General features: G+C 43.7%; 1 protein-coding gene across 1 annotated transcript; it reads left to right on the top strand.

The window, feature by feature from the left end:
* Window positions 1–42,777: 42,777 nt before the first annotated feature.
* Window positions 42,778–44,796, top strand: LOC127313147 (protein DETOXIFICATION 51). The gene has a single exon (XM_051343694.2). It carries the CDS (start codon window positions 42,881–42,883, stop codon window positions 44,597–44,599), a length of 1,719 nt encoding a protein of 572 aa, XP_051199654.1. The 5' UTR covers window positions 42,778–42,880; the 3' UTR covers window positions 44,600–44,796.
* Window positions 44,797–72,089: the final 27,293 nt, after the last annotated feature.

Raw genomic sequence — 72,089 nt, 5'->3', positions numbered from 1 at the left:
CAGGGATTAAATCATGTGCTAGAGCTTTTCAAGTTTTGAAATCATATAGAGAGCATAAAAATAAAGTTTTGAGAGGTGTTTGTTGTTGTCAACGAATGGTAGTGGGCACTCTAACCCCCTTGTCAAACAGACTTTCAAAGAGCGGCTCCCATGAAGGACGTTATCTCTACCAGCAAGGTTGATCATCCCTCTTCTCTTTTGTTTACACATGTATTTTAGTTTTATTTATAGATGACACTCCTCCCAACCTTTTGCTTTCACAAGCCATGGCTAACCGAATCCTCGGGTGCCTTCCAACATTTCACATACCATGGAGGAGTGTCTATTGCAAAATTAAGTTGCTTACTGATAAATCAGGGCAAAACATGTGAAGAGAATTATTAATGAAAGTTAATTAATTGGGGCTGGGCACCTCGTTGCCACCTCTTTTTGCAAAATTATTGGATAAGCGGATGTATATGCCACTAGTCCATTGGTGAAAGTCTGCCCAACAAGATTGAAAGATAAAACACCACATACTTCCTCATGAGCTATAAAACATTGACACAAATAAGGAGTAATAAAGTTTTGAATTGTTTAAAGGTAGCACATGAAGTATTTACTTGGAATGGCAGAAAAATACCACATAGTAGGTAGTTATGGTGGACAAAAATGGCATAGGTTTTGGCTCAAGGTTTTGGATGCACGAGAATCATTCCCTCTCAGTACAAGGCTTTGGCTAGTAAGGTTGTTTGAAGCAAACACAAGTATAAACCGGTACAGGAAAACTTACATAAGAACATATTGCAAGCATTATAAGACTCTACACTGTCTTCCTTGTTGCTCAAACACTTTTACCAGAAAATATCTAGACCTTAGAGAGACCAATCATGCAAACCAAATTTCAACAAGCCCTACGGTAGTTCTCCACTAATAGGTTTAAACTACATGATGCAAGAGCTTAAACATGATCTACTTGAGAGCTCAAAACAATTGCCAAGTATCAAATTATTCAAGACAATATACCAATTACCACATGAAGCATTTTCTGTTTCCAACAAAATATCAATAAGTGCTGCGGCTTTCAGCTTCCGCCATGAACATGAAAAATAAAACGAAGAACACAAGTGTTCAAATGAAAAAGCGGAGCGTGTCTCTCTCCCACACAAGCATGTTAGGATCCGATTTATTCAGAGAATGAAAATAACAAAACGAAAATAAAAGCACACGGACGCTCCAAGTAAAGCACATAAGATGTGACAGAATTAAAATATAGTTTCACTAGAGATGACCTGATAAATTGTCGATGAAGAAGGGGATGCCTTGGGCATCCCCAAGCTTAGACGCTTGAGTCTTCTTGGAATATATGGGGATGACCCACGGGGGCATCCACAAGCTTAAACTTTTGACTCTTCTTGATCATATTATATCATCCTCCTCTCTTGATCCTTGAAAACTTCCTTCACACCAAACTCAAAGCAATCTCATTAGAGGGTTAGTGCATAATCAAAAATTCACATGTTCAGCAAGGACACAATCATTCCCAACACTTCTGAACATTACCTAAGGCTACTGAAATTTAATGGAGCAAAGAAATCCATTCAAACACAGTAAAAGAGGCAATGCGAAATAAAAGGCAGAATCTGTCAAAACAGAATAGTCCGTAAAGACAAATTTTTTAGAGGCACTTAGCATGCTCAGATGGAAAAGCTCCAGTTGAACGAAAGTTGTGTACATATCTGAGGATTACGCATGAATTTTTTCAGGATTTTACGATATTTCTACAGAGAGAAAAGCTCAAATTCGTGACAGCTAAAAATCTGTTTCTGCGCAGAAATCCAAATCTAGTATCAACTTTCTATTAAAGACTTTACTTGGCACAACAATGCAAGAAAATAAAGATACAAAGGTATTGCTACAGTATTAACAAGCACCTTGACTCAAATATAAAACAAAAATTGCAGAAATAAAACAATGGGTTGTCTCCCATAAGCGCTTTTCTTTAACGCCTTTTAGCTAGGCATAGTGATTTTTATGATGCTCACATAAAGATGAGAGTTGAAAAGAGAGCATCAAGAAGCATATATAAAACATGTTTAAATCTAACACTCTTCCTATGCATAGGAGCCTTGTAAGAAAACAAGTCGATGAAGAACAAAGTGAGTAGCATAGGAAGACAAAACAAGTGTAACTTCAAAAATTTCAACACAAGGAGAGGAGACTTAATATTATTGTGATATATGAAATCGTGTCTCCCTCTCTCATAAGGACCAGTAGGTATTAAAGTACCCAGCAAATAAAAGCAAATCAAGAGAAAGCTCAAAACATTCATCATAAAGAGCAGAAATTTAGTAACATGAAGATTTCTATACCCATACTTTCCTCTCTCAAAATAATTTTCAGTGGCATCATGAATAAACTCAACAATATAGCTATCACATAAAACATTCTTATCATGATCCACATGCATAAAAGTATCATTACTCTCCACATAAGCATAATCAATTTTATTAGTAATAGTGGGAGTAAAACTATCACAACCATCATTGTAATCATCATAAATTGCAGGCATGGTATAATCATAATAAACTTTATCCTCCATAGTAGGTGGCACCAAAATACCACTATCATTATAATCATCATAAATGGGAGGCAAAGTATCATCAAAGAAAATTTTCTCCTCAAAACTTGGGGGACTAAAAATATCACAACCAGTTTCCCCAAGTTTAGACTTTTCCATAGCATTAAAAATAATAGTGTTCAAAGAATTCATGCTAAAAACATTGCTACAACTATTTTGCAAACAAAGTTCCATGGTTTTTTAATTCTCTCTTCAAACACATCATGTCCTAATTCAATATAAAGTTCATAAAGATCTCTAATTTTTTTGTTGTTTTCCATTAAGCCTAACTAGTGAAAATAAAAACAAGAAACAAAAAGATATAATTGCAGAATCTAAAGGAAATAGCTTCGAGCACTCACACACCGGCAACAGTGCTAGGAAATAGCTTAGTAGTCGGAGGATGTGAATACCTTTTACCTTACCTCCCCGGCAACGGCGCTAGAAAATAGCTTGATGTCTACGCACACTTCTATTCCTGTAGACAGTGTTGGGCCTCCAAGAGCAGAGGTTCGTAGAACAGCATCAAGTTTCACTTAAGTGAATCACCCAAGGTTTATCGAACTCAGGGAGGTAGAGGTCAAAGATATCCCTCTCAAGCAACCCTGCAATTAAGATACAAGAAGTCTCTTGTGTCCCCAACACACCTAATACACTTTTCAGATGTATAGGTGCACTAGTTCGGCGAAGGGATAGTGAAATACAAGTAATATGGATGATTATAAGTAATAATTGCAGTCTGAAATAATAATGGCAGCAAGCGAACATGTAGCAGAACTTGTTGGAAACGGTGTTTCAATGCTTAGAAACAAGGCCTAGGGATCATACTTTCACTAGTGGACACTCTCAACAATGATCACATAATTGAATAAATAAATGCTACTCTCAAACACTCTCTTGTTGGATAACAAACACCATTAATTGTGTAGGGCTGCAAGAGCACACCTCAAGCCGGAGTAAACAAGCTCCACAATGTCATAAAGGAATCACACACGATGCGCACACTGTCACCATCACACCGTGGAGAGTGACTCCGGAGTTCATATTAAAGTAACCTCTAGAGTGCATAATAGACAAGAGTAACATCTACATATTCAACTAGATTACAAAGCTCATGATCACATAAAGATCACACCATGGGAGAGAGAGATGAACCACATAGCTACCGGTAGAGCCCTCAGCCTCAGGGGAGAACTACTCCCTCCTCATCATGGGAGACAGCAACGGCGATGAAGATGGCGGTGGTGTCGATGGAGATGACTCCGGGGGAAATTCCCCGTCCCGGCGGCGTGCCGGAACAGAGATTCTGTCCCCCGAAACTTGTCGTCGATGGCGGCGGCTGACAAGGTATCAACTTGTCAATGCCTATGGATTGTAGGCTAGGGTTAGTTGGAAGTAGAGGGTAAGTAGATCTCGAAGGTTTCAGCCGAAAAGTACTCGACGATTATGAAAACTAGGGTTTGTAGACAATGATTCGATGATCTCCTCGTCCCTCGACTCCCCCTTTATATAGGAGGTGGAGCCGAGGGATTCGTGTAGTACAAATTACAGAGTCCGGGACGGTTTCTAACTCATCCCGCCAGATTACAAAATAACACTTCCTATTACAAATCTATCTTTCCTTAAATACATCTTGGGCTCTCGAATCCTCTTATTCTTCGGGTAGTGGGCCTTCAGTAAACCCCGGGTACTATCTTCGGCAAGCCCATTTGGGATGCCTATGTCAGTAGCCCCCGAGATTTTGCTTGAATCGTAGAATCAGGGAAAATCTCCACTGTTTATTTTTATTCGAAAGCTTCAACTTTTTTATATTTCTTCACATAAAATTCTATATTGTACAGGGATAATGGTAGTTGGGGCTAGTTCATCTGACGGATCAGGTACTAGTTAACTGCTCTAGTGGCAATCCGCAAAAACCTACTTCAAAATCACGTCCCTGGACATGATCTCGGGATACTGGTGTAAACTTCGACAGGTGCCGCTTAAGGTCTTACCATTCTGTCGAGTCCCAGTCAAATTTATCGGGTACCTAACGCGTCCGTTAGGATTTTTCTTCGTATCTGTTGATACGGATAAAGGTAGCAGAGCGCAGTCTTTGGCGATGCCACGCCCAGCAGAACGGATCTGGGGTCTTACCTTCGCAAATTTGCGGCATTCAGAAATTGATCGCAACTTCGGCGTTCTGAGAATATATTGTCGAGTGCTTTTCCGGCTGTTGGAATGACACATTTTATCGAGTCAAATATGACTTATATTGCTCTCCCGATGGGAGTATATGTAGAGTTAATTATAACTCGAAATATACTCTCTTGCTTTTCTATCTTTTCCTTTGTTAATTTCATCGGGCACGCGAACAGCGTTCCCGATGGGAGTAGCCCCCGAGGCTACAACCAAGAACTTGTGCTTGGTTGTAGGCTCAACATTTTAGTCCACCTTGTCGCTATATTGTCATTATTTCCCAATATGATCTCTTTCTTCTTCTTTTTTTATCTCTCGGGTGCGCGAACAGCGCTCCCGATGGGAGTAGCCCCCGAGGCTACAGCCAAGGACTTGTGCTTGGTTGTAGGCTCCCGCAATTTCTATATTGCCATACTCGAAATTTTACTTTTTGTCGAAGTAGCCCCCGAGCATTTGGGCAAAAACTTGTATTTGATCAAAGGCTCCCGAAGTATTTAATAATTCTCCCTGTCGCCAATCTTCTTTTATTTTCCTTGTCGACATACTTCCCTTAATCAAATTTACTTCATCCCTGTTGAATAGTCGTGATTTTTCTGCCCTGTGGGTCCATTGCTTCCACCACGTTGACACGTCGTGCAAGTGGGGGACACACGTCCTCCGCTTTTTCTGGCGCACGTACGGTAACGCCTATCTCAGTAAAAATACCTCTTTACCCTTGTATCTAGAAAATCTTTTCTCACCACAGGATTTCTTCATCCAACGGCACACTGCTTCACCCGATTCTTATATAAACCTTTCTTCAACCTCCGTTCATCCCCTCGCTTGCGCCGCTCATCTGTTCCTCTTCGCAAAAACTTCCCTTGCGCCCAACTCTCTACGATCTTCCGCACTCACGAGCATTGCTCTGCCCATTGTCGTTGATGCCACCGCGCACGCGACTCACTCGCCACAGTACTCCGGAATCCAAGATGGCCGCCGAGGATCTTGAGTGGGAGAGATCCAAAATCTCCAACCAGGACACCAACATGCTGAAGAGGCTTGGCCTCATGAAGAAGGAGGACGCCATCCGCTTTCCCAGCGAAGAAAGCTACCCCAAGCCTCCAATGGAGTACCGGGTTAGTTTTGTTGATCACCTCATCCGCGGCCTTTCGGCCCCAATTCACGATTTCCTCCGCGGTCTTCTTTTCATTTATGGGATTCAACTGCACCAGTTGACCCCCAATTCCATCCTTCACATTTCTATTTTCATCACACTTTGCGAATGCTTCCTCGGAATCCCTCCCAATTGGGCTCTGTGGAAACGCATTTTCTGCCTCCGCCGTAATGGCTCTCACAACGCCACCTATAACATAGGCGGCGTTGTTATCTGTGTCCGAACTGATGTCGATTATTTCGACGTCAAGTTTCCTGATTCTGTCCAAGGATGGCGCAAAAGATGGCTCTACATTCACGAAGAAAGTGCCAACTCTGTGGAGCACAACATAATTCCTTTCGACGGAAGTGCCAAGATCCAGCGCCGCCGTTCCTGGGACGCTGAAGCTTCCGAAGAAGAGAAAAAGGCGACAGAAGCTCTTATGTCTCGTATTCATCAGCTCCAAAATACTCGAGGCAAAGAACTATCTGGTGTTCAAATCACTGCCTACTTCCTTAGGATTAGAGTGCAGCCTCTTCAGGCTCGCAAAAATCCCCTTTGGACGTATTACGGTGAAAACGACGCCATGAGAATCTCCAACGATCTTTCTGTAAAGGACTTGGAGAAATTGGTTCGAAGAGTTTCTCGACTAGCCAAGAAGGATCCTATTCCCTCCTCTTGTCGAGTAGAACCATACAGTGCTTCCAATCCTCTTCCCGAGGTATTTTGTCTTCTCGAGTTTATGTCTTGTTCTAAACTTTTCCTTGCATCTCATTGTATTGGTATCTCGCTAATTTTCTTTTGTCGCTATTTTCTTGCAGAACCATCCTACTATGGCTTCCCTTCCTCCTCTTCCTGAGGATGGAGAAGTTGAAGAAAGGACCATTGTCACGGATGATAATCAGGAAGCTCCATCTTTTGTGAACGAACCCGTGGATTCTCGAAAATCTGCGGGTCATTCTGAAGATACTTTATCGGCACAATCTCCTCCCCCCGCTGTCTCTCCAAGAGGCAAAAGGAAAAGGAACGATGTCGAAGATTCTGGCACCTCTAAGGCTGAAGAAGTTGTTCCTTCTCATCCGAAGGCAGCTTATGATCCTTATATTGAATCCTTCGTCAGCTCGTAAGTCGTCTTTAGTGCTCCCTATTTTTGTACTCGAAATATTTATCTTGTCTTGCTTTTTAAGCTGCCGATTGTTAATCAACAGTGATGACGAGGAAGAAGTACCAACTACTGACGTGGCTCCTCGGACAAGCACGTCACGTACTGTACTTGCCTCAGACACGCTAGTTGAAGGAGAAGAATCCTCGCCTCCTCAACAAAACGTCGTCACCACAACTCCGCCAGGAAGCCCCCTTGCTCCTTCACCAAAAAGGACAAGGGTTGAAAAGATTGTTGAGCCTACCCCTCAATTGGGCAGTTCGTCGACTCTGCTCTTGGATGATGTAAGTTTGTTGATATCTGTGTTTCCCCTATGTTGCTTTTTTTACGTCTTCACTCTCTTTTTCATGTCGGTGCTTCTTTTCCTGCGTTCTTCTTTAATAGCCCATGATCAAAGAGCTTCTCCGCATTGGGTCCCAATTTATTGGGTACCGTGAGTATGCTAGCAGAGCCGAAGGTAACGACCTTTAAACTTTCCGTTTTTTCCTTGACTTTTTGCTCCTGTTGCTTGTCGCGATTTTTGATCTTTCTTCTCTCTTTTTTTTTATATCTCGACAGAGAAACTTGCAGAGGCCAACGAACGTGCCGACGCACTTGCTCAAAAACTTGAGCAAAGTGAAGCGGCTCGTAAGAAAGCCGAGCTTGTTGCTAGTGAAGCCAAAGCCGAGGCTGATGACGCTAGAGCAAAGGCTGCTAGTGTCGAGGGATTGCAGAAAAAACTTGAGGATGTCAGAATCGCCTTAGACGAGCACAAAGCTGCACAAGCTTCTCGTGAACAAGGAATCCTCAAACGTCTGAAATCCCAAAGTCGACGCACTTTCAGTAAGTTTTTTGATCCCTTCTATTTTTACGAGAGTCACTGTTTTTTGTTGTTTGACCCACATTTTATTTCCTTGGCAGACCAAACAAACCAGGAATTTGATCTGTCGAATCCTGTCGACGACCCTCTCATTGATGCACTTTCCTATCTGGAGCTGCATGGATCCGAAATTCGTGAAGGCGTGGCCAATGCTAATGCAGGATTGTCGGCGTTGTTCCCCTACTTCTTCCCGAAGAAAGAGGAGCCCTCGACTTTCCTTAATCTCGCCAAGATGTTCAATTCATCAGAAGACCTTGGACTGAAGATGCGCCAAGAAAATATGAAAATTGCTGTCGAAAGCACTGTCGCTTTGGTTGCTGACAGTCAACAGGCTGTTGATTGGACGAAAGTTGGCGACACCGAGCAGATAGAGCAATCAAGATGGAGGTCGTTGATTAAGGCAGCCAAGCCCAACACGAAGAAGATCTTGGCCTATCTCGGGATCAAACCAGCGTCGACTCCTAGCTCATCAAGGCCGGAGGTCTAGTTGCATGCCTCTTTATTTTTCTTTCTATGTTTCTTTTGCTCTTGTCGCCAAAGTAGTCATTTGGCGACACGTACTTCCTTAGCTCCACTGTAATGCCTTTGTAATTATTCCGAGAGATCAATGAAAACTCTATCTTTGTTTGTTGTTTGATGTTGTCTTGTCTAAATTTCAGTTGATATTTGATAACTATACTCCGTCTGCCGCTCCTTCCAATATTTCGCCTTCTTCTTCTCGCGCGAGAACTTTTGCTGATACTGCACCTGTCGACGATACCTTGTCGCAAGAACTGGATGAGCTTCGACAGCAACTTCAGTATGCGAAGAAGCAAACGCTTGTGATGATGGAGCAATCTCGTAAGTCATCTGAAGCCGAAAAAGTTGCTCTTCAGCAAGCTCGCGAGGCCGTGGCTGCTAAGGAAATTGCTGCTTCCGAGGCTGAAAAGGCGACCACTCGAGAAAATTTCATGCTCGAATTAATGAATGAAGCCAGTGCAGATATGTCGGGTATGCTTGCTTCATCCTCCGATATCTTTCATCTTCATGCTATGTCTCTTAAAGGTTTCCCCTTCGTTGTTTTGATAGGTTCCTTTACTGATGCTGCTGCCGAGGAAGAGAGGGTAAATGCTAGGACGAACCTCCTTGTTAACCTTTCCCTGGACCATGGTTCTTTGTTTTGGGCTACCCCAGAGAGGACCCGACAAATTGTCAGATTCCAAGATCGCACCTCTCAAACTCGCGATTTCCTTGACTTCTGTACCAAGACCTTGTCCATGGTTTACAACTCCATGTTTCCTCGGAACGTCCAACCAAAAACTCTCCCTGAATTGATGGAAAGATTCAAGGATGCTGGCAGTATCCATGATTTTGTCAAAGCTCAACTGGTAGCTGGCGCCAGATTTGCTCTTATCATGCTCCAGATCTGCCACTCAAATCTTGACCTTACCCAAGTTGTCGCGAAAGTTCATCAAAAGGTAAAACGTCGAAGAGTTGGTGTTGATAGGATTAACACGAAGGTTACGCCTGTAGCCGAAGAAATGATTGAGGACCTTCTTCGGATGGACGCCGACTTTTTTGCCGATGGCCATTATGCCGATTTTCTTGGCGCTGCTCCTGAAGAAAACAGAGTTACTCTTGATGACATATTGAATCAAGACTAGCTATTTTCCTCTTGTAGATATTTCTTTTTTGTAACCCATGACTATGATTATATTGTGAAGCAACCACTATATTTCTATGTTTGTCTAGCCCCCGAGTGTCTTGGTGACTCTTTACTATATTTGTATATTTGCGAGGTTTTGAACCAAGGCATTTATATATTTATGGCGAATATGAGCCCCCGAGCTTTTTTATTGAGTACTATTTTGTATTTTTATTGACGCACGAGGTATTTTAATACCAAGGCAAGGCTTTTCTTTTGTCGATGAACTATATTGAAATTCGTCGGAGCAGAGACTTTGATCATGTCGATAAGGAAGAAAGGTTATATTGATACTATCTTTATTATATTGCAGCACCGCGAGCCCGCCTCATTAAAAACCTTCTCCGGCCCCACTCGGTGCCCCGAAAAAGGAAAAGAGTGCGTCTGAAAACTCGCGGGCGTTTCAGTATATTGAAGTTTTACAAGGACTATATTTCGACTCTAGGCGTAGAACCGCCTGAGTTGCGCCACGTTCCAGGGGTTTGGCTCCTCCACCCCTGTCTTCTTGTCCTTTATCCTGTATGCTCCTCCTCCGATTACTTCCGTGACAATGTAAGGGCCAAGCCATGGTGACTCGAGTTTTTCATGACTTTTTTGCGTGAGCCGAAGAACTAGGTCTCCCACCTGAAAAGATCTTGGCCGCAAACGTCGACTGTGGTAATTCTTCAAGTCCTGTTGGTATTTGGTTACCCGAGACAATACTTCGTCTCGGGCTTCATCAAGTGCGTCCACGTCGTCTTCTAGTGCTTTTCTCGACACTTCTTCGTCATATTCGACGACACGTGGAGAGTTGTGCTCTATCTCGATTGGTAGTACTGCTTCTGCTCCATGAACCAAGAAAAACGGAGTTTCCTGTGTTGCTGTGTTTGGTGTTGTTCGGATGCTCCACAACACACTTGGTAGTTCTTCTGGCCAGGTATGCCGAGCTTTTTCCAGTGGTCCTAACAAGCGTTTCTTGATGCCATTGCAGATGATGCCATTGGCTTTCTCGACTTGCCCATTGGTTTGAGGATGTGCAACTGACGCAAAGTGCAACTTGATGCCCACCTCTTCGCAATAATCCTTGAATTCGTGGGATGTAAAGTTACTGCCGTTGTCTGTGACGATGCTGTGGGGCACTCCAAATCTGAAGACGAGGCCTTTTATAAATTTTACTGCGGATGCTCCGTCTGGTGAATTTATCGGCTTCGCTTCTATCCACTTTGTAAATTTGTCGACAGCTACTAGCATGTACTCCTTTCCTCCTGGCCAGGATTTGTGTAACTTGCCCACCATATCAAGTCCCCATTGAGCAAAAGGCCATGACAATGGTATTGGTGCTAGCTCTGCTGCTGGAGAGTGAGGTTTTGCGGCAAACCTTTGACACGCGTCGCAAGTTCTTACTATGTCCTTGGCGTCCTCGATTGCCGTCAACCAGTAGAATCCTGCCCGAAAGACCTTGGCTGCAATAGCTCGACTACTTGCGTGGTGGCCACATATTCCTTCGTGTACATCCTTCAGAATTATTCTTCCTTCTTCGGGTGTGACACACCTTTGCAAGACGCCTGAAATACTTCGCTTATACAATTCTCCTTTGACCACCGTGAAAGCTTTGGAGCGTCGAATTACTCGCCTTGCTTCAACTGGATCGTCGGGTATTTCTTTCCTGAGGATGTATGATATGTACGGCTGCATCCACGGTGTCTGTATCATCATGACCAGGTCTTGATCTTCTTCTTCTTCTTCTTCTTGCTTTTCCTTGGTAGCCCCCGAGGGTTTCTTCTCCTTCTTTTTTGATTTTGTTGATTTGGTGGACCTCTCTGTTATCTCTTCCCAGAATACACCTGGCGGGACTGCAAAGCATTGCGACCCGATGTTTGCAAGAACGTCGGCTTCGTCGTTGCTCAATCTGCTAATATGATTTACTTCGCATCCATCGAACAACTTCTCGAGCTCGTTGTACACCTCCTTGTATGCCATCATGCTATCATTGACTGCGTCACATTGGTTCATAACTTGCTGAGCCACCAACTGTGAGTCGCCAAAAATTTTTAATCGAGTTGCGCGCAGTTTTCGCCATCTTCATCCCGTGTATGAGAGCCTCATATTCTGCTTCATTGTTAGATGCGTTAGGGAACATCATCCGAAGGATGTACTTCAACTTGTCGCCTTCGAGGTGATATGAGTACTACTCCTGCGCCTCTCCTTCTAGTCTTTTGGACCCGTCAAAGTTCATGGTCCAGGTTCTCGACAAATCTGGAGGTCTGTATTTTGCAACTCCATCCACTCTGCGATGAAGTCCGGCAGTATTTGCGACTTTATTGCTTTTCTTTTTCATACGTGATGTCCCGAGGAAAGTTCTATTCCCCAAAGGGAGACACGACCCGTAGCTTCCGGATTGTTCAATATATTTGACAAGGGAGCTTCATTGACCACTATGATCGGGTGTGCCGAAAAATAGTGGCGCAATTTCGTGCTGTTGTGAACACTCCATATGCTATCTTTTGGTACTGAGGGTACCTTTGTTTTGAGGGTGATAAAACTTCGCCGACGAAGTATACCGGCCTCGCACGCCGTGGAGTTTTCCTTCTTCTTCCCTTTCAACAACTCGCACCGTGCCCACCACTTGGGGCGTGGCTGCGATATACAGCAGGAGGGGTTCCCGATCTATTGGCGCCACCAAAATTGGTGGTGTCGAGATTGTGCGCTTCAAATCCTCGAAAGCTCTGTTGGCTTCTTCGTTCCACTGGAATTTATCTCCTTGCTTTATCAGAGCGTAGAATGGTAACGCTTTTTCTCCCAGCCTAGCGACGAATCTGCTCAAAGCTGCGACTCGCCCCGTTAGCTGTTGTATCTCCTTCAACTTTGTTGGCTTCCTCATTGTTACGATAGCTTGTATTTTGTCGGGATTTGCTTCAATCCCTCTTGCTGAGACTAGAAACCCCGAAGTTCTCCTATTTGGGACGCCAAAGGAACACTTCGTCGGGTTCAGCTTCAGTAGAATTTGTCGAGGTTATCAAAAGTTTCTTTGAGATCCTCGATCAGTGTTGTCCCCTTTTTGACGTTATGACGACATCGTCGATGTATACTTGTACGTTTTTTCCGATACGTGTCGCCAAACACTTCGCATCATTCTACGATATGTTGCTCCCGCATTTTTAGACCGAAGGGCATTGTTACGTAGCAAAACACGCCGTAAGGTGTAATAAACGCGGTCTTTACTTCATCTTCTTCTTTCAATCTGATCTGGTTATAACCAGAATATGCATCCAGGAAGGAAAGACGTTCACATCCAGCCGTGGAGTCGATAATTTGATCGATCCTCGGGAGGGGAAAGTGATCCTTTGGACAATGTTTATTGAGACACGTAAAGTCGACGCACATGCGAAGGACCTTAGTGTTTTTCTTCGGCACCAGCACAGGATTTGCTACCCATGTGGCTTACGTGAATATCTCTTTGATAAAACCAGCTTCTTGTAGTCGATTGATTTCTCGACAGCATGGCTTTGCGGTTTGGTTCGAAAAACACCGCAAAGGTTGTTTGATTGGTCTCGCTAGTGGATCCAAGTTTAGGGGGTGCTCGCCAACTTCCCTGGGTACTCCTGGCATGTCAGCTGGACACCATGCGAAGATTTTCCAGTGCTCATGGAGGAACTCGACGAGCGCGCTTTCCTATGCGATATCCATGTCGTTTGCGATAGATGTCGTCTTTTTCGGGTCTGTCGGGTGAATCTGCACCTCTTTTGAATTTTTCTCGATCGAAAGTTGATTCTTTGTTTGGCCTTCCAACGTCGTCGGCGCACGTCGTAATCAGTCATGCTTTTTGACGCCAAGTACTCAGCTTGCATCCCGAAAGTTTCGACAACGGTGGAAATCCTTGTCGCACTTATCGGCTAAGGCAAAGCTTCCTTTTCCGTGATTGGTCCCTTTGGTCCAGGCATCCTCCACAACAGGTATGTATAGTGTGGCACCGCCATAAATCTAGCATATGCTGGTCGTCCCAACAGGAGCGTAATCTTGCTATGACGGAAAATCCACGACTTCAAATTCGAGCCTCTCGATTCTATAATTTTCTCGGGTCCCAAACTGAACGTCAAGATTGATCTTTCCCAATGGATAACTTGGTTTCTCCGGTGTGATGCCGTGGAACCTTGTGTGGGTTGGTTTCAAGTTTGCTAAGGATATGTTCATCTTCCTCAATGTATCTGCATACATAAGGTTCAAGCTGCTGCCGCCGTCTATGAACACTCGAGAGACATCAAATCCCGCGATAACCGCTGGCAGAATAAGTGCTGATTGCCCTGGTCGAGGAACTTGCTGCGGATGATCTGCTATTGTGAAGCCGATATCTTGTCCTGACCAATTAAGGTACTCAACTGTTGGTGGAGGCATTTTCTCTGCCATAAACACCTGTCGTGAGATTACTTTCTGAGCTCTATTGGACGGCCTTCCCTTCTGAATCATCGACACTGCTCCATTGGAGTTAGGATCAACATAAGGTGGTGGTGCAGGTGCTGCCGCTATTCTGAGCTGATGCCGATTGTCGTCTGTAATCGCGGGAGGTGGTGGCAAGTGAATCTCGCTTCTAGGTTCTCGAGGATTTCTCTGTGCTGCCCGCGCGTTAGCGTTTTCTGCATACCGCAACATTGCCTGAAAATTTCGACAGTCTTTCTGCAAGTGCCCTGATTGTCTTTTACCGTTGCTGTCGAGGAAAAAGTGCATCTGGCACGGTCCATTCATCATCTCTTCAGGGGACACGAAAGGTCTTGGGAACCTAGGCCCGCTATTTTGCCTGCTGCGTGAATCATCCCTGTTATCACCTCGCTGTTCATTGCTTCTCTGGTAATCATCTCTGTTGCTTCCTCCTGTATTTGTCCGAAAACCTGCCGAAATTTGTCCTGGAGCGTCGTAGTTCTGGTACTGCCGAGGAAATCTTCGCCTCGGTTGATAGTTTCGACCACGGTCCTCCTCTGGCGACCTGTGCCGTTTGTTGTGGACAGCGTCTTCTCCATCTGCCCATTTATTTGCTATCTCCATTAACGCGGATACTGTCTTTGGATTGGTCCTTCCCAAATCCTCGACAAAATCTCCACGCCTGACTCCTGCGACAAACGCATCTATCGCTCTCTCGTCAGATATATTTTCTGCTGAATTTTTGATGATATTCCACCTTTGGATGTACTTTCTCATTGGCTCATCTGGCTTTTGTCGACATGCTCTCAATTCCTCTAACGACGCGGGTTTTTTGCACGTGGATCTGAAGTTCTTGACGAACACATCCTCGAAACTTTCCCAGCTGTCGATGGATCCTGGAGCGAGTTTCTTTATCCAAGATCGTGCGGCTCCACTCAAATGTACCTGGATGCTTTGCATAGCTGTTGCCCTGGTTCCTCCTGTCAGCTTCACCGTCTCCAGAGCGTCGACTAGCCAATCCTCCGGATCTTGGAGGCCGTCGAACTTCTTGAAATTATCGGGTAACTTGAATCCTGAGGGGACTCGAGTTTTTCGGACTCTCCTCGTGAAGCATGGTAAGCCGCACATATCCTCGTCGTTAAGTTCTGGAGATTGCCGATGATCCCTTCTGCTTTGCCGCGCTCTGTCGACCCTTGCTTGTGCTGCTGTATCTCTTGCTCCACTTGGTCCTTCAGGTGCTGCCGCTGTTGCTGCTGCAGGTCGTGGACTATTTTGCCTTGCCGTTCCTTCGGGAGGCGTTGATACAAACGCTGTCCCCATAGCTCCAACTCCTGCTACCGCCATATTGTACAGTGTTTCCCTTGGATCACCTGGAGGTGGTTTAGATGCAAGGATAAAAGCATGTGTCGCCATATACCCAGCCTCTGGTGTCTTAGGGATGATGTTTCCTCTTGTATCTATCGACATGAAGGACATGTCGAGGTTTTGGACCAAGTGTTCTCTTTCTGCTTCGGGTATGTGTTGCAGCCTTGATCTTGCTCTGTTCCGCGCCTCCCGGTGGCTATCACCCGTAGTTCTAGATTGTCGACTTAGATCTGCCCTTCTCCTGCTGGATGCAGAAGCTGCCTCCTTTCTCCTATTCAACTCAGCTGTCTGTTTTTCCAATTCCCTGGCAGCTCGTGCGAGCCTATATTGATATGCTTGCAATTCTTCTGGTGTGGCTGTGGTAGCCATTGGTTCTGTGCCGTTCATAGCTCTCGCGGCTCTGTCCCACGCTGCTTGTGAAAGTTGAACTCTATCTCGCGGCTCTGGCCCGACGTATTTGTTGCCCAGGCCTTGTCGCAGATTGGAGGGATCGACGTATGGATTTCCCAGACTGTCGAAAGCCTCAGATGTCTCCTCTTGATCTTCAATGGCGTAAATCTGATGATACTTTGTACTCAGATCTACGTTGGGTTTGGTGACATCATCGTTGAGATTGATGAAGACCTTGCCCACTGTGATAGATTTGTCGATGAAGTCGTAACTGTCGACATCGCTTGAGCCATCGCTTATATACGAGTCCGCAGATGACTCAAACGACATGTCGTTGAAGATCTTGGCGAGTTTCTCTCTTGTTCTGGTGCTGACGTAACGTGTCGCCGAGGTTTCTTCTTCTCCTGACTCGATTGACGATGCATAGCTTGAAAAATCGGAATCGACCACCGACGATCCCGACGAAATCGGAATCTCGACACGATACGATCCTTCCTTCTCGACGCGAAAGTGAAACCTTCCGAACGTCATCTCCATGGGCTCCGCCAGATACGCATATGCATCCAAACGGGAGGGTGGGTGAGGAACAAAATCGACAAGACCAGCAGCGATCTGTTTACCTCGATCCATTGTGTTGCTTGCGGTTGACGATGTCGAAGATCTTGAGCGTGCCATCGAGATCAGATCCTTACACCTCTAGTTCCCACAGACGGCGCCAATTGACAAGGTATCAACTTGTCAATGCCTATGGATTGTAGGCTAGGGTTAGTTGGAAGTAGAGGGTAAGTAGATCTCGAAGGTTTCAGCCGAAAAGTACTCGACGATTATGAAAACTAGGGTTTGTAGACAATGATTCGATGATCTCCTCGTCCCTCGACTCCCCCTTTATATAGGAGGTGGAGCCGAGGGATTCGTGTAGTACAAATTACAGAGTCCGGGACGGTTTCTAACTCATCCCGCCAGATTACAAAATAACACTTCCTATTACAACTCTATCTTTCCTTAAATACATCTTGGGCTCTCGAATCCTCTTATTCTTCGGGTAGTGGGCCTTCAGTAAACCCCGGGTACTATCTTCGGCAAGCCCATTTGGGATGCCTATGTCAGCGGCGCTGCGGAACCCTTCGTGGAATATGGCTGGATTTTTTAGGGTTTTCGCATCTGGGGCAATATATAGGCGAAGGGACAGCGTCGGTGGAGTCCCGAGGGGCCCACCCCATAGGGCGGCGCCGCCCCCTCCTGGCCGCGCCAGTGGATGGGGAGGAGGCCGTGGGCCTCCTCTGGCCTGGCCCTTCTGGCTCCGTGGGTCTTCTGGCGAAATAGAATTTCTGTAATTTTTCTGGATTTTTCCGAGCACTTTGGTTTTTGGGTCTTTTCTGCAATAAACAGACATAATAAACAGAAACTGGCACTGTGGCATCTTATTAATAGGTTAGTCCAATAAATGCCATAATATGATATAAAGTGCATATAAAACATGTAGGTATTGTCATAAAACTAGCATGGAACATAACAAATTATAGATACGTTGGAGACGTATCAACCCCCTAGAGCTGGTGCATGGGGAGGGGGAAAAGTTTCCTTCCCCCCAAGTCCCCCCCCCCCCTAAAAAATAGGGATTTGATCTTATCCCTTGGGATTTGATCTTATCTCTTGGGAGGCTGGTCGGCTGGGACTCTTGAGCCTGCTGTAGTTGGCCCATGAGGCCCCCGCAGCATTCCCTCAGCTCATGTGGCCTCTCTCGGGGTGGTAGGCCCACCAGTGGCCCTCTAGAACCTTCTAGAAGCTCCGGTCAAACACCGAAACTTTTTTCGAACCCCGGAAGATGACTTCCATTATATGAATCTTATTTTCCGGACCATTCCGGATCTCCTCGTGATGTTCTAGATCCCATCCGAGACTCCAAACAATATTCGGCCTCCATCTCATATTCCATATCTACTTAAGTGTGTCAGCCTACGGTTCACGAACTATGCAGACATGATCGAGACACTTCGCCAATCAATAACCAATAGCGGGACCTAGAGATCCATAATGGATCCAACATATTCAATGATGACTTCATGATTGAAAGAACCATTAACATACGATACCTATTCCCTTTGTCGCGCGATACTTTACTTATCCGGGGTTCGATTATCGCTATCTCCATACCTAGTTCAACTTCGTTACCGATAAGTACTCTTTACTTGTACCGTGATATGCCATCCCTTGTGACCTAGTCACATGCTTGCAAGCTAATTGGATGACATTCCACCGAGAGGGCCCATAATATATCTATATGTCATCAGGATGGACAGATCCCACTCTTGATCCATGTGCTTCAACTCATACTTTCAGAATACTTAATGCCACCTTTATAACCACCCATTTATGAAGTGGCGTTTGATGTCATCAAAGCATCTATCTGGTGTAAGTGATTAACACGATCCCATGTTCGAAGGAGTAGGTTACTATGTATTGAAAGCTTATATCAAGACGAACTTATTGACTTGATCTTATGCTATGCTTACTACGTGTGTGTGTCCATCACATCATTCTCCTAATGATATGATCTTGTTATTAACAACATCCAATGTTCATGATTGGGAAAGCATGATCATCTATTAATCAACAAGCTAGTTTAACAAGAGGCTTACTAGGGACTCTTTTATGTTTACAAAACACACACGTATTAATGTTTCCGGTTAATTAATACAATTACAGCATGGGATGCAAACATTTATCACAAACACAAAGATATAATAATAGCCATTTTATTATTGCCTCTTGGGCATATCTCCAACAGGTATTTGGTCTTAAACAAACAAAGCTACATAGCTAGATGATTTGCCTGTAGAGTTCTACCAAGTGTTCTGGGAAACTATGAAATTTTGACCCAAAAGTCTTGTTTCATGCCTTGCATAAAGGGAAATTGGACATTGGGAGGTTGAATCATGGAATAATTACTCTCATTCCAAAAGTATTAGGTACATGTGGAATTTAAAAGTTTAGACCAACCTGTCTATTATAAAAGACTAACCAAATTAATAGCTAATAAACTGGGTTCGGTTATTAAAAAATTTATTGCTAATACACAAACTGCATTCATTAAAGGCGAATTATTATGGAAGGCATCGTGTTTATTCATGAAAAATTCATGAGTTTCACCACAAGAATGTGTTAGTGGTTCTTTTTAAAATTGATTTTAAAAACCTATGGAAAAAGTCAATTGGGCTTTCCTACACCTGATGATGCAAGACAAAGGTTTCAAAGATTTGTTCTTTGGCTGGGTGATGAAATCAATCAGAGGTTGGAGAGTGGAAATCAAAGTAAATGACCAGATTTGCACCTTCTTTCCAACTTACTGTGGAGTTACATAAGGTGATCCATTGTCACTAATCCTCTTTGATGTGGTTGGTGACGGATAAGCTATGGTGCTTGAACAAGCACACAACCAAGATCATATTCATTGGCTAGATCCTCATTTCGTGGATGGAGTTTTGTGTATCCTGCAATATCCAGATGATAGTATCCTTCTACTTGAAATAATCTAGAGAATGTAAGAAATATCAAATACATCTTGTGTGTGTTTGAACAGATATCTAGGATGAAAATTAATTTCCATAAGAGAAAATTGTATTTCCTTGGGGAGGCAGTTGCAAGAGAAGAGCAACACCAACAATTGTGTTTCCACAAAATCCTATGAAATGTCTTCGTATGTTTGTAGATGAAAAGAGGCTTGCAAAATCACAATGGAGATCACTTGATGATAAATTTGGAAATAAGCTAGTTAGCTAGAAAGGGAAGAAGATTTATGCGGGAGAGACAATAGTTTTGGTTGATGCTTGTCTTAGTAGCATACCTTTATATGTGTGGTATTTCATGGAAGCACCAAAAGCCCAATAAATGGGGTATACAAATACAAATAATAGTATGACATGAGCTAGATATGATAAGAATAAATATCACTTATTAATTGGTAGACTATATGTTTGCCAAAAGATTTGAAGGTTTGGGTTAGAATTGAAAACTATGAATAAAAGTCCGTTGTGAAAATAACTATGAAAGTTAGAGAATTCTGATGGAACTTGGCAAGTACTATTGAAGAGGAACTACTAAATAGTAAAGTTCTTTCCCAGGCCAATGTCGAGCCACACCTCTGGCCCACCGGAATTACTTTTAGGGAGTTCATTATTGTCAGCAGAGTGAAGGTGGACTTGTATTTGATTTCTAAGAACTTTGTCTGTGTGTGGGTGGGGGGAGTTTAGTGAGTGGAATGGACAATTGTCACTCTCACCATCAAGTATTTTCACTTGAGATCTTATTGGGGTTTTCCATATAGATTTCTTTAGAAGACAAAAGTTCTTTTGAAAGTCACAATATTTATGTGCTTGCTTCTGAGACATAGTATATTGAATAAATTATTAGAAGAGATGGTGTAACATCCCAGGACTTAGGACAAATGTGGGGTAGATTTAGAAAAGGTTTGTACATCGCATCATAAAACGGGGGAAATTTTCACGCTTAATTGCATAAAACCTAAGAGGGATCGAGGTTTCTGTCTCGTTGCAGCTAGGGTTTAGTGTAACGAGAGTGCGAGGAATTTCGACATGATCTGTTTTGAAATTAGGGTTTTGGAGGGGATTTGAATTTTAATTAATATTCAAATTTGAATTCTAAACAATGATTGAATATGAGAAACTATCATATCAAATGAAATAATAATTCATAACTCAAATTCAAATAAGATTCATACAACACAAATCCAAAATGGATATTCACATTTTACATAAAGCTCAGAAGTAAAACCTTGATAAGTTCACACATACATACATTGTCTTTACAATATTCAATATACATGAATTAAAAGGAATATGATAAAATAAATAAATGAAGATTACAATTTATGAACGGAAAATAAAATCCCAAAAATCTTCTTGTTCATGTATCTTCTCCAGTCTTGAATTTCTGCACACACCAAACAAACATGCCGGAATTGAAATAAAACAAGTGGCAAATGCCACTGATCAGTTAAAAACAATGCAAAGTGGGTAGATAATCACGAACCAGCAAGAGCTGATCCACTTGGGTTCAAGTTTCCACCCCAAGCCCACACACAACTCACTAGGAGCATTGCATGCTCTCCAACACATAGCACAAGCCCGGTCACCAAGTGAACCTAGGCCTGTGTGCGAAGCCCTAGTAGCAGTAAAGCTACTAGAAATAGACAGTTACAGCTGGTGGAGCAGCCTCAATCAACACACCTCACCGGAAATAAGAACACAAGGAATAACAACTGTTCATAGTTGTTCTTCAACAAAAACACATCTAGAAGGAGAAAATGGAGGGATAAATCACGAATCAACTAGGAGCTAGGAGGAGAAGGGCAAGCTGATCAAGATCAACTAGCAAAAGACCACCACATCAACTTAACACTTTGTCTAGGAGCTAGAGCAAGGTATAATGAATACCTAGAGAGGATCTAGAGGATCAAATCCATATTTTTGCATGATCAAACAACACCACTGAGCAGAAGCTCATAAGGGATGATCATCACTTGGTATAGACCAAGTGATGCTAGTAGTAGGAAGAGCAACCAGAGACTTATGCTATCCAGATGCTAGTTTGTGCAAGTAGGGAATAATAGATGCACAACTAGCAAACCACTAGATAAGTATCCAGTCACTAGAAGCTACAAACACCACCTAGCATCAGTAGCCAATTTAAACCATCAGAAGTTAATATTTCTTCATAAAACAATTCACAGTGGCATTCATATACATTTCCCTACTGTGAATGATTCCATTTAATTAAACCAACCAATTTTATCCATCTGTATGAGCAACCGGTAGTAGTAGCAAGTGCTACTGAGGTCACAACAAACACCAAGCTAGTCACATCAAAAGAACAAGTCATCATCACCTTGCAAAAGTTTCATACTTAGGATTTATGTCCAACAGGTGTTGGTAATCAATCAAATCCATTCAATTATGATTGAATTATCACCAAAAAATAGTTCATAAATTAATGGTTCCAGTAACCATTCACAAACCAATAAGCATCCATGATTCAGTAATTAGCAATAGCATAACAATTTATTCAGATAGGCAGTAGCCATAGCAACTAGGCAGCATCAACATAGAAGTGCCACTGATATAGTACCAGAAGCACTACAGTTTATATTCTTGAATAAACATGCTTCTATAATCATTAGCAGCTCACCATTGCATGGTGAGCAGCAGCAGAGATGTACACATAGCTGTAACAGCTTAGGTCAAGCAACATAGTAGATTGGCAATATTCTAGTAAGCTAACCACTAGCAAGAGGGGCTCCAAATGAAGTATTTGGAGTAGGTGTAGTTCACAACAACACAACAACAACAACCATTACCATTAGCATAGCAAGATACTGCTAGCAGCTGGTGTTCATATGAAAACTAGATAAAGCCATAGGGGTGTGATCAAGCTAAAACCAACTGCAAGTGCTAGTAACTAACCATAGCAAGGAATAAAGAGCAACAACAGTAGGCCTAATAGCACAGGGAGTAGTATAACATGGCCAGTGGCCAGTAGAGGTGCAACAACTGGCCAGGACAGTAGCTAGAGCCTAGAGAAGGAGGAGGATAGAGGAGAGCGGAGAAGGAGAGTATTCGTGTACCTAGCGAAGCACCTGGCAGCGTCCATGACAGCATGGTGGCACATGCCGGTCACGGCGGTGCCAAACGGCGACCTAGCTGGTACTGACCAAGAACCGTCACTGACGTGGGCACTACCCTTCGGGTAACCAACGTTGCTCTACCCTATACAGTCCAGCTGGAGGCCCATGAAGGTACTCGATGGCAAGGTGGGCCACTAGGGCGGTGCAACGGAAGATACCTTGAAATACAAGACATGGAAGAAGCCGAACAAGGAAGGTTTAGAGATAGATCTACTGTAAACCTAGTTGTACTCGATTAGACCTCTTCAGACCTGGCCTCCTATATAAAGGCCAGGAGAGGGGCTGTCGAGACACAATCAATCTTAGCGACCTTAGCCAACAGAAACTTAGAGCTAGGTTACCCTAGTACTTAGCCATCTCGACGAGATCTCAGCCGAACTATTCGGCACCCCATTGTAACCCATTATCATCATAATCAAGAACAGACAGGCATGACGTAAGGGTTTTACCTCATCGAGGGCCCCGAACCTGGGTAAATCGCTCTCCCCGCTTGTCTGTGAACCGATGTCTCGTGTCAGCTTGCAGGATTCCATCAACCCTAAGCCCCTATCGGAGGGCATTGCCGAGGAGCACCCTCGACAATTGGCGCCGTCTGTGGGAAACCTGTCGGCACAAGGCAGGTCATCGGCAGATCTAATCATGGCACCGGCGACTTCACCGGCAACTTCATCAGCAACTTCATCGACACCGTCATCGCCAAATCTGGGAAGCCCGATTCGGTTCGGCTCCTATGAGTTCACCCCGCACAGCGATTCCTCCCGCTCAAACTTCTCAGATCTACAAGGAAACACGGAGATGACCTTCGGTAGCGTCCACTACAACGTCAACGCAGAAGGAATCCTTCGACTGCTGGAATCACCCACTTCCAGATCGACAAGTCCAAGCGCATCATCATCACTCGACCTTTCGGCTGGACTAACAGGCTCGACGAGTTCGCCCGCGCCTTCGACTCCCCGTTCCGCGTTGTCCATGTCGGTAGGATCCGACGATCCCACATCTTCGGAGTTAACTTTGTATTACTGCTTGAACTGCGACACCAGGCACGGGCTGGGATCGAGCGACACGCCGTTCATCTGCAATGCCCAGTATTCATCGGGAGAGGACAGTATTGACAGCTTCGCCCAAGGAACCACCCGAAGAACGGCATGCCATCAGGTTTATGTCGCCAATAACACGGGAAACACAAGGCACAGAGGAGACGGAGACCATACTCCTCGTTCCAGTAGACGGGCGAGTTTCGAGAACAGCGCCAGTAACCACGACAGCGACTACACCATCGCGGACGAGGAGTGGGCAGCTGCCAGGGCAGCAGTACTCAACAACACACCGCTCCCCGCAGGAACCTCGGTTGGAACACTCAATGCGTATCGCTCTATACTAGAGAAAAACCGGGAGCACCTGTCGAAAGAACAAGCCACCCTCGAGAGACGTCTATCTGCGGTAGATCGATCCAGCGAACGACGAAGGGGCTCGCATGGGAGCGCCTCTCGAAACACCCAGGGGGCAGGCAAACACCGGTCGAGGCTATCCAGGCTTTCGGAAGATGACGCTAGAGAAATCACGTCAAACCTGAACAAGTCCTTTATAACTACGGACACCGTAGGCATGCCACGGCCGAAAACCGTTGCAGGAGCAACAGCCAACCTCGCTGCGTACCTCATCAACCAGCGCCCTGAAGGATCCATGGCTCAAGCTCATCGAGGCGCCCTGGAAAGTCTAGCGATTTTGGGAAATAATCTAACGCCACAAAAGGAAAAGACCACGGTGCAGGCTAGTGGTTCAAAACATCATGCGAGAGATGCTCGGGATGAAATCACTCAGAGCAGGATTGACAAAGCAAGGCGACGACGCGCCGCTAGGAAGGACAACGATAGTGATTCTTCGGATGAGGATCAGGAGTACGACGGCGAACTCAGGGGAGCCGACTGTTTAAGTTACAAAATCCGCGAGACGATGCCGCCCAAAAAGTTCAAGCCCACTCCTACCGACGCTGCCAAATACGATGGGCAGCAGGAACCAAGATCTTGGATAGACGACTACCTGCAGACCGTGATTCTGCATAAGGGGAACCAGATAGCAGCAATGCAGTGCTTACAGCTTTACCTAAAGGATTCAGCGCGCGCCTGGCTAAGGGGGCTGCCGAAGGGTTCCATTAAATCATGGGACGACCTAGTAGACGCCTTCGTTGCCAATTTCCAAGCAACATACAAGAGACCCGTCGGAATTGAAGAGTTACGAAACTGCCAGCAAAAGCAGAAAGAGTCGATGCGCTCATACATCGGGAGATTCACCAAACTCCTAAACGCTGCTGAAGATGTATCTGTCGACAGAGCAATCGACGCTTTCAGCGATGGCGTCCGGCGTGAAAGTTACATAGAAGAACTCGGACGGAAAAAGCCAAAAACCATAACCAAGTTAATGGAAATCGCCAACAGTTGGGCTGATGGTGAGGACAACGTGCGAAGGCCACGACAGCGCAGTGACGACGAAGACGATGACCAGCCGAAGCACGACTCGGGCGGCCGAAGGGATCGTCACAAGAGAAGGAAGAACCGCAACTATGACGACAACAACCTGGTAGCCGCAGGGTACTCTGATCGGCAGGATGATCGATATGACGATAGAAGAGACGATCGGCAGAACGGTAATCGGAACAACTCGGGGAACCGCGGCAATTATAAACCACGACAGCAGAGGACTCCCGAATTGCCCTACGCTGAGCAGATCAACGCCCCCTGTTACCTGCACTCGTATGTCGATTCTAAGGAAGGCAAAACGAAGTCGAGTCACCTGCTCAGGGACTGTCGGCAGTTCCTTGACATGCACAAACTCATCCAGCAGTCAGGCCAGCAGCAGCTACCACCACCACCCCCACCTCCACCGCAGCATCAAGTCCAGCAGGCTCAACCTCACCAACCCAACGAGGCGTTTCCACCTCCACGGGGGTAGATGAGCATGATCCATAGGACAGGCGTCTTGCGAAGAGAGATGAAGAAGCTCACCCGAGAGATTAACCTGGCAGAAAGCATCATGGCGAATATCCCCGAGTATGTCGAGTGGTCCTCTCAGAACATTACGTTCAGTCGAGCAGATCACCCGATGACCATACCAAAACCAAGACACGCTGCCTTAGTAGTCGACGCACAAATCGGGGGGTTCAAGATGAGCAAAGTCTTCATGGATGGTGGAAGTGGATTAAACCTGATATTCGTCGACACAATCAAAAGTATGGGGATCACCATGAGGATGCTAGAAGAAACAGACACTTGCTTCCATGGGATCCTTCCAACTACACCGGGCTACTCTCTTGGCAAAGTTTACCTGAACGTCGTCTTTGGCAAAACCGACAATTTCAGGAAGGAGAAGATCGAGTTTGAAGTAGTGAACTGGGAGTCACAGTATCACGCTATACTTGGGAGACCAGCTTATGCCAAGTTCATGGCTGTGCCACACTATGCATATCTCAAGCTGAAAATGCCTGGGAACAACGGAACAAACATCACAGTCTATGGAAGTTTCTCACGCTCGGACAATTGTGATCGCGACTTTCAGAGGATTGCTACGAAGTTCGGGTCACATCAAGAAATCGTCGACCCCCTACCCAAGTTGACGTTACGAGAAATCAAGGAAGAAAAAGATGTCAGGGAAACGAAGAAGAAGCCAGCTGACCTTGCTCTTAAAGCTTCGGCAGCAGAAGCTTCGGCAGAAAAGGCTTCGGCAGCACAAGGTGCGGCAGTTGACGGCACAGAAGGCATAGAAGACAGCAAGACGCTGGCAACCATTGCCCAGACCCCTGGTGAAATCAACAACGCCGCAGCAATCACTAACGTGGTGAAAAAGCCAGAAGATGAGAAGAACCCCTTCCTCGCTTAAGCAATTTATTAGCGCTTAAATTTTCCTTTATATTAAACAGGGCCTTCCTTTGTTCGCCCTCTAGTCTCGTGCTTACATTATTAATGAGAACTTAAAGCTTCAATCCCTTGTTCAGCATTGCAGTAATTCAAAAACGTCTAAAGCTGCACCACTATCCAACATAGTACGTGGCAGAAGATCGTGCTCCCAAAAGAAAAGCCTCTACGAGTGCTAAAAGATACAAAGCAAACAAGAATGTTAATCCTTCCCTCTGCTATAGATGCCTCTACGAGTGCCGAAAATAGCAAGAGTTTTGGAAATACACACAACCCACGTTCGATATTTTACTTATGGAAATATCAAAGAACAACGGGCTCATCGGCAGAATCATTGCACCCGAAAAATTTGGGAGTGATTGTCGAAACATAAATCGGTTGAAAGAAAAGTTGCACATACAACGGGTTTAGCAAGACCTGCAACACGAGCTGATCACTCAAACGTTTGCTGACCAACGAATACGAAAAAAACACTTAAACAGACAATTAAGATTTGTTCCCTCAAAAATTGCCAACGGCAACAACACGGTAAAAGTACATACACATGTATCTACCGAACAAAAAGTTTAGGCTTAACACTTGGATGAAGTAGCCACAATAAATAACCCTAATCCTTGAAGTTACCCTTGCGGAGTTTCTCTTTCTTCAGGAACCTTCGAATACTCCTCGAGTTTGTCGACAATTATATTGGCAGGCAGCAACACCTTCGGATACAGAGTATCAAAGTCACCAACCGCGTTGGCAACGGCTAGCAGATTTGCCGAGGGATAACGTGCAAGCACAAGGGCAAGTGCAAACCTGGCCCCTGCAAAAACTTGAGCTCGCACCAAGTTTCGAATTTTCTTGGCATTTCCGAACTCAGACATCAAAGTCAACAGCGTAGGGGGAATTGCGTTTAAAGGAAACATCGTCTTCCAGACCACCCTCATAGCTTTGTAGCACTTGTCGAAAAAATGGTGGACTTGCTGTACCCGATCCTGAAATAGTGCGACAGCCGAAGCCTTCAGTGTTCCCGCCAGAAAATCTCTTCGGCTGAGGACAGCTGGGTTAAAGCGTGCACACGCTCGTGAATCCGTTTGTTCTCTTCTGCACGGTTCAGAGCTATGACTGGCAAAGGAATAAATAGAGGATCAGACAAGGCGTCGTTGACAAAAGGGCACAGGGATCAAGAAACTTACAGTTCAAACTCTCGGTAGCTTTATGCAGCTCAGTAAGAGCGTACCGCTCCACTTCGGCTGCAATTTCGCTCTTCTTATTGATAATAGCAGCTAAAGCATAAGTGCTGCGCAGGTCCTTTTCCATCTGAGTGATCCGATCCTTCATACGCTGGATCCGATCACCTTCAGGAAGAGCACCCGAAGAGTCATCGGCAAATGATGGCACTGGGAAAACCTGCAAGAAAAAGACGTCAAAGGCATGACGGATCGACTCACCCAACAACAAAAGGAACTCCCATCGGGAGAATACAAGCTGAAATATCATAGCAAAAAGTGTGCCAACAACATTGCCAGCATAAAGTTTATTACAAACAGAAGTTATCTGACAAAACATTGTTTCACAACAGTTCAAAGGAAAGTTTGCTACAGAGATCAAATGGCTTGGGTTTGAGTCGATAAACTAGGGCCGACCGATGTCTTCTTTGATGACACCAGCTTGAGAAGCTGGCGGGCACACTTAAGAGCCGATATCTTGAAAGTGCTTAAATCAACGAACCGCCCATCTTGCTCTTTCGGTAGCTCTTTAGACATTTCTTCAATGTCAGCCTTAAAGCCGTGACCCATCATAAGTTGGAAGGCAAGGAGGGCACCATAGGTACGCAAGGTGCGTTTGAATACCTCGATGACTTCCTTGGTGTCAACCGCGAAGGCATCAATCAACTACCCCAAAGTTTTGTCTTGATTGATCTTGGGAAAGATCATTGAGTGCATCCGCGCCATAGCACCTTTTCCCTTCTCAAGAAGCTCCCGTGTAAGCTGGTGGGAGGCGAGAGCCATCGACACACCGTTTGACGGAGAGTTGTTTGGAACTTTGTCCAAGGCAGTAGCAGGGATGTTGGCGGCTTCTACAAGAAAATGAATTGGAAAAAGTCGTTGACAAAGGAACGAATTCATAAGTGCAATAAATCGACAGAGGTGTATAAAAGAGATTATCAAGAAGAGCCAAAGAAGACTGACGAAGGAGTTCATCCTTTTCGGCTGCCCGAGCTTCCTCCTTTTTCAGCCTCTCCTTCAGTTTGCCCAGTTCCTCCTTCAGGGAGTCGACTTCCTGGCGAGCTGTGGCAGCCTTTTTAATGGCGCCGTCCAACTTCGAAGAAGAAGATTTAACTTCCTCCTGCAGTCGAACTTTGTCTGCCTCCAACGAAATTATAACGCCGCGCAGGTCCTTAAGGAAGAAAGACGTGTAAACAAAGAATCATTAAGCAAAGAACGCACCAGGAACATTTAAGTCGAAATCAAAAAGGGACTCACAGATGGAGGAGTCACGGCGGTGGCAGCCGAAGGAACATCTTTTCCCTTAGAAAGGGAGGAAGCTGTTGATGCCTGGGCCGTGGGGGTTGCCTTAGGAGCCGAAGCTTCGGAAGCAGCAACGTCCAGCGGAGCAGCACCAGACTTGGCCTTCTTGGACGGAGGCTCAATGACACCTTCGTCACTACAAAAAGGGAAATGATCGACAGGAGTTATGAAAAGAATGCAAGAAATAAGAAGACAAACTATGGTATCAGGGAAGAGGGGGCTTACATGTCGAAGAGATCATCTTCGTCGGCGAAACCACCGGCCGATCTCTTCACAGGCGAAGCCCTGGTCGCCTCCACAGCTGCATCAACAAAGGCATCACGATCAGCGTCATCATCACGCACTGATCCCTCTGTATCGCAAGCATCATCGCCCGAGGGAGGAAGATCGGTGTGAATAGTTTCGGTTTCTATTGGATCATCATGATCGCACTCTGGGCCAGTATGCTCGACAGTGTGAAAATCAACGGGTACTGAAGAGCCTCTTCCCTCAGAGGTATCGTTTGGCGAATCGTGCAAATCTCCAGGGACTATGGGGATCTGTCGAAAAGAAAAACGAATAAGAACAGTGGTAATTATGTTGACTAAAGTAAAAGAAACGTGATAAGAATTTGAAAAGGGAAAGTTACCTCTGGTGGCGGATGATCGGCATCAAGAGGAGTGTAAGAAGATGTCAATGGGATCAAGTCTTCTTGACTAAAGAAAGTAAGGCGACAGACTTCATCGAGCAGTTCCTTCTCCGACAGTTCGGCAGCGTTAATCCTGGTCTCATCCTTTGGACCTGAATACAACCACATCGGACGAACTCTGGCCATGACTGGTTGGACTCGACGTTTCAGAAACACTGCTGCCACCTCTGTGCCGACCATGGTTTGGCCATCGGCCTCTTTGATTCGAAGAAATTTGGCAAATAATTCATCGGCTGCTACTCTTTCTTCGGGTGAGAGAATGTTCTTCCAGGATTTCTTAGGCTTGGCTTCAAGGACGTCGACAAAGCGAGGAAGCTGGGATTCGGGTGACAAGCAATCCTTGACGTAAAACCATTTCAATCTCCACCCTTGCACAGATTCTCTCATTGGGAAATTGAAGTAATTAACATCCGAACGAGCTACAAACCCCACCCCTCCGGTGACAAAGGATCCATTACTACTGCTCTATGTCTTCACATAGAAGATCTTTTTCCACAGCCCAAAATGAGGATTGATGCCCAGAAATGCCTCGCAAAGGGTGATGAACACAACAACGTGGAGGATTGAATTGGGAGTGAGTTGCCATAATTGGATCTCGTAAGTTCGCAAGAGATGGAGGAGGAATTCGTGAACGGGGAGCGAAAGACCCCGATATAGGAATGATAAGAACATCACGGTAAAGCCAGCAGGGGGATTAGGCCGAGAAATCGCACCTGGAAAGATCACATTCCCCTCATCAGAGGAGATTAAGCCCATGCTTCGGGATCTCTTCTTGTCACGCTTCGTGACAGTTGATGCTATCCAATCTCCGGGCTTGGCCACCGAACTTGGCGGCGCTGGCGGCGCCGGAGCTGGGGGAGGAGTGTTCGGAGCGCTCCCCTTCGGAAGAGAAGAGGAGGACTTGGTGGCGGCGCCTCCGCTAGTGGAACTGGCGGCGGCGGTAAGATTCTTCTTCTTCACCATTGTGAGATCTGGGGAAGATTGGAAAAGCAGTGGTGGCAGCGCAGCAGCAGCAAAGGGAGGAAGAAGGAGAAGAACGAGAAAATGCTACGAAAAATGTGGGAGAAGATTAGGGATTTTTCGCCCTTTGGAGATTTTAAGGAGAGGAGAACTTGAGAGCTGTGCAGGCACGTGTTGTTGCTACTGGTTCATTCAGTGGATCTTTCCTATTAAAGATTGCAGGAATCGAGGAGACGCCTTGGTAACTGTGCGAAAAGGGCCAGACAAAAAAAAAGAATAGGCCCAGCAGGTTACGTCCTGTCAGTCAGAATCAAGATATCAGTAAAGCGTCATCAATGACGTCATAAGGAAATGCCAAAGGCAGTCGAAGGGATGAAAAAAGTATCGGATGGCGAATTTGAGTCTATGCACAGATTGCAAAGCATCTGCACTTAGACTCAGGGGCTACTCCCATCGGGAGCGCTGACGCGCTGATGTCTACGGGTGCTTCTATTCTTGTAGACAGTGTTGGGCCTCCAAGAGCAGAGGTTTGTAGAACAGCATCAATTTTCCCTTAAGTGGATCACCCAAGGTTTATCGATCTCAGGGAGGAAGAGGTCAAAGATATCCCTCTCATGCAACCCTGCAACCACAAAGCAAGAAGTCTCTTGTGTCCCCAACACACCTAATACACTTGTCAGATGTATAGGTGCACTAGTTCGACGAAGAGATAGTGAAATACAAGTAATATGAATGAATATGAGCAGTAGTAACGGCGCCAGAAAAGTGCTTGCTGGCGTGCAGTTGATGGTAGTAATATTGCAGGAAGTAAAGATGCAGTAAAACAGTAAACAAGCGATGATTGCCGTATTTGGAAACAAGGCCTAGGGATCATACTTTCACTAGTGGACACACTCAACATTGATCACATAATAAATAAGTTCTCTTCCTTTGTGCTACATATACTCTTGTTTGATAATGAACACCATTCGTTGTGTAGGGCTACAAGAGTACCTCAATGCCGGAGTTAACAAGCTCCACAACATTCGGCTTTCATATTTAAGTAACCTTAGAGCATAATAGATCTTTGCAATTTAAACCGAGTACTAACATAGCATACACACTGTCACCTTTACACTATGAAGGGGGAATAAATCACATCAATACTATCATAGTAATAATTAACTCCAAAACCTACAAGAGATTATGATCATAGCCTACGCCAAGTACTACACGATGCACACACTGTCACCATTACACCGTGAAGGAGGAATAGACTACTTTAATAACATCACAAGAGTAGCACATAGACTAATAGTGATACAAAGCTCATATGAATCTCAATCATGTAAGGCAGCTCATGAGATCATTGTATTGAAGTACATAGGAGAGAGATTAACCACATAGCTACCGGTACAGCCCTTAGCCTCAAGGGAGAACTACTCCCTCCTCATGGGAGACAGCAGCGTTGATGAAGATGGCGGTGGTGTCGATGGAGAAGCCTTCCGGGGGCACTTCCCCGTCCCGGCGGCGTGCTGGAACAGAGACTCCTGTCCCCCAGATCTTGGCTTCGCGATGGCGGCGGCTCTGGAAGGTTTCTCGTACCGTGGCTTTTCCGTATCGAAGATTTAGGTCAGGGAGCTTTAAATAGGCGAAGAGGCGGAGTCGGAGGGGGTACGGAGCCGCCACACAATAGGGTGGCGCGGGCCCTAGCCTGGCCGCGCCAGCCCCATGTGTGGGTCCCCTGTGGCTCTCCTCTGGTGGCTCTCGGGTGTTCTGGAAGCTTCGTACAATTATAAGATGCTGGGCATTGATTTCGTCGAATTCCGAGAATATTTCCTTACTAGGATTTCTGAAACCAAAAACAGCAGAAAACAGGAACTGGCACTTCGGCATCTTGTCAATAGGTTAGTTCCGGAAAACGCATCAAAACGATATAAAGTATGAATAAAACATGTAGGTATTGTCATAAAACAAGCATGGAACATAAGAAATTATAGATACATTTGAGACGTATCAAGCATCCCCAAGCTTAGTTCCTACTCGCCCTCGAGTAGGTAAACGATAACAAAGATAATTTCTTAAGTGACATCCTATCATAATCTTGATCATACTATTGTAAAGCATATGAGATGAATGAAGTGATTCAAAGCAATGGTAAAGACAATGAGTAAACAAATGAATCATATAGCAAAGACTTTTCATGAATAATACTTTCAAGACAAGCATCAATAAGTCTTGCATAAGAGTTAACTCATAAAGCAATAGATTCAAAGTAAAAGCTTTGAAGCAACACAAAGGATGATTAAGTTTCAGCAATTGCTTTCAACTTGTAACATGTATATCTCATGGATAGTTGTCAACATAAAGCAATATAACAAGTCTTGATGTGTATCTCGCCTAGTTTTTGTTTTTATCACTTTCGAACCTGAGACAACATAAACGGCTGTGTGCATCCTGGTTATGCAGAGGCTGGATGTAATTGCTTATAAAAGTAATGAAAGCATCCTTTATCGAAAAAAAGCAATATAACAAGTGCAATAGGTAAACATGTAAGAATCAATGCACACAGTTGACACAAATGTTTGCTTCTAAGAGAGAAAGAAGTGGGTAAACTGACTCAACATAAAGTAAAAGAATGACCCTTCGCAGAGGGAAGCAGAGATTAAATCATGTGCTAGAGCTTTTTAAGTTTTGAAATCATATAGAGAGCATAAAAGTAAAGTTTTGAGAGGTGTTTGTTGTTGTCAACGAATGGTAATGGGTACTCTAAATACCTTATCAACCAGACTTTCAAGAGCGGCTCCCATGAAGGACGTTATCTCTACCAGCAAGGTAGATCATCCCTCTTCTCTTTTGTTTACACATGTATTTTAGTTTCATTATTTATGGATGACACTCCTCCCAACCTTTTGCTTACACAAGCCATGGCTAACCGAATCCTCGGGTGCCTTCCAACATTCACATACCATGGAGGAGTGTCTATTTGCAAAATTAAGTTGCTTATTGATAGATCAGGGCAAAGCATGTGAAGAGAATTATTAATGCAAGTTAATTAATTGGGGCTGGGCACCCCATTGCCAGCTCTTTTTGCAAAATTATTGGATAAGCGGATATGCCATTAGTCCATTGGTGAAAGTCTGTCCGAAGTAAATGACAAGATCGAAAGATAAACACCACATACTTCCTCATGAGCTATAAAACATTAACACAAATAAGAGATAATAGCTTTTGAATTGTTTAAAGGTAGCACATGAAGTATTTGCTTGGAATGGCAGAGAAATACCATGTAGTAGGTAGGTATGGTGGACACAAATGGCATAGTTTTTGGCTCAAGGATTTGGATGCACGAGAAGAATTCCTCTCAATACAAGGCTAGGCTAGCAAGGTTGTTTGAAGCAAACTCAAGTATAAAACGGTGCAGCAAGACTCACATATGAACATATTGTAAGCATTATAAGACTTTACGTCGTCTTCCTTGTTGTTCAAACACCTTTACCAGAAAATATCTAGACTCTAGAGAAACTAATCATGCAAACCAAATTTTAACAAGCTCTATGTAGTTCTTCATTAATAGGTGCAAAGTACATGATGCAAGAGCTTAAACATGATCTATATGAGCACAACAATTGCCAAGTATCAAATTATTCAAGACATTATACCAATTACCACATGCAGCATTTTCTGTTTCCAACCATATAACAATGAACGAAGCAGTTTCAACCTTCGCCATGAACATTAAGAGTAAAGCTAAGAACACATGTGTTCATACGCAACAGCGGAGCGTGTCTCTCTCCCACACAAGCATGAATTTATTCAAACAAAACAAAAACAAACAGACGCTCCAAGTAAAGTACATAAGATGTGACTGAATAAAAATATAGTTTCACTAGAGGTGACCTGATAAATTGTTGATGAAGAAGGGGATGCCTTGGGCATCCCCAAGCTTAGATGCTTGAGTCTTCTTGAAATATGCAGGGATGAACCACGGGGCATCCCCAAGCTTAGACTCTTCACTCTTCTTGATCATAGTATATCATCCTCCTCTCTTGATCCTTGAAAACTTCCTCCACACCAAACTCGAAACAAACTCATTAGAGAGTTAGTGCATAATCAAAAATTCACATGTTCAGAGGTGACACAATCATTCTTAACACTTCTGGACATTGCCCAAAGCTACTGGAAGTCAATGGAACAAAGAAATCCATCCAACACAGCAAAAGAGGCAATGCGAAATAAAAGGCAGAATCTGTCAAAACAGAACAGTCCGTAAAGACTAATTTTTTAGAGGCACTAGACTTGCTCAGATGAAAATGCTCAAATTGAATGAAAGTTGCGTACATATCTGAGGATCACGCACGTAAATTGGCAGATTTTTCCGAGTTACCTACAGAGAACCCTGCCCAAATTTGTGACAGACAGAAATCTATTTCTGCGCAGTAATCCAAATCTAGTATGAACCTTGCTATCAAAGACTTTACTTGGCACAACAATGCAATAAAATAAGATAAGGAGAGGTTGCTACAGTAGTAACAACTTCCAAGACTGAAATATAAAACAAAAATTGCTGTAGTAAAATAAACACATGGGTTATCTCCCAAGAAGTGCTTTCTTTATAGCCATTAAGATGGGCTCAGTAATTTCAATGATGCACTCCCAAGAAATAAGAGTTGAAGCAAAAGAGAGCATCAAAAAGCAAATTCAAAACACATTTAAGTCTAACATGCTTCCTATGCATAGGAATCTTGTAAATAAACAAGTTCATGAAGAGCAAAGTAACAAGCATAGGAAGATAAAACCAGTGTAGCTTCAAAAATTTCAGCATATAGAGAGGTGTTTTAGTAACATGAAAATTTCTACAACCATATTTTCCTCTCTCATAATAACTTTCAGAGGCATCATGAACAAACTCAACAATATAAGTATCACATAAAGCATTCTTATTCACATGCATAAAAGTATCATTACTCTCCACATAAGCATAATCAATTTTATTAGTTGTAGTGGGAGCAATTCAACAAAGTAGCTATCGTTATTATCCTCATCAAGTGTAGGAGGCATAGTATAATCATAATAAAATTTACTCTCCATAGTAGGCGGCACCAAAAGACCACTATCATTATAATCATCATATATGGGAGGCATATGATAATCAACATAAACTTTCTCCTCAATACCCGGAGGACTAAAGAGATCATTTTCATCAAAACCGACCTCCCCAAGCTTAGAATTTTCTATATCATTATCAACAATGGTGTTCAAAGCGTTCATACTAATATTACTACTAGCATGCAAATAAGGTTCCATAGGTTTTTTAATTTTCGCATTAAACCATTCATGTCTTGACTCAGGAAATAGTTTAAAAAGCTCACAGATGTTTTCCATTATGCCTTACTAGTGTTTAACAAGAAACAAAAAGATGCAATTGCAGGATCTAAAGGAAATAGCTTCGAGCACACACAACGGCAACAGAAAAGTACTTAGTTACCTGGGACCGGAGTATGAGTGCCTTTTACCTTTCCTCCCCGTCAATGGCGCCAGAAAAGTGCTTGATGTCTACGGGTGCTTCTATTCTTGTAGACAGTGTTGGGCCTCCAAGAGCAGAGGTTTGTAGAACAGCAGCAAGTTTCCCTTAAGTGGATCACCCAAGGTTTATCGAACTCAGGGAGGAAGAGGTCAAAGATATCCCTCTCAAGCAACCCTGCAATCATGATACAAGAAGTCTCTTGTGTCCCCAACACACCTAATACACTTGTGAGATGTATAGGTGCACTAGTTCGGCGAAGAGATAGTGAAATACAAGTAATATGAATGAATATGAGCAGTAGTAACGGCGCCAGAAAAGTGCTTGTCAAGCGTGCGGTTGATGGTAGTAATATTGCAGGAAGTAAAGATGCAAGAAACAAGAAACAAGCGATGATTGCAGTATTTGGAAATAAGGCCTAGGGATCATACTTTCACTAGTGGACACTCTCAACATTGATCACATAATAAATAAGTTCTCTTCCTTTGTGCTACATATACTCTTGTTTGATAATGAACTCCATTCGTTGTGTAGGGCTACAAGAGCACCTCAATGCCGGAGTTAACAAGCTCCACAACATTCGGCTTTCATATTTAAGTAACCTTAGAGCATAATAGATCTTTGCAATTTAAACCGAGTACTAACATAGCATACACACTGTCACCTTTACACTATGAAGGGGGAATAAATCACATCAATACTATCATAGTAATAATTAACTCCATAACCTACAAGAGACTATGATCATAGCCTACGCCAAGTACTACACGATGCACACACTGTCACCATTACACCGTGAAGGAGGAATAGACTACGTTAATAACATCACAAGAGTAGCACATAGACTAATAGTGATACAAAGCTCATATGAATCTCAATCATGTAAGGCAGCTCATGAGATCATTGTATTGAAGTACATAGGAGAGAGATTAACCACATAGCTACCGGTACAACCCTTAGCCTCACGGGAGAACTACTCCCTCCTCATGGGAGACAGCAGCGTTGATGAAGATGGCGGTGGTGTCGATGGAGAAGCCTTCCGGGGGCACTTCCCCGTCCCGGCGGCGTGCCGGAACAGAGACTCCTGTCCCCCAGATCTTGGCTTCGCGATGGCGGTGGCTCTGGAAGGTTTCTCGTACCGTGGCTTTTCCGTATCGAAGATTTAGGTCAGGGAGCTTTAAATAGGCGAAGAGGCGGAGTCGGAGGGGGTACGGAGCCGCCACACAATAGGGTGGCACGGGCCCTAGCCTGGCCGCGCCAGCCCCATGTGTGGGCCCCCTGTGGCTCTCCTCTGGTGGCTCTCGGGTGTTCTGGAAGCTTCGTACAATTATAAGATGCTGGGCGTTGATTTCGTCCAATTCCGAGAATATTTCCTTACTAGGATTTCTGAAACCAAAAACAGCAGAAAACAGGAACTGGCACTTCGGCATCTTGTCAATAGGTTAGTTCTGGAAAACGCATCAAAACGATATAAAGTATGAATAAAACATGTAGGTATTGTCATAAAACAAGCATGGAACATAAGAAATTATAGATACGTTTGAGACGTATCACGCGCACCCGACAAAATGAGGACTCGAAGAAAAAAGAAAAGAAGGCCTTGAAAGAAGAAACAATTGTTCGACTCGAGTCTGCACCCGGTTGCGAGCACCCGTGCCCACACTCGGGGGCTACTCCCATCGGGAGCGCTGGGCGTGCACCCGACAGAACTTTTTTCGCACTCCAGGATCATGCCCGGGGACTTGATTCTGTGTAGGGTAACGTTGTTTTGCCATCGGCAGTTAACCAGCAAAAGTTGGGCACGTTACTCATTATCCCTCGCATGAGAAAAATATATCGGATGACCTACGAAGACTTGCAGAAAAACTTCGGCAGAGAAAAAATGTTCGAGTAGTACAACTTGAGTCTACGCACGGATTGCGATCATCCGTACATAGACTCGGGGGCTACTCCCATCGGGAGCGCTGACGCGCACCCGATAGAAGAAAATGATGCAGACAGAAGGAAAACAAGAACGCTTGAGGAGAAGGACATCGGCAGAAGGCATGCTTCAGTCTCTACCCGAACTATGTTCGGCTAGACACTCGGGGGCTACTGACGTGGGCACTACCTTCGGGTAACCAACGTTGCTCTACCCTATACAGTCCAGCTGGAGGTCCATGAAGGTACTCGATGGCAAGGTGGGCCACTAGGGCGGTGCAACGGAAGATTCCTTGAAATACAAGACATGGAAGAAGCCGAACAAGGAAGGTTTAGAGATAGATCTACTGTAAACCTAGTCGTACTCGATTAGACCACTTGAGACCTGGCCTCCTATATAAAGGCCAGGAGAGGGGCTGTCGAGACACAATCAATCTTAGCGACCTTAGCCAACAGAAACTTAGAGCTAGGTTACCCTAGTACTTAGCCATCTCGACGAGATCTCAGCCGAACTATTCGGCACCCCATTGTAACCCATTATCATCATAATCAAGAACAGACAGGCAGGACGTAAGGGTTTTACCTCATCGAGGGCCCCGAACCTGGGTAAATCGCTCTCCCCGCTTGTCTGTGAACCGATGTCTCGTGTCAGCTTGCAGGATTCCATCAACCCTAAGCCCCTATCAGAGGGCATTGCCGAGGAGCACCCTCGACAGTCACCATCAACACATTGTCGACCATCACCATCTCGTCCAGGAGCACCAGATCGACGGGGACCGCCGAGGTCACGGGAACCCTAGCCATAGGTAGGGTTGCGTGCGAGCGGAGTAGGCGACGTGCATCAGATCAACATGGACAGAAAGGAGTGTAGATTGGTACCGGCGGCGTGGCCTATAACTATTGGAGGTGGCCGAAGTGTGGCAACGACGGCGGAGGCGATTTGAGTTGCAAGAGCGTGCGAGGGGATTAGGGTTAGGGTTTCAGGTGAGGGAGAGGAGAGAGTGAGGCCGGTGGGCGGAGCCGTGGTGGGCTGGGCTGGTCGTGTGAGGGGCATTTCTGTCCTTTCACATCCATTTTAATTCTTTAAACTCCAAAAAATCCAAATAGGCCCTAAATACACTCTAAAAATTCAAGAAAAAAATAATACATTAAAAATATTCCTTAATCAAAATATAACTTAAATAAAAATAACCAAGAAATTTTTGGTCAAAAGATTTCAATAAACTTTTAAGTATAAATTTAAATCTTTAAATATAAGTATTTGCTTAAAAATAAAATCAAGGAAACTTTAAATATTTCCTTGAATAAGTTTGAACTCAAATATTGAAAAAACTAATTTCTTTAACCTAAGTATATCTTTTTATAAAAAGAAATTATAATTTCTTAAATAAAATTCCTTATGGAATTATAAATCATTAGAAATCACCAGTAAAGGATTTAATAATCAAATTAAACCTTAATATATTATAAATCTCAAATTTGAAACCAACACTCCGGGTAAAGGGATTCAAGCAAAATAAATCCACCAAGCATGCATCATTTGAATCTTTATAACATTGTCCGTACCAAACAATGATGCTTCTTTTCAGAACCCGAGGTCTAGGTTCCATCCAAACCCTCGAACTACACTATCTCGCAGTGTCCATGCAAGTTCACCCCTTGATCATGCCACGTTGATTACTTTCTATCATTTTACTCGCAAAGCAATATACTTATCATCACTCCTGCATTGAAAATGAAATGTTACTTTTCCAATTATGAATATGACTATGTAGTGGGCAATGGAACCATGGTATGTGTTGATGGTGGAGGTTCCATTGCAAGGGTTCTATACATCTAGGACTAATAACCAATTCCGTCTAGTGATTCTAGCACCGTACATATCGCGTTAACCATAAGATCTATAATGGCTCTAGGAAGTCATCTGTATTTTCTTCCTTCTGCACATCAATGGACTTGATAGAGCCTGGCGGTGTGTTTGTGAACACTCAGTAGTTTGGGATGGACTTAATCTCCCCATCCATGTGGATGAAGGGCGCTCTACCGTCTATGATGGATTGTCCATAGCATATCGGGGGTAAAGCCGTATTAACGGGAGATGTCTACCGGAGATATGTGAGTGAACAAAAGGGGGGTATGCAGGGTCGCGGAGAAGGCAGTGATTGGCTTGGTTCTTATAGTGGGCCTCATACCAAGGAAGTGTGGACGGGAAGGTACGCCTGGTTGGCAACAAGGATAAGTTCTCTTATGGGAAAATAACGCATCTCTGTAGAGTGTACCAAATTGTGGCTTGTCACTCACTGTTCCGGGAAGGGAACTACGAATGTGGCAGGAAAGGAACTCCGTGAAGTTCTAGTCAACCTCTGAAGACTGGCGGGCATAGTCTTCAGACTAAAATCAACCTTTTGAAGAAATGTTTTCGAAACATGCATTGACCTGAGATCTTCTGGTAAATGGTCATAGCTAGTACATCAAACACCTTTTCTTTTGAACCTGTTGAGTACCCCTGTACTCACCTTTACTTCTAAACCCTTGCTAGACTGTGAGATCAAAGAGGAGGCCTACACCAGAGCACCTGGAGGCGAATACGAGGTGGTCTACGTGGAGCCATACTTGTTTGGAGGTGTCGAAGGAGTGGACTATGGGATAGTCTACTGCACCGAAGAAGTGGAGGCGGAGGAGTAGTGTTATGCAATAGGCATAGTTGAGCCGAGCAGTGTAGTGCCTTACCTAACTAAGTTGTTGAGCTCTCATGATGTCTACCTTAGTAGTTTATGAGTTGTAAAAGGACTTCGAACCCAGTTGGAGTCTAAGTGGTGTTCTCATTGGACCTGTGAGAATACCAAGGTGTTGTGAACTTATGGTTTTTAATAATAATGTGTGATGTTTAAGACCTGCAATGTTTCTGTTGTACCACTCTGAGGGATGTGATGTTTGTGAAGAAGCCCCTTCATATGTATCATATCAACGACTTGTATACTATAACATGCAGTGGTATGCTGGGTCACCGCATATGGATAGGGAATGATCAGTGCCACTTTTGTGGGTAGAAGGAGACTGTTGATCATCTTTTGTTTTAGAGCTCTTTGGCTAAACTGGTGTGGCAAGTTTTCATATATGCACTAGGTCTGGTTAGACCTCCTAAAAGTGCAGAAGACTTTGCTGGAGCTTGGATTGATTCCTTTTCAGGCTATCAATGAAAGTTGGTTCTTAGTGGTGGCGCAGATATTTTTTGGACGATCTGGAAAACCAGAAAATGATGATCCATCTAGTGTGGTTTATCGATTGTACAACATGATTAATTCTTAGGCAATATTGCAGAAAAGTCAAGGTCGAAAAAGTCTTGAAGGAGTGATGAAGATCAATTCATGAGATCTTTTCAAGAGCACACGGATGGATGCCGATGACCTCATGTTTAACAAACTGATTATGTTGGGCCACTTCTACTCTATGTGGTGGTTTCATTGTTCAGTTTGTTTACTGTGTGCATATCGTTTGAGACTACAAATTTCTCAATGTTTTGGTGAAAAGTTGGCTATTTCTTATTCTGTATTTTGTCTTACCTTTTGTTTGCTCTTGTAAAAGATTGGTGATATTAAATCGACGCGGTGAGCAGAGATCTAGTTTAGTAGAAAAAACAGTTTTTGAAGGAAATTGCTAAGTTATCAGTTAGTTCTCAGTAGACTCCTGCAATGTCGGATTTGCATCGTGATCCATTCTCTTGAGTTGCAAGTTGGGTTTCAACTAAGGTTTTTTAAGTTGCAAGTGGATCTGCAACTAAAATTATTCAGGTTGCAACAACGAAAATTGGCTCCAAACTATTAGATTTACTTCATGATCCATGTTAATAGTAAGTTGCAACATGGGTTGCAACTGAGATTCAATAAGATCATTGTACAGAGAACTAAGTTAGTTCTGATTATTCCGAGAACAAGTGAAAAGAGGAATGTCCTTACCTCAGTATCGAGTTGGTGCACATAGCGACAACACAATAGCAGATAATGAACGACTCCTCACTATTACAAAGCCTCGCCAAAAGCATCGAACTCATTTAACAAAGAACATACCAAGGATTGTTTCTATACCCGTGTTTCAGAGATAACATCGTCCGAGAGGTTGTCTTTGCCGGATAAAACTAGCTGATAACTGATCAAATATTTTCATCAATCTTGTGCATAAACCACCATACATGTTAGAGAGTAAGATGGAAACACAACGTCCGATATTGAACTTTTTAGAGGTTATAAACAACTGGCTTGGCATTTTCTCAGATGATCCCATCCGAAAATAAGATTCGTGCAACTAAAAATGCTAGTATAAAAAGGGATTTTCTAGTTCTTAGCTAGTTGAGAATTAACTTTATGCTCAGTTAAGTCTTACGTCTTACGCCATTTAATTTCCCATCGTGATTCGTGTTAGGCATGAGTTGCAACTAAAATTTGATGATATCATGTGACTGAGAATGAAGTTAATTCTCAATTGAGTGAGAAATAGTCACCCCCATTAAAAATGATGTTAATCACTGTTATTATTTGCCTAGAGATAACTACTAAACAGACCTGTCATCATCCTTATAAAAGTATAAGCAAAGTGGATATAAAGATGTCTGTTATGATAAAAAATGGACCGGGTTCCTAGTTTCACTTCTCCTTTTCGAAAAAAAGTCACCGATAATAACCATTCCATCTGAAGATAAGATTCGTCGAACTAGAAAAACTATGAAAACGATCTTGATCGCTGTTACTCTGGGCCGAGTACTAAACAGACCTGTCATCATCCTTATAAAAACCCATGCACTCGCTTTGGCACTCTGCAGCCTGCACCCCGACCAGGTACACCACCAAGCTGTATACTCTGCTCTGCTACCACTAGTCTCTCTCGCCTACTCTTCTCGATCTCCAAGCTGCAGCACGTACCGAGTGGACGGATGTGTACCACCACCGCGCCGCCATCGGCGCCAGCGGTGGTAGTGCCAGGCGGCAAGGGTGGCCACCACGTTTACGTGACGCTGCCCCATTGCTCGGACGTTCACGTGCACGGAGGCGACGCGGCCGGCGCTCATTGCCACCAGCTAAAGTGCCAAGTGGGTGACGGCAACGCCGAGCACCTGCCGGTGACTGGTGGAGAGACCGTCCGCGAGGCGGCGGCGCTGTGCCGGCTGGCGTGCCCGATCGCTCTGACGGCGCTGCTGCTCTACTCCCGCACGGCGCTGTCCATGCTCTTCCTCGGCTCCCTCGGCGACCTCCCTCTAGCTGCGGGGTCGCTGGCCGTCGCCTTCGCCAACATCACCGGCTACTCCGTGCTCTCGGGCCTCTCCCTCGGCATGGACCCTCTCTGCTCTCAGGCGTTCGGTGCCAAGCAGCCGCGCCTTCTGGGTCTCACCCTCTACCGCGCTGTCATGTTCCTGCTCTGCTGCTCGCTGCCGCTCTCCGCCCTCTGGCTCAACATGTCGAAGATCCTTATCTTCCTCGGCCAGGACCGCGAGATCACGGAGCTCGCGCAGCAGTATCTCATGTTCTCCCTTCCCGACCTCTTCACCTTCTCCCTCATCCATCCGCTCCGGGTATACCTCCGGTCGCAGGGGATCACTCAGCCACTCACCGCCGCCGCGGGCGCGGCCGTGCTGTTCCACGTGCTCGCCAACTACGTGCTGGTTGGGCGACTCGGGCTCGGCGCCCGGGGAGTCGCCGCAGCTGCATCCGCGTCCAACTTCGTGCTCCTCGGCGTGCTGCTCGCCTACATCAGCCGGCGCGACACCGCGTTGCGCGAGGCATGGGCTCCCACAGCCGAGTGGCTCGACGGCTGGGGCCCGCTCGCGAGGCTGGCAGCGCCCAGCTGTGTCTCCGTGTGCCTGGAGTGGTGGTGGTACGAGGTCATGATCCTTCTGTGCGGGCTCCTGCCGGACCCGAAGCCGGCGGTGGCGTCTATGGGCGTGCTCATGCAGACGACGGCGCTGGTGTACGTCTTCCCGTCGTCGCTGGGGTTTGGCGTGTCGACGAGGGTGGGCAACGAGCTCGGCGCGAACCGCCCAGGCCGCGCGCGCGCCGCTGCGCGCGTTGCCGTGGTCGGCGCCGCCGCGATGGGGCTCGCGGCCATGTCGTTCGCGGCGGGGATGCGGCACGCATGGGGCCGAATGTTCACCGCCGACGCCGACATCCTCCGGCTGACCGCGGCCGCGCTGCCGGTCGTTGGGCTGTGCGAGCTCGGTAACTGCCCGCAGACGGTCGGCTGCGGCGTGCTCCGCGGCAGCGCGAGGCCGTCACGCGCCGCGCACGTCAACCTGGGCGCCTTCTACCTGGTGGGCATGCCTGTCGCCGTCCTTCTTGCGTTCGGGCTCGGCGTGGGCTTCGTCGGGCTCTGGGTGGGGCTCCTCGCCGCCCAGGTGTGCTGCGCCGGGCTCATGCTGTGCGTCGTGGGAACCACGGACTGGGAGGCGCAGGCGCGGCGAGCGCAGGCGCTGACGTCGTCGCCGTCGTCGTCAGGTGTGGAGCTGCCTGACTCTGAGAATGGCGGGGGCCACGCGTCGGCGGCGGCCGCGGCAGGGGGAGCCAGGCGGCCTGAGAAAGGGGAGCACCAGGAGGGGGAGGACTACGAGCCGTTGATCTCGAACGAGGAGGCCGAGCCCGGAGCAGTGCAGGTGCTTTGAGATTCGTGGGAAGCACGATGCCATTGTAATTTTATTCTTACTCTGATCAACTGGACTTCTGCTATAGTATAGTACTACTAAGTACTGCTGCAAATTCATATGTTTCGTTCTCATTTTTTTTTTTTGAATTTTCTCCTCGTTCCCTGCTTATGTGTCACTGCTGGTCCTCTCTGTAGTGTTAATGACTTTTAGATGTGTGCCATGGGTGAAGAGTTTTCTAGCTATCTTTTGTCAAGATAGGGTGTAAGGAAATTCACTACTGCTCATTCCATGATACTATGATAGCCTGTCTAAGCCTCCTTCCAATTCACTAGTGTAGTGTCCCTTGCTTTCTGCTAATATATACATCAAAATATTTGGACTTGCTAATAGTAAATAACATCTGTAGAGGTTTGAGTCAATCAACACTTCTAAGTTTTCAACTATTTAATTCCTTTGTGGAAAGCCATTCATATTTGTAATGATATGAATTATGCTGAGAACACTTCTGTCATGTTAATGTTATGTGAAATACTCCCCCCCTTCGGGTTTACATGCTACTCATGAAAACAACTGGTAGGAAGGTTAAGCGAGAAGAGAGATGATTACTACTCCATTTGTTTCATAGTTCTTGTTGTGATTGTAGCTCAAATTTAAATTAAAACCATGACAAAAATTATGGAACGCAGAGGTACTGATTTAGTCTAATGTAAACAAAAGAGGGTTAGTAGGGCAAAATGTCTTGAATGCTTGGAAGTGAATTAGTTGTATTTTTAAACCAGAGGCTAGTAATTAAACCAGGACGGAGGAAGTACTATATGGTCCATATTATTACGTAGATGAAAGGTAAATCCTGGTGAAGTGCTGCATGGTATATCTGAAATTCAAAACCGCATATGTCTTTGCTCCTTTCACACTAGGCTAGATGCTTATTGGAGGGAGCCGTGCCTCCCAGCTGGGAAGCAAGCCGGGCCTAAGGAGGGAAATAAATATAGAAAAAGATGCGCCACTTGACAAAGGCCACCGCAGTGTTAAAAAGGCAGATTTCATTTTCTGATTAGTTTGCCTTTGAGTGTGCATTTGCATCCACCCCACGAGTTTTTTTTTTTTTTTTTTTTTTTGATCTGATCCACCCCACGAGCCAGTAGCACTTTTAAGTGGAAGGGAGAGTGAAACACAAAACAAAAGGAACTGTTCACAGGGACCAGGTTCTTTGGGCCAATTCCAAGATCAGGCCACCACAAACATGAATGCTCTTTCTTACATGTGTGTTAATGTTTTTTCCTAGATAATTATGTACTACCTCCATCCTAAAGCTTAATGTTTTTTAAAGTCAAACGAAGTAAAGTTTGACCACACTTTTAGAAAAATCTATCAACAATTATAATATTTCATAGATACCATACGAAAATATATTTTATTATCTATCTAATAATATTGATTTTTTATTTTGTATGTTAATGATATTTGGTAAAAACTTAGTCAAACTTGACATAGTTTGACTTTGTAAAAATAATGTAACTCTTAAACTTTGGGATGGAGGTAGTATGCTTCATTGAAATCCCTTGACCAATTTATCTGTCGTGGGTTGTTCTCTTTTCTGAGGCTAACCTATGCATGTTCATGTGTTGGTCGTACACAAAATACAATTGTGCACCTTGGATAAATCGATCTTAGCACAAGGAGGAGGAAAGAGAAGCAGAGATGGATGAAAGAAAGGTTGTGAATAATTTTTTTTCCTTTGGAGGTAATGTTGCAATAAAGGTAATAACGCAGATTTACTACCTCTAGTGGTAGCTATATGCATGCATGACTTTTCGTCCGATGTAGAGCATATTTGTTTGGAAAATGCGTAGCTGCTCTCGGGTGCTGGCGTAGCAGCGTGACATGTGTCTTTGGACCCATGCAGGTCCATAAAGTTTGGCGAATCTTTTAGGTCCCTAAGATTGGGTTCATTTTAGTAAAAAGGCGGTCTGTCGAGCATGCATAATTAGCACCAAAATAAGTAGTGTGTTTTCGTCACATTGATAAAACAGAAAATCATTTTTTAATATACATTCACCCATAAAGTTTGGCGAATCTTTAAGGTTGCATCTAGTTATATTAACCATGGAGTGTTACTAATATGTTGGGTAACTGCCCCATGCTGGGCTTTGTGGCTTAGTAGGATTGACTTTTTTTTCTTGACAAAGAGAAGACCCCCCCCCCCCCCCCCCCTGCGCGCTTTGCTTTGTTCTTAGTTCCATCTATAGCAACCAAAGCACAATGAGCTTTTTACTGCTGTATGTACCCAAGTGTTTCAGACGACAAAAGTGGTTATTATACTAGTATAGATGGCAATTTAATCTACGGGTCGGTACTCTTGCGCCTTAGGTTGTTTCCGCTTTTTTCCATTGATGCTTGTTATTTGTTAAAATCTTTTTAAAAACATTAGGCTACGTAAAACTTTGTTTTGCATGAGGTTTCTTGTATACATACTCTTTTCTTGTATGGCATTTGCACAATATTTGAGTTAATAAATAAACACTCTTTGTCCAAAAAGGAGAAAAGAAAAAAATGTATGAGGGACGCTCACCTCGCTCACCTTCGTTTGACGTAAAAAAAAGTAATGGGCTGCCCTCGTCGCCTCATAGGATGAGTTTGACCCGCCCCTATGCAGGTCATGGATGGATAAGGTAAACATCCCTTGATGTACCAGACTTAAGAGAGGCAGCCTAAAACTAAGTAGTAATAGGGTTAAAACTAACGTAATGGTGAGATCAATGATGTGTCTTTTAGGATTGTTGTTATGTTTTTTGGGGTACATGTTAGAGATTGTAGCTTTCACAATAAATATGGTTTCATCTAATCCGTTTAACGAAACCAGATGAAATATGGACCGGTAACCTCTTAGTTTATCATTTTTTAAAATTTGGAGTTGCTATGCTTATGTTTAACGACCTCACGACATAAAACTCTGCCAACCTAGCATGAGCCCTATGAGGAGTGACTGAAAAAATAGAAACAAATACACAAGTTCAAGAAAAACCTTTCAAAAAGGGTTTGTAGCATGTGTGATCTTGGCATTCTGATTTAAAAAATGAGTTTGAAGCCACCGGCTTTAGCATGACGCATGCCCCTTGTGGATATCGTGCCCATAATTATCGTCAAAGCTGTCATTGTCATCAATTTATCTACCGGCCGACCTCATCTCAGAATTTTTTAACGGTGTGTTGTCTATTTTCATAGAAGGGTGGCCCTAGCGCGGTGCTAGAGTTCAAATCAGCGTTTTTACATAATAAAAAAGAGAAAACCCGCCTAGAAATTCCCTTTTTAGACCCCCACGATATATGTGAGCTTTTGGCAAGGAATACGTTGCCTGCTTCATGAAGAAAAGACATATGTTTCCCCTGTTATTCCGTCTATTTTTTGTTAGATTACGTTCTGGCATTTTTTTAAATTCAAGCACTATTAATTTTAACAAAAATCGAAGTGAAAAATAGGGAAATATTTTTGTACTTACACGCATGCGTGTGGGTGTTTTCATCGCCGTTAATTTATTTCTTGAGATTCGTGCTCACCATGGCAGAGAGTATCCAACTCTCAAAGTATAACAAACGGTGACGGAAACGACCACACAATACAAAATCCACTCTCGTGAAAAATATCAACAAGTATAATACCAAATACACATAGTATGAAAATGTAGCTTATGGTGATTCAAATACTATATCTTTTATATTGTGGATGTTGGCATTTTTTGTAAATATTTAGTCAAACTTTATAAATTTAACTTTGACAAAATCTAAATCTAAAATGCGAACTAATCGTGAAGGGAGGAAGTACACGCATGTGCCAGCCGAGTTGTCATGTGACGGGAGGCTGGGACGTCCATTTCGGGAAAGGAGGGCCAAAGGTTTGCGAGTGAGCGACTTGATGGATGCACGTGAATGGCTCCCTCTCCTACCGGCAAAGTCCAAAAAAGGACTCCATCTTAACATCTCTTGCTAATCAGGCCAATCACCTCCTTCTATCCAACCAGCAACCACTAGCACCAGCCGATAAAAAAGACGTGCCGGTCGCATCACTCCATTAATCAGGAGATTCAAAATGGAGCCCATCTAAAGAAAGATCATTCAAATGTTACGCAATAAAAATCTGAAAATTTCAATACAGGTAGAGATTCAATTATTAATGTACTATAAGTCCACACATAATTTTTCGTGAACTATATATTTTTCATGGATTGTGCTTCTCCCAAAATCTCAAAACAGTGTAAATCATCAATGGGGTATCCTAGTATCATTGAATCTCAGTCATCCTACATCTAAACCTGAACAGGTATCATTTAATCTCAGTCGTCTTTGCATTTCACTTAGGTAAATGTCTCAATCTTGGAGGCCTATGGAAGAACAAAGGATTTTTCATAAATTATCAAAAACAAATTTGGTAGTCCATAAATGATACAACACTTTTTACATTATTGTTTGTTGTCTTTTTAACAGATATACTCATGTATCCATCGGGATTCATGATGCTCTACTTAGTACTATCTTCGTTACATATAATTACCTGTCACGGATATGTTTAGATTCACATGTATGTACACACTAAAATACGTATATATACATGTGTATCTAGACAAACCAGTAACAAATAATAGTATATCCGTTTCAATGAACAAGCAAGATAAATTTTGACCAAAACCATTGAGAAACAAAATTTTAATTATATTATATGTAATTAGTATCTTTGGATTCGTGATGACAAATGCTTTCTACTGATGCTAATTTTATACCAACAAAATTTATATATTTAGAATATTTCTTGATTAAAAAGTATAAAAAAGAAGGCGCTTTACTTATTAAAACCGAGGGAGTATGGAACAGAGGAAGTATCATTTGTCTATGCATCGGATTCACAAGCAGGGCAATCAATCTTTGTCTATTACTAAATGTTATACTTGGAACTAATACTAACTTCAAGTTATTGGTGCCAGGGATTCAATTGAAACAGGCATTGAATAATTCAGGGTGCAAATTAGTGAGATATTGATTTGAGAGTTTAATTTGTCTAACCTTCTACGAGTTCAAGATTTAGAATGGACTTTTTCCTTCAAAAAAAGGGGGTAAAGATGGATGTGTCTAAGAGCATGATCAGTGTCAATGCTGCAAGCAAATCTAATCATTGTTTGCAGCTAAAAACAGTTTCAGTGGCGTCTCCCAAACAACAATGATGTTTCGTAAAAGCGCCAGATTAGTCCATTGGGGGCCGCCGCATGGTTCCGTATTTGGGGCAGCCACTGTCACAAACGTGCGCTCCGAGCATTTTTTTACAGTAGAATTTAAATCAAAATAGGATCGCGGCATTTAAAAGTTATAGTTCAAAGTTCCCACCACAGATCATCGCTTATGCCGACAAGGATGTTACAGAACCGAGGCATAAATAAACCTAGATGAATGAGTTTGTGATGTGGCCTAAGGGCTAGGATGTGCCCAGATCCCACGAATTTGACCAAGTGAGTGGATGAATGAGGGGGAAGAGGATGAAGAACACAAGATCCAAATAAGAACACACACACACACAACCCAACACAAACCAATTTACTCCCTTGGTAGGTTAAACCAAGCCAATAGAACCACTTCTTAGAGAGACCCTTGGGTAGAATCTAACAAGTGGAAGATTGGTGAGGATATCTCAACTAGAACTTAGATGGGAGAGGTGATAGCCTTGAATCATCCATGAAGAGCAGAAATCCTTCAAGAGTGCCTTGATACAAAGAACATTGTTCTAGGGAGACAAAGGTCATGTAGTCTAAGCCAAATCTTGTCTAACCCTAATCTGGGGAGAGGGGAGAGGTACTTATAGGTCCAGATTCGTACAGGGGTAAAATAGGCATTACAGAAAGTATCCTGGTCCATAGATGATAAATAAACAGTCTGGATGAAGTCAACTGAGGTGGGAACGGCAGTGCCGACGTGCTCGGGGCGGCAGTGCCGGTGGCATTGGGGCGGCAGTGCCGGCCCTAGGTCTTCGTCACGTCTTCTGTAGGTGGGGCCGGCAGTGCCGGCGTCTGGAGGCCGGCAGTGCCGGGGTGTGCACGCCGGCAGTGTCGGTGCTCTGGGGCCAGCAGTGCCGGGGTATCGAGGCCGGCAGCTCCGGTGTGGCGAGGCCGGCAGTGTCGGTCCTGAGTTGCGGCCTCCGGCTAGAACTCTTCTTATCCTCCTTCCTTGTCCAGCATCGGATCTCCTGCGACGTACTTCTCTCGGGGCTCGTATCTGATAACACAAAGCATATCGGCATGAGGTAGCATTCCATCCAAAGTAGTTCCAAGATCGAGCGTCGAGAGGATTGATTTCACCTTTTCATGTAGGGCTTTCACCCGAGCTCGATTCATCGGTCCACTTGGGGGAATGGTTGGTCTTGATGTAGTGTCGTCCTTAGGCGGGGCTGCATCATCTCCCCCCCTTGGGAGAGAGTCGTCCTCGACTCTTGTTCCTCCTCATCTCCATGATAGGGTGAGAGATCCGAGATATTGAACGTGTTGCTCACCAAGTACTTGGAGGTTGGTATGTCGATGACGTAGGCGTTGTTGTTGATGCGCTTGAGGACCTTGAAGGGTCCATCTCCTCTTAGCTTTAGCTTGGAGTTGCGTTCTTGAGGAACCTTTCTTTGCGAAGGTGAATCCAAACGAGGTCTCCTTCTTCCATATCCTTTCCTTCTTCTTGGCGTTGAGGCGAGTAGCTTGACGAAGCACATGCTCTTGGATGGTTGCTCTTGTGTCTTCGTGTAGTTTCTTCATGGCGGTGGTGCGCTTGTCGAAGTCCATGTTCGTCCTCTCATGAAGAGGTAGTGGGAGGATGTCAAGTGCCGTAGGAGGGTCGAAGCCGTAGACGATCATGAATGGACTCCGTGATGTTGTAGAGTGCGTGGCTCGATTCTAGGCGAACTCCGCGTGCGGAAGGCACTCTTACCATGACTTCAAGTTTTTCTTCACTAGTGTGCATAGGAGAGTTGAGAGGCTTCGATTGACCACTTCCGTTTGTCCGTCCGTTTGCGGGTGTGAGGATGATGAGAACAAAAGCTTCACTCCAAACTTTGCCATGAGCGACTTCCATAGATAGCTCATAAACTTTACGTCTCGATCCGACACAATGCTTGCGTGTATCCCGTGTAGGCGAATGACTTCCCTGAAAAACAACGAAGCAATGTGTGAAGCATCATCGGTCTTATGTCATGGTATGAAATGAGCCATTTTAGAGAATCTATCCACTACCACAAAGATCGAATCATGCCCATGTTTTGTTCGTGGTAATCCTAGGACAAAATCCATGCTTATATCCGACCATGGTGCATATGGAATAGATAAGGGTGTGTAAAGACCATAAGGGTTGGTGGTGGACTTAGCTTGAAGGCATGTATTGCAACGGTTGCATAGGCGCTCCACATCTCGTTTCATCTTTGGCCAATAGTAATGAGTGGATAGCATCGAGAGTGTCTTGTCACGTCCAAAGTGTCCCATGAGACCACCTCCATGTGACTCTTGCAAAAGTAACTTTCAAAGAGAAGACTCGGGAATGCAAATCTTGTTAGCTTTAAACAAGTATCCATCATGCAAGTAGAAACCATCAAATCCTCGTTCAACGGAACACTTTTCAAAGATGCGTCCAAAGAAAGAATCGGCTGGGTAGAGTTCTTTGATCTCCTCAAGACCCAAAACATGAAAATCCAAGCGAGTGAGCAAAAGGTTGTTCTTGCAGGAAAGAGCATCCGCGACCACATTGTCCTTTCCCTTTTTGTATTTGATCACATAAGGGAATGACTCAATAAACTCAACCCACTTAGCATGTCGCTTGTTCAATTTTTTTTGACTTTTCAAATACTTCAAAGACTCATGATCGGAATGAATAACAAATTTTGTTGGCCAAAGATAGTGGTGCAAAATTCAAGAACACGAACCAAGGCATAAAGTTCCTTGTCATAAATAGGATAGTTGAGGCGTGCGCCATCCAACTTCTCACTATAGTATGCCACGGGTTTTCCATCTTGCATAAGAACTCCACCAATACCAAGTCCACTCGCATCACACTCAATTTCAAAAGTTTTTGCAAAGTTTGGAAGGACGAGAAGTGGTGCTTCGGTAAGGCGTTTCTTTAATTCATCAAAAGCATTTTGTTGAGCCTTGCCCCACACAAACGGAACATTCTTTTTGGTAAGCTCATTTAAAGGGCAAGCAATGGTGCTAAGATCTTTCACAAAGCGGCGGTACAAACCGGCAAGTCCATGGAAACTTCGAACTTGACCAACGGTGGTAGGCGTGGGCCAATTATGTATGGCGTCAACCTTCGAAGAATCTACTTCAATGCCATTGGCGGAAATCACAAATCCAAGAAAAACCAATTTGTTTTGGGCAAATGTGCATTTGGGAAGGTTTGCATAAAGCTTCTCATGGCGCAAGATGCATAAGACTTCTCTCACATGTTGCACATGGTCCTTGAGATTTTTGCTATAAATGAGAATATCATCAAAACAGACAACCACACTCTTGCCAATGAGAGGTCTCAAGATGTGGTTCATAAGGTGCATGAAATTCGATGGAGCATTTGAAAGACCAAATGGCATGAGAAGCCATTCATAGAGACCAAGTTTGGTCTTGAATGCCGTCTTCCATTCATCACCAATTGCCATGCGGATTTGGTGGTAGCCACTACGCAAATCTACTTTAGAGAAAATCGTGGCACCACTTAACTCATCAAGCATGTCATCTAAATGCGGAATGGGATGGCGGTATAGAACGGTAATGGCATTGATGGGGCGACAATCCATACACATTCGTTGCGTCTCATCCGGTTCAGGAACAAGAATCACGAGAATGGCACAAGGACTAAGGCTTTCACGAACGTACCCTTTAGCGAGGAGATCTTGTATTTGGCGTTGGATCTCCTTCGTGTCTTCGGGGTTGGTGCGGTAGGCGGCGCGGTTTGGGAGCGGGGCGCTGATGTCTACGGGTGCTTCTATTCTTGTAGACAGTGTTGGGCCTCCAAGAGCAGAGGTTTGTAGAACAGCAGCAAGTTTTCCTTAAGTGGATCACCCAAGGTTTATCGAACTCAGGGAGGAAGAGGTCAAAGATATCCCTCTCATGCAATCCTGCAACCACAAAGCAAGAAGTCTCTTGTGTCCCCAACACACCTAATAAGTGCACTAGTTCGGCGAAGAGATAGTGAAATACAGGTGGTATGAATAAGTATGAGCAGTAGCAACGGCACCAGAAAAGTGCTTTGCTGTCCAGGACTGGCGTGTGGTTGATGGTGGTAATATTGCGGACAGTACAGATGCAGTAAAACAGTAAACAAGCAGCGATAGCAGTATTTAGGAACAAGGCCTAGGGATTATACTTTCACTAGTGGACACTCTCAACATTGATCACATAACAGAATAAATAAATAGATGCTAGACTCTACACTCTCTTGTTGGATGATGAACACCACTAACTGTGTAGGATTACACGAACCCTCAATGCCGGAGTTAACAAGCTCCACAATATTCAATGTTCATATTTAAATAACCATAGAGTGCACGACAGATCAACACAACCAAACCAAGTACTAACATAGCATGCACACTGTCATCTTCACGCTATGAAAGGAGGAATAAGTCACATCAATACTATCATAGCAATAGTTAACTTCATAATCTACAAGAGATCACAATCATAACCTACGCCAAGTACTACACGATGCACACACTGTCACCATTACACCGTGCAGGAGGAATAGACTACTTTAATAACATCACTAGAGTAGCACACAGATAAATTGTGATACAAAACACATTGCAATCATAAAGAGATATAAATAAGCACTTCACTATGCCATTCATAATAGTGAATAAGTATTCTGTGAAATATAGCCTAAGAGACCCACACGGTGCACACATTGTCACCTTTACACACGTGGGACAAGGAGTCTCCGGAGATCACATAAGTAAAATTCACTTGACTAGCATAATGACATCTAGATTACAAGCATCATCATATGAATCTCAATCATGTAAGGCAGCTCATGAGATTATTGTATTGAAGTACAGAGGGAGAGAGATGAACCACATAGCTACCGGTACAGCCCTTAGCCTCGATGGAGAACTACTCCCTCCTCATGGGAGACAGCAGCGGTGATGAAGATGGCGGTGGTGTCGATGGAGAAGCCTTCCGGGGGCACTTCCCCGTCCCGGCGGCGTGCCGGAACAGAGACTCCTGTCCCCCAGATCTTGGCTTCGCGATGGCGGCGGCTCTAGAAGGTTTCTCGTACCGTGGCTTTTCCGTATCGAAGACTTAGGTCAGGGGCTTCTTATAGGCGAAGAGGCGGCGTCAGAAGGGGTCTGGGGCCACCAGACACTAGGGGGGCGCGACCCACACCCTGGCCGCGCCAGCCTGGTGTGTGGGGCCCCCATGGCTCCCCTCTGGTGGCTCTCGGGTGTTCTGGAAGCTTCGTGGGATTTTAAGATCTTGGGCGTTGATTTCGTCCAATTCCGAGAATATTTCCTTACTAGGATTTCTGAAACCAAAAACAGCAGAAAACAGGAACTGGCACTTCGGCATCTCGTCAATAGGTTAGTTCCGGAAAACGCATAAATATGACATAAAGTATGCATAAAACATGTAGATATCATCAATAATGTGGCATGGAACATAAGAAATTATCGATACGTCGGAGACGTATCAGCATCCCCAAGCTTAGTTTCTGCTCGTCCCGAGCAGGTAAACGATAACAAAGATAATTTCTGGAGTGACATGCCATCATAATCTTGATCATACTATTGTAAGCACATGTAATGAATGCAGCGATCAAAGCAATGGTAAATGACATGAGTAAACAAATGAATCATAAAGCAAAGACTTTTCATGAATAGTACTTTCAAGACAAGCATCAATAAGTCTTGCATAAGAGTTTACTCATAAAGCAATAATTCAAAGTAAAGGTGTTGAAGCAACACAAAGGAAGATTAAGTTTCAGCGATTGCTTTCAACTTGTAACATGTATATCTCATGGATATTGTCAACATAAAGTAATATAACAAGTGCAATATGCAAGTATGTAGGAATCAATGCACAGTTCACACAAGTGTTTTCTTCTTGAGGTGGAGAGAGATAGGTGAACTGACTCAACATAAAAGTAAAAGAATGGCCCTTCGCAGAGGGAAGCATCGATTGCTATATTTGTGCTAGAGCTTTGGTTTTGAAAACAAGAAACAATTTTGTCAACGGTAGTAATAAAGCATATGCATCATGTAAATTATATCTTACAAGTTGCAAGCCTCATGCATAGTATACTAATAGTGCCCGCACCTTGTCCTAATTAGCTCGGATTACCTGGATTATCATCGCAATACATATGTTTTAACCAAGTGTCACAAAGGGGTACCTCTATGCCGCCTGTACAAAGGTCTAAGGAGAAAGCTCGCATCGGATTTCTCGCTATTGATTATTCTCAACTTAGACATCCATACCGGGACAACATAGACAACAGATAATGGACTCCTCTTTAATGCTTAAGCATTCAACAATTATTAATTTTCTCATATGAGATTGAGGATATTTGTCCAAAACTGAAACTTCCACCATGGATCATGGCTTTAGTTAGCGGCCCAATGTTCTTCTCTAACATTATGCATGCTCTAACCATTCTAGCGGTAAATCTCCCTTACTTCAGACAAGACGGACATGCATAGCAACTCACATGATATTCAACAAAGAGTAGTTGATGGCGTCCCCAGAAACATGGTTATCGCACAACAAGCAACTTAATAAGAGATAAAGTGCATAAGTACATATTCAATACCACAATAGTTTTTAGGCTATTTGTCCCATGAGCTATATATTGCAAAGGTAGAGGATAGAAATTTAAAGGTAGCACTCAAGCAATTTACTTTGGAATGGCGGAGAAATACCATGTAGTAGGTAGGTATGGTGGACACAAATGGCATAGTTATTGGCTCAAGGATTTGGATGCATGAGAAGTATTCCCTCTCGATACAAGGCTTAGGCTAGCAAGGTTATTTGAAACAAACACAAGGATGAACCGGTGCAGCAAAACTCACATAAAAGACATATTGTAAACATTATAAGACTCTACACCGTCTTCCTTGTTGTTCAAACTCTTTACTAGAAATTATCTAGACCTTAGAGAGACCAATTATGCAAACCAAATTTTAGCAAGCTCTATGTATTTCTTCATTAATAGGTGCAAAGTATATGATGCAAGAGCTTAAACATGAGCACAACAATTGCCAAGTATCACATTATCCAAGACATTTTACCAATTACTACATGTATCATTTTCCGATTCCAACCATATAACAATTTAACGAAGAAGATTCAACCTTCGCCAAGAATATTATGAGTAAAGCCTAAGGACATATTTGTCCATATGCAACAGCGGAGCGTGTCTCTCTCCCACACAAGAATTTATTCAAACAAAACAAAAACAAGAAACATACAGACGCTCCAAGTAAAGTACATAAGATGTGACCGAATAAAAATATAGTTTCAAGAGAAGGAACCTGATAATTTGTTGATGAAGAAGGGGATGCCTTGGGCATCCCCAAGCTTAGATGCTTGAGTCTTCTTGAAATATGCAGGGATGAACCACCGGGGCATCCCCAAGCTTAGAGCTTTCACTCTCCTTGATCATATTGTATCATCCTCCTCTCTTGACCCTTGAAAACTTCCTCCACACCAAACTCAAAACAAACTCATTAGAGGATTAGTGCATAATCAAAAATTCACATGTTCAGAGGTGACACAATCATTCTTAACACTTCTGGACATTGCTCAAAGCTACTGGAAGTTAATGGAACAAAGAAATCCATCCCACATAGCAAAAGAGGCAATGCGAAATAAAAGGCAGAATCTATCAAAACAGAACAGTCCGTAAAGACGAATTTTATTGAGGCACCAGACTTGCTCAAATGAAAATGCTAAAATTGAATGAAAGTTGCGTACATATCTGAGGATCACTCACGTAAATTGGCGGAATTTTCTGAGTTACCTACAGAGAATTCAACCCAGATTCGTGACAGCAAGAAATCTGTTTCTGCGTAGTAATCCAAATCTAGTATGAACCTTACTATCAAAGACTTTACTTGGCACAACAATGCAATAAAATAAAGATAAGGAGAGGTTGCTACAGTAGTAACAACTTCCAAAACACAAATATAAAACAAAATTACTGTAGTAAAATAAACACATGGGTTATCTCCCAAGAAGTTCTTTCTTTATAGCCATTAAGATGGGCTCAGCAGTTTTAATGATGCACTCGCAAGAAATAGTATTTGAAGCAAAAGAGAGCATCAAGAAGCAAGTATGAAATAAATTTAAGCCTAACATGCTTCCTATGCATAGGAATCTTGTAAATAAACAAGTTCATGAAGAGCAAAGTAACAAGCATAGGAAGATAGAAAAAGTGTAGCTTCAAAAATTTCAGCACATAGAGAGGTGTTTTAGTAACATGAAAATTTCTACAACCATATTTTCCTCTCTCATAATAACTTTCAGTAGCATCATGAGCAAATTAAACAATATAACTATCAAATGAAACATTCTTGTCATGAGCTTCATGCATAAAATAATTACTCTCCCTATAAGCATAATCAATTTTATTAGTTGTAGTGGGAGCAAATTCAACAAAGTAGCTATCATTATTATTATCATCATCAAATATAGGAGGCATATTGTAATCATAATCAAATTTATCCTCCATAACAGGCGGTACCAAAAGACTACTATCATTATAATCATCAAAGAAAATTTTCTCCTCAATGCTTGGGGGACTAAAAAGATCATGCTCATCAAAACCAGCTTCCCCAAGCTTAGAATTTTCCATATCATTAGCAACAATGGTGTTCAAAGTGTTCATACTAATATGTTCCATGGGTTTTTTAATTTTCGCATCAAACCATCCATGTCTTAACTCAGGAAATAATTTTAAAAGCTCACTGTTGCTTTCCATTATGCCAAACTAGTGATAAACAAGAAACAAAAAGATGCAATTGCAGGATCTAAAGGAAATAGCTTTGAGTACTTACAACGGCGCCGGAAAATAGCTTAGTAGCCGAGATCCGGAGTGTGAGTACCTTTTACCTTTCCTCCCCGGCAACGGCGCCAGAAAAGTGCTTGATGTCTACGGGTGCTTCTATTCTTGTAGACATTGTTGGGCCTCCAAGAGCAGAGGTTTGTAGAACAGCAGCAAGTTTCCCTTAAGTGGATCACCCAAGGTTTATCGAACTCAGGGAGGAAGAGGTCAAAGATATCCCTCTCATGCAACCCTGCAACCGCAAAGCAAGAAGTCTCTTGTGTCCCCAACACACCCAATAGGTGCACTAGTTCGGCGAAGAGATAGTGAAATACATGTGGTATGAATAAGTATGAGCAGTAGCAACGGCACCAGAAAAGTGCTTTGCTGTCCAGGACTGGCGTGTGGTTGATGGTGGTAATATTGCGGACAAAGACAGAGATGCAAGAAACAAGAAACAAGCAGCGATAGCAGTATTTAGGAACAAGGCCTAGGGATTATACTTTCACTAGTGGACACTCTCAACATTGATCACATAACAGAATAAATAAATAGATGCTAGACTCTACACTCTCTTGTTGGATGATGAACACCACTAACTGTGTAGGATTACACGAACCCTCAATGCCGGAGTTAACAAGCTCCACAATATTCAATGTTCATATTTAAATAACCTTAGAGTGCACAACAGATCAACACAACTAAACCAAGTACTAACATAGCATGCACACTGTCACCTTCACGCTACGAAAGGAGGAATAAGTCACATCAATACTATCATAGCAATAGTTAACTTCATAATCTACAAGAGATCACAATCATAACCTACGCCAAATACTACACGATGCACACACTGTCACCATTGCACCGTGCAGGAGGAATAGACTACTTTAATAACATCACTAGAGTAGCACACAGATAAATTGTGATACAAAACACATTGCAATCATAAAGAGATATAAATAAGCACTTCACTATGCCATTCATAACAGTGAATAAGTATTCTGTGAAATATAGCCTAAGAGATCCACACGGTGCACACACTGTCACCTTTACACACGTGGGACAAGGAGTCTCCAGAGATCACATAAGTAAAATTCACTTGACTAGCATAATGACATCTAGATTACAAGCATCATCATATGAATCTCAATCATGTAAGGCAGCTCATGAGATTATTGTATTGAAGTACATAGGGAGAGAGATGAACCACATAGCTACCGGTACAGCCCTTAGCCTCGATGGAGAACTACTCCCACCTCATGGGAGACAGCAGCGGTGATGAAGATGGCGGTGGTGTCGATGGAGAAGCCTTCCGGGGGCACTTCCCCGTCCCGGTGGCGTGCCGGAACAGAGACTCTTGTCCCCCAGATCTTGGCTTCGCAATGGCGGCGGCTCTGGAAGGTTTCTCGTACCGTGGCTTTTCCGTATCGAAGACTTAGGTCAGGGGTGTCTTATAGGCGAAGAGGCGGCGTCAGAAGGGGTCTGGGGCCACCAGACACTAGGGGGGCGCAGCCCACACCCTCGCCGCGCCAGCCTGGTGTGTGGGGCCCCCAGGGCTCCGCTCTGGCGGCTCTCGGGTGTTCTGGAAGCTTCGTGAGATTTTAAGATCTTGGGCGTTGATTTCGTCCAATTCCAAGAATATTTCCTTACTAGGATTTCTGAAACCAAAAACAGCAGAAAACAGGAACTGGCACTTCGGCATCTCGTCAATAGGCTAGTTCCGGAAAACGCATAAATATGATATAAAGTATGCATAAAACATGTAGATATCATCAATAATGTGGCATGGAACATAAGAAATTATCGATACGTCGGAGACGTATCAGGAGCCAGGTATGAGGTCGATGCGGTGCTCTATGCCCCAAAGCAGTGGAAGCCCATGAGGTAGCTCGTCGGGGAAGACATCTTGAAACTCCTTCAAAAGAGACAACAAATACGAAGGAATGTTGGATAAGTCATTAGTCGCCGACGATGGTCCCTTGCAAATGAGAACATAGTGCAACGTGGTGGATGGGTTTTCTTGCACTTCTCTCCACTCGCTTTTGGTGGCTAGGAGGACACCCTTTATCTCATTCATGTATGGCTTGTGGCACTCACTATCTTTTTGGTGGGTCGCTCCCTCTCCTCTCAACTCACTATGGTGGTTGTGTTGTTGTGCCCTCGCTAAAGCCTTCGCATTGTCCGCGATGATTTGGCTAGGAGTCATTGGGCGAAGCTCAAACTTCTTATCATTGACCGTGAAGGTGTATGCATTTGAGTGGCCATCATGTATGGCCTTCTTGTCAAATTGCCACGGGCGGCCAAGCAACATGTGGCACACCGTCATGGGCACCACGTCACACTCAATAGTGTCTTCATAGGGTCCAATCTTGAAGGTGACAGTGACGGTATGTTGTATCTTGACATTGCCTTTGTCGCTCAACCATTGGACATGGTAAGGATGAGGGTGCTTGCGAAGCGTGAGGTTGAGATTCTCACACAACTCGGTGCTAGCTAGGTTGTGGCAACTTCCTCCGTCGATGATAACCTTGATTGACTTGCCACCAATACCGGCACGTGTTTGGAAGATGTTGCACCTTTGGTCTTCCATATCTTGAGGTTGAGTTGTTAGCACCCTTGTGACCACAAGTGAAGGGCTTGGGTCATGCACACATAGGAGAGGGTCTTCTCCACTTTCTTCATCGTAATCTTCTTCATTGGCGACGGCGGCTTGGACAAGAGCTTCATATTCACCTTCACTTAGCGTCTCTATGTCACCATTCTCCATAGTGATCATGACTTTGGTATTCTTGCACTCAAAGGACTTGTGGCCTTGTGTGCCACACTTGAAACAAGTGACATTGGAGGGTCCCGTAGTGGACTTTGAGGAGTGACACGCGTACAGCACGCGACCGTTGGGAACCCCAAGTGGAAGGTGTGATGCGTACAGCAGTAAGTTTCCCTCAGTTAGAAACCAAGGTTTATCGAACCAGTAGGAGTCAAGAAGCACGTTGAAGGTTGATGGCGGCGAGATGTAGTGCAACGCAACACCAGGGATTCCGGCGCCAACGTGGAACCTGCACAACACAAACCAAGTACTTTGCCCCAACGAAACAGTGAGGTTGTCAATCTCACCGGCTTGCTGTAACAAAGGATTAGATGTATAGTGTGGATGATGATTGTTTGCAGAAAACAGTAGAACAAGTATTGCAGATTGTATTTCAGATGTAAAGAATTGGACCGGGGTCCACAGTTCACTAGAGGTGTCTCTCCCATAAGATAAATAGCATGTTGGGTGAACAAATTACAGTTGGGCAATTGACAAATAAAGAGGGCATGACCATGCACATACATGATATGATGAGTATTGTGAGATTTAATTGGGCATTACGACAAAGTACATAGACCGCTATCCAGCATGCATCTATGCCTAAAAAGTCCACCTTCAGGTTATCATCCGAACCCCCTCCAGTATTAAGTTGCTAACAACAGACAATTGCATTAAGTATTGCGCGTAATGTAATCAATAACTACATCCTCGGACATAGCATCAATGTTTTATCCCTAGTGGCAACAACACATCCATAACCTTAGAGGTTTCTGTCACTCCCCCAGATTCACAGAGACATGAACCCACTATCGAGCATAAATACTCCCTCTTGGAGTTAAGAGTAAAAACTTGGCCAGAGCCTCTACTAATAACGGAGAGCATGCAAGATCATAAACAACACATAGATATAAATTGATAATCAACATAACATAGTATTCTCTATTCATCGGATCCCAACAAACACAACATATAGCATTACAGATAGATGACCTTGATCATGTTCGGCAGCTCACAAGATCCGACAATGAAGCATAATGAGGAGAAGACAACCATCTAGCTACTGCTATGGACCCATAGTCCAGGGGTGAACTACTCACTCATCACTCCGGAGGCGACCATGGCGGTGTAGAGTCCTCCGGGAGATGAATCCCCTCTCCGGCAGGGTGCCGGAGGCGATCTCCTGAATCCCCCGAGATGGGATTGGCGGCGGCGGCGTCTCTGGAAGGTTTTCCGTATCGTGGCTCTCGATGCGGGGGTTTCGCGACGAAGGCTATTTGTAGGCGGAAGGGCAGGTCAAGGGGCGTCGCGAGGGGCCCAGGAGACGGGCCGGCGCGGCCAGGGCTTGGGCCGCGCCGCCCTACCTCCTGGCCACCTCGTGGCCCCACTTCGTTGACTCTTCGGTCTTCTGGAAGCTTCGTGTGAAAATAGGCCCTTGGGCGTTGATTTCGTCCAATTCCGAGAATATTTCCTTACTAGGATTTCTGAAACCAAAAACAGCAGAAAACAGCAACTGGCTCTTCGGCATCTTGTTAATAGGTTAGTTCCAGAAAATGCATAAATATGATGTAAAGTATGCATAAAACATGTAGATATCATCAATAATGTGGCATGGAACATAAGAAATTATCGATACGTCGGAGACGTATCAGCATCCCCAAGCTTAGTTTCTGCTCGTCCCGAGCAGGTAAACGATAAAAAAGATAATTTCTGGAGTGACATGCCATCATAACCTTGATCATACTATTGTAAAGCATATGTAATGAATGCAGCGATCAAAACAATGTAAATGTCATGAGTAAACAAATGAATCATATAGCAAAGACTTTTCATGAATAGTACTTCAAGACAAGCATCAATAAGTCTTGCATAAGTGTTAACTCATAAAGCAATAATTCAAAGTAAAGGTATTGAAGCAACACAAAGGAAGATGAAGTTTCAGCGGTTGCTTTCAACTTATAACATGTATATCTCATGGATATTGTCAACATAGAGTAATATAACAAGTGCAATATGCAAGTATGTAGGAATCAATGCACAGTTCACACAAGTGTTTGCTTCTTGAGGTGGAGAGAGATAGGTGAACTGACTCAACATAAAAGTAAAAGAAAGGTCCTTCAAAGAGGAAAGCATCGATTGCTATATTTGTTCTAAAGCTTTGGTTTTGAAAACAAGAAACAATTTTGTCAACGGTAGTAATAAAGCATATGTGTTATGTAAATTATATCTTACAAGTTGCAAGCCTCATGCATAGTATACTAATAGTGCCCGCACCTTGTCCTAATTAGCTTGGATTACCGGGATCATCGCAATGCACATGTTTTAACCAAGTGTCACAAAGGGGTACCTCTATGCCGCCTGTACAAAGGTCTAAGGAGAAAGCTCGCATCGGATTTCTCGCTATTGATTATTCTCAACTTAGACATCCATACCGGGACAACATAGATAACAGATAATGGACTCCTCTTTAATGCATAAGCAATTAGCAACAATTAATTTTCTCATATGAGATTGAGGATATTTGTCTAAAACTGAAACTTCCACCATGGATCATGGCTTTAGTTAGCGGCCCAATGTTCTTCTCTAACAATATGCATGCTCTAACCATTAGGTGGTAAATCGCCCTTACTTCAGACAAGACGAACATGCATAGCAACTCTCATGATATTCAACAAAGAGTAGTTGATGGCATCCCCAGGAACATGGTTATCGCACAACAAGCAACTTAATAAGAGATAAAGTGCATAAGTACATATTCAATACCACAATAGTTTTTAAGATATTTGTCCCATGAGCTATATATCGTAAAGGCAGAGGATTAGAAATTTAAAGGTAGCACTCAAGCAATTTACTTTGGAATGGCGGAGAAATACCATGTAGTAGGTAGGTATGGTGGACACAAATGGCATAGTGGTTGGCTCAAGTATTTTGGATGCATGAGAAGTATTCCCTCTCAATACAAGGCTTAGGCTAGCAAGGCTATTTGAAACAAACACAAGGATGAAGCGGTGCAGCAAAACTCACATAAAAGACATATTGTAAACATTATAAGACTCTACACCGTCTTCCTTGTTGTTCAAACTCATTACTAGAAATTATCTAGACCTTAGAGAGACCAAATATGCAAACCAAATTTTAGCATGCTCTATATATTTCTTCATTAATAGGTGCAAAGTATATGATGCAAGAGCTTAAACATGAGCACAACAATTGCCAAGTATCACATTATCCAAAACATTATAACAATTACTACATGTAGCATTTTCCAATTCCAACCATATAACAATTTAACGAAGAAGAAACTTCGCCATGAATATTATGAGTAAAGCCTAAGGACATATTTGTCCATATGCAACAGCGGAGCGTGTCTCTCTCCCACACAATGAATGCTAGGATCCATTTTATTCAAACAAAACAAAAACAAAAACAAACCGACGCTCCAAGCAAAGCACATAAGATGTGATGGAATAAAAATATAGTTTCAGGGGAGGAACCTGATAATGTTGTCGATGAAGAAGGGGATGCCTTGGGCATCCCCAAGCTTAGACGCTTGAGTCTTCTTGATATATGCAGGGGTGAACCACCGGGGCATCCCCAAGCTTAGAGCTTTCACTCTCCTTGATCATGTTGTATCATTCCCTCTCTTGATCCTTGAAAACTTCCTCCACACCAAACTCAAAACAACTCATTAGAGGGTTAGTGCACAATCAAAATATACATGTTCAGAGGTGACATAATCATTCTTAACACTTCTGGACATTGCACAAAGCTACTGAAAGTCAATGGAATCGAAATATCCATCGAGCATATCAAAACAGGCAATGCGAAATAAAAGGTAGAATCTGTCAAAACAGAATAGTTCGTAATGACGAATTTTATTGAGGCACCAGACTTGCTCAAATGAAAATGCTCAAATTAAATGAAAGTTGCGTACATATCTGAGGATCACTCACGTAAATTGGCATAATTTTCTGAGTTACCTACAGAGAATTTTGCCCAGATTCCTGACAGCAAAGAAATCTGTTTCTGCGCAGTAATCCAAATCTAGTATGAACCTTACTATCAACGACTTTACTTGGCACAACAATGCACAAAACTAAGATAAGGAGAGGTTGCTACAGTAGTAAACAACTTCCAAGACTCAAAATAAAAACAAAGGTACTGTAGTAAAAACATGGGTTGTCTCCCATAAGCGCTTTTCTTTAACGCCTTTCAGCTAGGCGCAGAAAGTGAATATCAAGTATTATCAAGAGACGAAGTGTCAACATCATAATTTGTTCTAATAATAGAATCAAAAGGTAACTTCATTCTCTTTCTAGGGAAGTGTTCCATACCTTTCTTGAGAGGAAATTGATATTTAATATTACCTTCCTTCATATCAATGATAGCACCAACAGTTCGAAGAAAAGGTCTTCCCAATATAATGGGACAAGATACATTGCATTCAATATCCAGAACAACAAAATCAACGGGGACAAGGTTATTGTTAACGGTAATGCGAACATTATCAACTCTCCCCAAAGGTTTCTTTGTAGAATGATCAGCAAGATTAACATCCAAATAACAATTTTTCAGCGGTGGCAAGTCAAGCATATTATAGATTTTCTTAGGCATAACAGAAATACTTGCACCAAGATCACATAAAGCATTACAATCAAAGTCATTGACCTTCATCTTAATGATGGGCTCCCAACCATCCTCTAGCTTTCTAGGAATAGAAGCTTCGCGTTCTAATTTCTCTTCTCTAGCTTTTATGAGAGCATTTGTAATATGTTTTGTGAAAGCCAAATTTATAGCACTAGCATTAGGACTCTTAGCAAGTTTTTGTAAGAACTTTATAACTTCAGAGATGTGGCAATCATCAAAATTCAAACCATTATAATCTAAAGCAATGGGATCATCATCCCCAATATTGGAAAAAATTTCAGCAGTTTTATCACAAGTAGTTTCAGCAGTTTTAGCAGTTTTAGGCAGTTTTTCGCGCTTTGCATTTGAAGTGGAAACATTTCCAACACCAATTCTTTTACCATTAATAGTAGGAGGTGCAGCAACATGTGTAGCATTAGCATTACTAGTGGTGGTAATAGTCCAAACTTTAGCTATATTATCTTCTTTTTCATTTTCTTCTCTTTCCCACCTAGCACGCAATTCGGCCATCAATCTTATATTCTCATTAATTCTAACTTGGATGGAATTTGCTGTAGTAACAATCTTATTATTATGATTCTCATGAGGCATAACTTTCGATTTCAAAAGATCAACATCAGCAGCAAGACTATCGACTTTAGAAGCAAGTATATCAATTTTCCCAAGCTTTTCTTCAACAGATTTGTTAAAACCAGTTTGTGTACTAATAAATTATTTAAGCATGGCTTCAAGTCCAGGGGGTGTGTTCCTATTACTGTTGTAAGAATTCCCATAAGAATTACCATAGCCGTTTCCATTATTGTAAGGATATGGCCTATAGTTGTTACTAGGATTGTTCCGGTAAGCATTGTTGTTGAAATTATTATTTTTAATGTAGTTTACATCAACATGTTCTTCTTGAGCAACCAATGAAGCTAACGGAACATTATTAGGATCAACATTAGTCCTATCATTCACAAGCATAAACATAATAGCATCAATCTTATCACTCAAGGAGGAGGTTTCTTCGACAGAATTTACCTTCTTACCTTGTGGAGCTCTTTCCGTGTGCCATTCAGAGTAATTAATCATCATATTATCAAGAAGCTTTGTTGCTTCACCAAGAGTAATGGACATAAAGGTACCTCCAGCAGCTGAATCCAATAGGTTCCGCGAAGAAAAATTCAGTCCTGCATAAAAGGTTTGGATGATCATCCAAGTAGTCAGTCCATGGGTTGGGCAATTTTTAACCAAAGATTTCATTCTTTCCCATGCTTGTGCAACATGCTCATTATCCAATTGTTTAAAATTCATTATGCTACTCCTTAAAGATATAATTTTAGCAGGGGATAATATCTACCAATAAAAGCATCCTTGCATTTAGTCCATGAATCAATACTATTCTTAGGCAGAGATAGCAGCCAATCTTTAGCTCTTCCTCTTAATGAGAAAGGGAACAATTTTAATTTTATAATGTCACCATCTACATCTTTATACTTTTGCATTTCACATAGTTCAACAAAATTATTGAGATGGGCAGCAGCATCATCAGAACTAACACCAGAAAATTGCTCTCGCATAACAAGATTCAGTAAAGCAGGTTTAATTTCAAAGAATTCTGCTGTAGTAGCAGGTGGAGCAATAGGTGTGCATAAGAAATCATTATTATTCGTGGTTGTGAAGTCACACAACTTAGTATTTTCAGGAGTACCCATTTTAGCAGCAGTAAATAAAATAAACTAGATAAAGTAAATGCAAGTAACTAATTTTTTTGTGTTTTTGATATAGAGTGCAAGACAGTAAATAAAGTAAAACTAGCAACTATTTTTTTTGTATTTTGATTTAGTGCAGCAAACAAAGTAGTAAATAAAGTAAAGCAAGACAAAAACAAAGTAAAGAGATTGGGATGTGGAGACTCCCCTTGCAGCGTGTCTTGATCTCCCCAGCAACGGCGCCAGAAATTTAGCTTGACACTCGTACATCACGCGACCATTGGGAACCCCAAGTGGAAGGTGTGATGCATACAGCAGTAAGTTTCCCTCAGTTAGAAACCAAGGTTTATCGAACCAGTAGGAGTCAAGAAGCACGTTGAAGGTTGATGGCGGCGAGATGTAGTGCGGCGCAACACCAGGGATTCCGGCGCCAACGTGGAACCTGCACAACACAAACCAAGTACTTTGCCCCCAACGAAACAGTGAGGTTGTCAATCTCACCGGCTTGCTGTAACAAAGGATTAGATGTATAGTGTGGATGATGATTGTTTGCAGAAAACAGTAGAACAAGTATTGCAGATTGTATTTCAGATTGTATTTCAGATGTAAAGAATTGGACCGGGGTCCACAGTTCACTAGAGGTGTCTCTCCCATGAGATAAATAGCATGTTGGGTGAACAAATTACAGTTGGGCAATTGACAAATAAAGAGGGCATGACCATGCACATACATGATATGATGAGTATTGTGAGATTTAATTGGGTATTACGACAAAGTACATAGACCGCTATCCAGCATGCATCTATGCCTAAAAAGTCCACCTTCAGGTTATCATCCGAACCCCCTCCAGTATTAAGTTGCTAACAACAGACAATTGCATTAAGTATTGCGCATAATGTAATCAATAACTACATCCTCGGACATAGCATCAATGTTTTATCCCTAGTGGCAACAACACATCCATAACCTTAGAGGTTTCTGTCACTCCCCCAGATTCACGGAGACATGAACCCACTATCGAGCATAAATACTCCCTCTTGGAGTTAAGAGTAAAAACTTGGCCAGAGCCTCTACTAATAACGGAGAGCATGCAAGATCATAAACAACACATAGATATAAATTGATAATCAACATTACATAGTATTCTCTATTCATCGGATCCCAACAAACACAACATATAGCATTACAGATAGATGACCTTGATCATGTTCGGCAGCTCACAAGATCCGACAATGAAGCATAATGAGGAGAAGACAACCATCTAGCTACTGCTATGGACCCATAGTCCAGGGGTGAACTACTCACTCATCACTCCGGAGGCGACCATGGCGGTGTAGAGTCCTCCGGGAGATGAATCCCCTCTCCGGCAGGGTGCCGGAGGCGATATCCTGAATCCCCCGAGATGGGATTGGCAGCGGCGGCGTCTCTGGAAGGTTTTCCGTATCGTGGCTCTCGGTACTGGGGGTTTCGCGACGAAGGCTATTTGTAGGCGGAAGGGCAGGTCAAGGGGCGTCGCGAGGGGCCCAGGAGACAGGCCGGCGCGGCCAGGGCTTGGGCCGTGCCGCCCTACCTCCTTGCCACCTCGTGGCCCCACTTCGTTGACTTTTCGGTCTTCTGGAAGCTTCGTGTGAAAATAGGCCCCTAGGCGTTGATTTCGTCCAATTCCGAGAATATTTCCTTACTAGGATTTCTGAAACCAAAAACAGCAGAAAACAGCAACTGGCTCTTCGGCATCTTGTTAATAGGTTAGTTCCAGAAAATGCATAAATATGATGTAAAGTATGCATAAAACATGTAGATATCATCAATAATGTGGCATGGAACATAAAAAATTATCGATACGTCGGAGACGTATCAAGGAGGCGGTGGAGGTCACCGTTTGCTTCATGCGACTTTGTATAGTCGGTTTCTTGGATGGTATAGATGAAACGACGGGCTTGACACTTGTTGTGGGAGTGGTTGTAGCGAGCTTGGATGCGAAGTATGACTTGGACTTGGAGTACTTGATGTCCTCATTCACTTGGCGCTCGGCCTTGGAAGCTTGGTGAAACAATTCAACCATGTTGGAATATTGTTGGAACTCCACAATTCTCTTGATGGGGTAGTTGAGGCCATTGAAGAATCTAGCGATGGTTTGGTTCTCGGATTCTTGGATGTTGGCTCGCATCATAGTTAACTCCATCTCCTTGTAGAACTCCTCAACGGTCTTGGTGCCTTGCTTCAATTTTTGGAGTTTGTTGAAGTGGTTGGTCATGTAGTGTGTTGGTACAAAACGAGCTTGCATATCCTCCTTCATCTCTTCCCAAGTGTCAATGGGAGGTTCACCCTTTTCTTCCCGTAGAGTGACTACTTGCTCCCACCAAGTGTTGGCATAATCCTCAAACTCAAGAGACGCCATGGTCACTTTCTTGGCACCAGAGTAGTTGTGGATGCGGAAGATCTTGTCAACCTTGAGTTCCCATGAGAGGTAGGCCTCGGCATCGTCTTCACCTTTGAACTTGGGCATGTTGAACTTGAGCTTTCCAAACATGTTCTCTTCATCTTCCAAATTTCATCGGCGAGGACGGATGCCTTCATCTCTTGCGGCTTGAGGTGGTAGAGGGGGTCTTTCACGACCAACCATAGCATTGGTTGGTGTTGAAGTTGAACACTAGCTTCACTTGGTTTCCGATGATGATGTTGTCGAAGATCTTGACGAGGTTGTTGACGACGTCCATTGTCGGCGGCCTCCTCTTGAGCCAAGTCTGGGTCTCCTCTTCCATGTTGTTTGTTGATGAGGATGATTGCGGAGATCACGTCTCGGTTGTGATTGATGACCTTGGTCTTGAGCATCAACATGTGACTCACGATGAGGTGCCGGTTCCATGTTGAGGATGACGTTGTCGTGGGGTTGGTCGTCACGCCCATGGTGGGCATGGCGATCCGCTTGATGACGATCTTGGTGTAGAACTTGTTCTTGTAGAGGACGTTCATGGGGACGAGCATGGCGATGGAATTCTTCTCGCCTTGAGTTGGAGCGGGAGTCTTCATGACGAGCATGTGGGCGACGAAGTCGATGATGGTCTTCATGCCTTGAGTTGGAGCTTGAGGACGTATGGCGCTCATGAGAGTAGTACTCTTGCGCCGAGTGATACGTCTCTGACGTATCGATAATTTCTTATGTTCCATGCCACATTATTGATGATATCTACATGTTACATGCATACTTTATGTCATATTTATGCGTTTTCCGGAACTAACCTATTGACGAGATGTCGAAGGGCCAGTTGCTGTTTTCTGCTGTTTTTGGTTTCAGAAATCCTAGTAAGGAAATATTCTCGGAATCGGACAAAATCAACGCCCAGCATCTTAGAATCCCCGGAAGCATCCAGAACACCCGAGAGTCGCCAGAGGGGGGCCACGGGCCCACCAGATGATAGGCCGGCGCGGCCCACCCCCTGGCCGCGCGGCCCTATGGTGTCACCGCCTCGTTGACCTTCTGACGCCGCCTCTTCGCCTATAAGAAGCCCCTCGACCTAAAACCTCGATACGGAAAAGCCACGGTACGAGAAACCATCCAGAGCCGCCGCCATCGCGAAGCCAAGATCTGGGGGACAGGAGTCTCTGTTCCAGCACGCCACCGGGACGGGGAAGTGCCCCCGGAAGGCTCCTCCATCATCACCACCGCCATCTTCATCAACGCTGTTGTCTCCCATGAGGAGGGAGTAGTTCTCCATCGAGGCTCGGGGCTGTACCGGTAGCTATGTGGTTAATCTCTCTCCCTATGTACTTCAATACAATAATCTCATGAGCTGCCTTACATGATTGAGATTCATATGATGATGCTTGTAATCTAGATGTCATTATGCTAGTCAAGTGGATTTTACTTATGTGATCTCCGGAGACTCCTTGTCCCACGTGTGTAAAGGTGACAGTGTGTGCACCGTGTGGGTCTCTTAGGCTATATTTCACAGAATACTTATTCACTGTTATGAAGAGCATAGTGAAGTGCCTATTTATATCTCTTTAAGATTGCAATGTGTTTTGTATCACAATTTATCTGTGTGCTACTCTAGTGATGTTATTAAAGTAGTTTATTCCTCCTGCACGGTGTAATGGTGACATTGTGTGCATCGTGTAGTACTTGGCGTAGGCTATGATTGTGATCTCTTGTAGATTATGAAGTTAACTATTGCTATGATAGTATTGATGTGATCTATGCCTCCTTTCGTAGCGTGAAGGTGACAGTGTGCATGCTATGTTAGTACTTGGTTTGGTTATGTTGATCTGTCATGCACTCTAAGGTTATTTAAATATGAACATTGAATATTGTGGAG

The sequence above is a fragment of the Lolium perenne genome, chromosome 7, assembly GCF_019359855.2.
Source record: "Lolium perenne isolate Kyuss_39 chromosome 7, Kyuss_2.0, whole genome shotgun sequence".
Taxonomy (NCBI): domain Eukaryota; kingdom Viridiplantae; phylum Streptophyta; class Magnoliopsida; order Poales; family Poaceae; genus Lolium; species Lolium perenne.
Note: the sequence above shows the minus strand (reverse complement) of the source record. Positions and strands in the feature narration are given on the sequence as shown.

Excerpts from the sequence above, each read along its gene's own strand:
- LOC127313147 (XM_051343694.2), top strand. The coding sequence starts at position 42,881 with ATGTGTACCACCACCGCGCCGCCATCGGCGCCAGCGGTGGTAGTGCCA.